General features: G+C 45.2%; 1 pseudogene; it reads right to left on the bottom strand.

The window, feature by feature from the left end:
• Positions 1 to 28,751: 28,751 nt before the first annotated feature.
• LOC121549562 lies at positions 28,752 to 61,428 on the bottom strand (annotated as a pseudogene).
• Positions 61,429 to 72,089: the final 10,661 nt, after the last annotated feature.

The following is a 72,089-nucleotide window of genomic DNA, read 5'->3' as shown; positions in this document are numbered from 1 at the left end:
GTGATTCGGAGACATATGTTTCCATAGCCGCCTTCTCCGCCTGTGACAGAGGATACACGTGACTCAGGGAAGTGCAGCGCCTACCTGGAGATTTATCGCACAATTCCCTGGACGATGGGGTGGTAATTTAGTCGCCCTCTTCTTACTGAAGGCGAGAGCCAAATCGGCATACTCAGAAGGTATGTGCACTGTGGAGACCTGGTTTGGACTCTCCACTGTAGTAGCCCCCAAGGAAACCCCTACACACCTCCCCGAGCACTGACTGGACCATCCCTTGAGAGCCCTCTGTTGCCAGGAAATAGTGGGATCATGAGTGTTTAACCAGGGAAGTCCCAACACCACAGGATACGCAGGAGAATCAATCAGATAGAGACTAATCCTCTCCTCATGACCCCCCTGCGTCCTCATAGAGAGTGGTGCGATAACCTCCCTGATTAGACCTGACCCTAGTGGGCGATTATCTAATGTGTGGACAGGAAAAGGCACATCAACACGAACCGTAGGAATCCCTAACCTAAGAGAATATTGACGATCAATAAAATTCCCACCTGCGCCTGAATCTACTAGCGCCTTATGCTGGGAATGAGGAGAAAACTCCAGAAACACAACCTCTATAAACAACTGACCAACAGGGAGCTCTGGGTGAGTCGGGTGCCTACTCACCTGAGATGGTCGACCAGTGCTCTGCTTACTGCCTCGACTCCCTGGGGACCCTCCCCAGCACCGAACCGCAGTGTGTCCTCTGCGGCCACAGTTGGTGCAGGGGACGGCCCATCTCCTGATCTCCCTAAGTGCAGCACCTCCGAGCTCCATGGGGGTAGAGTCGGAGTTGCTGGGGGATGGAATGAATGAGCCCTGATCAGAACATCCGCGGGTCTCCAACAGGTTATCCAGCCTGATGGACATCTCCACCAGTTTGTCAAGATTGAGATTGGTATCCCTGCAGGCCAGTTCCCGCCGAACGTCCTCCCTTAGGCTGCACCGATAGTGGTCGATCAGGGCCCTCTCATTCCATCCGGTGCTGGTTGCCAATGTCCTGAACTCCAGCGCAAAATCCTGGGCGCTCCTCCTCTCCTGTTGTAGGTGGAACAGACGCTCGCCCGCCCCTCTCCCCTCTGGTGGATGATCGAATACCGCCCGGAAGCGGCAGGTGAACTCCTCGTAGCGGACCGATGCAGCGTCAATTCCTCCCCACTTGGCGTTGGCCCACTCGAGCGCCTTCCCCGACAGACAGGAATTGAGGGCGGACACGCTCTCGTATCCCGAGGGCGCCGGGTGGATGGTTGCCAGGTAGAGCTCTACCTGGAGCAGGAAAGCCTGACACCCGGCTGGTGTACCGTCATATGCCCTCGGGAGCGAGAGCCGAATCCCACTGGGCCCAGGTGGAGAAGAGGTGGACTGTGGTATGGGTGGTAGAGTGGTTGGAGGAGGTGTGGGAAGGCCACCTCTCTCCCAACGGTCCATCGTGTTCATCACCCTCTCCATGGCGGTGCCAAGCGCCTGGATGACACTCTCCTGTCATTGAAAACGTTCCTCCATAGATTCGGACTGACGAGCTGTACCTGCTGACTCCATAGATGGTGCGTGGTTCTGTAACGAGTGTCAGTGTAATGCGGTGGATCGAAGTCAGGCGCAGGACACAGAACTCGAGGAAACTTACTTTACTGAACTTGAGTAAAGAAAACAACACAGCAATAACTTCACGCAGAAGGAACTAACCCGCTCACCAAACGACACACGAAATTAAAAACAACCACGCACAAGACACATTGGGAACACCTGGGTTAAATAGGATAGGCGTGATTACACAAATGGGAAACAGGTGTGTGACACAGACAACAGGTGCAACATAGACACAAATAACATAGATCGGCAGTAGCTAGTATTCCGGTGACGACGAACGCCGCAGCCTGCCCGAGCAAGGAGGAGGGGCACCCTCGGCAGAATCTGTGACAGAAGTGAAATGAAAAAAAAAACTTGTTTAAAAAAATTCTAAAAAATTAATTACGGAAAAGTGGTGCGTGCATATGTATTCACTCCCTTTGCTATGAAGCCCTTAAATAAGATCTGGTGCAACCAATTACCTTCAGAAGTCATAAGCAAACACGTTTGGTGTTCACCAAAAGCCATGTGGGAGACTCCCCAAACATATGGAAGAAGGTACTCTGGTAAAATGAAACTAAAATTGAGCTTTTTGGCCATCAAGGAAAACGCTAAGTCTGGCGCAAACCCAACACCTCTCATCACCCCGAGAACACCATCCCTACAGTGAAGCATGGTGGTGGCAGCATCATGCTGTGGGGATTTTATTTCTTGTTTGTTTCACAAAAAAAAATATTTTGCATTTTCAAAGTGGTAGGCATGTTGTGTAAATGAAATGATACAACCCTCCAAAAAATCCATTTTAATTCCAAGTTGTAAGGCAACAAAATAGGAAACATTTAAAGGGGGGTGGATCCTTTCACAAGCCACTGTATGCTTTGAAAGCCTACCATCTGGTACTCGCTGACGTTTGGTCAGTGTTCAATGTAAAATAAACATCAATATGCACTCTAACGTAATGTAAGAAGCCTGGGTCCTGTAACCATCTGGGATGCAGACACCATCTAGAGGATCCTTTTACTAGTTTTGTATCCCTGTAGAATAATGACACAGGGGAATGCTAACTCAGAACAATACTATTGTATCCACTTCCTAGTACATTGTGAAGCAATGAGCAAGAAACTAAAAAGTAGTCTATACGAGAATATGATTTAAATGTTGTCGAGTAACATGAATACTCCCTTTTACTCGGGTTCTGAGTCCTCTAAGGTTCACATAGATTTAAGTCCTTAATGAAATGCTGTAATTTCTTTCTCCTCTGCGAGTGTGAAGTGTCTAAACCAGAGGAGCGATCTAGATGAGGATAAAGAGTGCAATTAAAATCCTTTATGTGGAAGGGAGGATATCAGTAGAAATACATTCTCAAAGAATGTGGGATTATCATCATTAGGACCATAAACATTGACCAGATTAATACGCTCATTCAAAAGAGTTCTCTGTATCAAAATATATCTACCAGCTGTATCAGTTATAATATTATCCACTTGAAATGGAACAGAGTTATGTATTTAAACCATACCACCACGAGAATGTGAGGAGAAATAGGACACTATTACTTACACTTGCCAACTCCTGCATACTATAAATTGCTCATCCTTCAAGAAGTGAGTTTCTTGTTGGAACACAATTGATGAATGAAGTTGTTTAAGCTTAGTAATAACCTGTTTAAGCTTGGATAGTTCCACGTACATTCCACTACAACTCATCCAGAACGCTGCAGTCCGTCTGGTGTTCAACCTTCACAAGTACTCTCACGTCACCCCGCTCCTCCGCACACTCCACTGGCTTCCAGTTGAAGCTCGCATCTGCTACAAGACCATGGTGCTTGCCTACGGAGCTGTGAGGGGAACGGCACCTCCTTACCTTCAGGCTCCGATCAGTCCCTACACCCAAACGAGGGCATTGCGTTCTTCCACCTCTGGCCTGCTGGTCCCTATACCTCTGCGGAAGCACAGTTCCCGCTCAGCCCAGTCAAAACTGTTCGCTGCTCTGGCACCCCAATGGTGGAACAAGCTCCCTCACGACGCCAGGACAGCGGAGTCATTGACCACCTTCCGGAGACACTTGAAACCCTACCTCTTTAAGGAATACCTGTGTCAGTGGGTGCTGTAGGTGGGTGTGGTGCAGGAATCAGGCGCAGGACGCAGAAAATAAGTCCAAAAGACTTTAGTGAAAGCACACTCAAATACATGAGCCAAAAGCCCGGAGGCGAGAAAATCCGCACACAGGCGTAAACAAAAGGGCCACTAAACATGTGCGATAATACCCTCCTTAACAGAGGAGGAAAGCTACAAGGCGCAAATGCTAAACAGTAGCGCACAAACACGACAGCGAAACAATCACACACAACACCTGACAAACACAACGAGAACTTATAGGACACTAATTAGTGCTAAACGAAAACAGGTGTACATAATAAAGACAAAACCAAACGAACATAGAAAAATTCAACGGTGGCAGCTAGTACTCCGGAGACGACGACCGCCGAAGCCTGCCCGAGCAAGGAAGAGAGGCAGCCTCGGCCGAAACCGTGACAGTACCCTCCCCTTGACGCGCGGCTCCAGACGTGCGCCGACTCCGGCCTCGGGGACGACCAGGAGGACGCGGAGCAGGGCGCATCGGGTGACTACGGTGGAATTCTGTCAGGAGAGACGGGTCCAAAATGTCTCTCCTCGGCACCCAGCACCGTTCCTCCGGGCCGTATCCTCCCACTCCACCAGATATTGGAGACCCCCCATCCGACGTCTCGAATCCAAGATGGACCGCACGGAGTACGCCGGTGCCCCCTCGATGTCCAATGGGGGCGGAGGAGTCTCCCTGATCTCATTTTCCTGGAGTGGGCCAGCTACCACCGGCCTGAGAAGAGACACATGGAACGAGGGGTTAATATTTTTATACTCAATAGGCAGTTGTAATCTGTAACACACCTCGTTCAATCTTCTCAGGACTTTAAACGGCCCCACAAACCGCCGACCCCAGTTTCCGACAGGGCAGGCGGAGGGGCAGGTTTCTGGTAGAGAGCCAGACTCGATCACCAGGTGCGTACACCGGCCCCTCACAGCGGTGGAGATCGGTGCTCGCCTTTTGACGACGGAGGGCCCGCTGCAGGTGGACGTGTGCAGCTTTCCACATCTCCTCCGAGCGCCGCACCCACTCATCCACCGCAGGAGCCTCGATCTTGCTCTGCTGCCAAGGTGCCAGAACCGGCTGGTAACCCAACACACATTGGAAAGGGGTTAGGTTAGTTGAGGAATGGCGTAGGGAATTCTGGGCCATTTCTGCCCAGGGAACGTACCGTGCCCACTCCTCCGGCCGGTCCTGGCAGTATGACCTAAGAAACCTACCCACATCCTGGTTCACACGTTCCACCTGCCCATTACTCTCAGGATGGTAACCCGAGGTGAGGCTCACCGACACCCCCAAACGCTCCAAAAAGGCTCTCCAGACTCTGGAGGTGAATTGGGGACCTCGATCAGACACAATATCCTCGGGTACCCCGTAGTGCCGGAAAACATGGATGAATAGAGCTTCGGCGGTCTGTAGGGCAGTAGGAAGGCCCGGCATAGGGAGCAAACGACAGGCCTTAGAGAACCGGTCCACAACGACCAGTATAGTAGTATTCCCCTGTGAGGAGGGAAGGTCAGTAATGAAGTCCACCGAGAGGTGAGACCATGGTCGTTGTGGAACGGGCAGGGGTTGTAACTTACCCCTAGGCAGATGTCTAGGCGCCTTACACTGGGCGCACACCGAGCAGGAGGAGACATAAACCCTCACATCCCTCGCCAACGTGGGCCACCAGTACTTAGCACTAAGGCAGTGCACTGTCCGGCCTATACCAGGATGTCCAGAGGAGGGTGACGTGTGAGCCCAATAGATCAATCGATCCCGAACCTCGAGCGGAACGTACGTCCGACCCTCCGGGCATTGAGGAGGACTAGGGTCGGTGCGCAACGCCCGCTCGATTTCAGCATCGACCTCCCACACTACCGGTGCCACCAGACAAGACTCCGGCAGTATGGGAGTGGGCTCCACGGACCTCTCCTCCGTGTCATACCGCCGAAACAGTGCGTCTGCCTTACCGTTCTGTGACCCAGGGATGTACGTGATCTTAAATACGAACCGGGTCAAAAACATGTTCCACCGCGCCTGGCGAGGGTTCAGTCTCCTAGCTGCCCGGATGTACTCCAGGTTACGGTGGTCAGTCAAAATGAGGAAAGGGTGTTGAGCCCCCTCAAGCCAGTGCCGCCACACCTTTAGGGCCTGTACCACGGCTAACAGCTCCCTGTCCCCTACGTCATAATTTCGCTCCGCCGGACTGAGCTTTTTGGAATAAAAGGCACAGGGGCGGAGTTTAGGTGGCGTGCCGGACCATTGCGAAAGCACGGCTCCTATACCGGCCTCTGACGCGTCCACCTCTACCTGAAATGGTAAAGAGGGATCCGGATGCGCCAGCACCGGAGCCGAAGTAAACAGGTCCTTCAGCCTCCCAAAAGCCTTGTCCGCCTCGGCTGACCACTGCAAACGCACCGGACCCCCCTTCAAAAGAGACGTTATGGGAGCTGCCACCTGTCCAAAACCCCGGATAAACCTCCGGTAGTAATTCGCAAACCCCAAAAACTGCTGCACCTCTTTAACAGTGGTTGGCGTTTGCCAATTACGCACGGCTGACACCCGGTCAACCTCCATTTTCACCCCTGACGCAGACAACTGATAGCCCAAAAAGGAGATCGAATCCTGGAAAAACAGACACTTCTCTGCCTTGACATACACGTCGTGCTCCAACAGCCTCCTCAACACTCGGCGCACCAGAGCCACATGCTCGACTCGGGTAGACGAGTACACGAGAATGTCATCTATGTACACGACCACCCCCTGCCCCTGCATGTCCCTGAATATCTCATCCACGAATGATTGGAAAACTGAAGGAGCGTTCATCAACCCGTATGGCATTACAAGATACTCGTAATGCCCCGAGGTGGTACTAAATGCTGTCTTCCATTCATCGCCCTCCCTAATGCGCACCAAGTTGTACGCGCTCCTGAGATCTAATTTAGTGAAAAACGCGCCCCGTGCAATGACTCCGTCATGGTCGCAATCAGAGGAAGTGGATAACTGTACTTCACCGTGATCTGATTGAGACTACGGTAATCAATGCACGGGCGTAACCCTCCATCCTTTTTCTTCACAAAAAGAAACTCGAGGACGCAGGGGAAGTGGATGGCCGTATGTATCCTTGTCTCAGAGATTCGTCTATGTAAGTCTCCATAGCTCTCTTCTCCTCCTGAGACAGAGGATACACATGGCTCCGTGGGAGCGCAGCTCCTGCCTGGAGGTCTATCGCACAATCTCCCTGCCTATGGAGAGGCAACTGCGTCGCCCTCGACTTACTGAACACAATAGCCAAATCCTCATACTCAGGGGGAATGTGCAATGCGGGCACCTGGTTTGGACTCTCCACCGAGGTAGCCCCCACGGAAACGCCTAAACATCGACCCACACACTGGGCAGACCACTCCATCAGAGCCCTCTCCTGCCACGAAATAGACGGGTTATGGATACTCAACCAGGGCATGCCCAGCACCACCGGATACGCAGGCGAGTCGATCAGAAATAGCTGGATAATCTCCTCATGACCCCCTGCGCACACATCCTAAGTGGCGCCGTGACCTCCCTGATCAAGCCCGATCCCAACGGACGGCTATCTAGGGCATGAACGGGAATGGGACGTCAACAGGAAGAAGGGGAATCCCTAATTCTAAACAAAATTTTCTATCAACAAAATTCCCAGCCGCGCCTGAATCTACCAGCGCCTTATGCTGGGAATGAGGTGCTACCTGTGGAAAACGAACAGGTATACAGAAGTGCGCAACAGAGAGCTCTGGGTAAGTGGGGCGCCTACTCACCTGGAAGGACTCCCCAGTGCGGAGCCTGTCATCTTCTCCCCTAGGAGACCATCCCCAGCACCTAGCCGCGGTGTGTCCTCCACGGCCACAGTTGGTGCAGGAGACGGGCCCCCTCGTACTCCGACCCCTCCTCTCTCTAGCGCCAGCGCCCCCAAGCTCCATAGGGCTCGGCTCGGAGGCGCTGGAGGATGAAATGGACGGACCCCCCTCGGAACGTCCACGGGTAGCCAGCAGGGTGTCCAGCCTGATGGACATGTCCACTAACTGATCGAAAGAGAGGCTGGTATCCCTGCAGGCCAGCTCCCAACGGACGTCCTCTCGTAGACTACAGCGGTAGTGATCGATGAGGGCCCGCTCATTCCACCCTGCATCCGCCGCTAGAGTACGGAATTCTAAAGCGAACTCCTGGGCGCTCCTCCCTCCTGCCGGAGGTAGAACAGACGCTCCCCCGCCGCTTTCCCCTCAGGTGGATGGTCAAACACCGCCCTGAAGCGGCGGGAGAACTCAGAGTATGTGATGGTGGTGGCGTCTATTCTCCTCCACTCGGCGTTGGCCCATTCCAACGCCTTGCCGGTAAGACAGGAGATGAGGGCGGACACGCTCTCGTGTCCAGAGGGCGCCGGGTGCACAGTGGCCAGGTATAGCTCCACCTGTAGAAGGAAGCCCTGACACCCGGCAGCGGTCCCATCATAGGCCCTCGGGAGCGAGAGTCGAATTCCCCTGGGTTCCGGAGCTTGAATGGGCTGACTGGCCGATGGTGATGGCAGGGGAGGTGGAGTTGGGGGGGTCCCTCTGGTCTCCCAGCGTTGAAGGGTGTTGATAACGTCCTGCAGGGCGGTCCCGATACGAAGGATCTGGTCATTCTGCTCACGGACCCGATCCTCCAGAGTCTCATGTGCTGCTGCGGCTCCTGCTGATTCCATCCTTCAGGTGTGTGATTCTGTCAGTGGGTGCTGTAGGTGGGTGTGGTGCAGGAATCAGGCGCAGGACGCAGAAAATAAGTCCAAAAGACTTTAGTGAAAGCACACTCAAATACACGAGCCAAAAGCCCGGAGGCGAGAAAATCCGCACACAGGCGTAAACAAAAGGGCGCACTAAACATGTGCGATAATACCCTCCTTAACAGAGGAGGAAAGCTACAAGGAGCAAACGGTAAACAGTAGCGCACAAACACGACAGCGAAACAATCACACACAACACCTGACAAACACAACGAGAACTTATAGGACACTAATTAGTGCTAAACGAAAACAGGTGTACATAATAAAGACAAAACCAAACGAACATAGAAACATTCAACGGTGGTAGCTAGTACTCCGGAGACGACGACCGCCGAAGCCTGCCCGAGCAAGGAAGAGAGGCAGCCTCGGCCGAAACCGTGACAACCTGGGATAGTATAAAAGTAATCCTTCTACCCCCCCCTACCCCACCCCCCCAAAAAATAAAAAATATATAAATAAATAAATAAAAATAAAACATTATATATATATATATATATATATAAAACGAATGAAAATTAAAAAATATATATATACAAATTAATTGTAAAGTGGTTGTCCCACTGGCTATCATAAGATTAATGCACCAATTTGTAAGTCGCTCTGGATAAGATACATTTTAGTCATTTAACCCAAGATGTAAACATGGAATAAGCTATAGCATAAAGGCATATCTAAAATATGTTTAGTAACCACAAGGACCGCATGAATATTTTGTAGTGAGGAAAATATGTAAAGATCTGTTGGAACAAACAAACATAAATCTATCCTAACAGTAAAACACTGAACCCCATTCCCCTGTCTCCCTAACCGAGACACGCAACGCTTCCTCTCCCACCTCCCCTTAATCGTGGAATGTAGCCAGGTGGACGACTGATCCATTAAAGGGAGCAGTCTAACCTAAGTGACGCTAATCAAAAACAAAGTGTCTCCTGTCTTCTCTCGGCTATTACTCCTCACGAACAAAACAAAAGGCATTTCTAGCAAGATGAAATGTGAAATATCATGTAGTATTCGTTTGAAAAGTAGCAAAGAATAGCTCCACCTAAAACAGTAATGCTAGATAGTGAATATTTTTGGTCATTAAAATGTACTGCGACTGTTGCCAACAGGAGAAAGATACATAGCGGGAGGTAAGCTTGGCTTCTTATATGGTGTCGAGTAAAGCTTAAACCATGTATTTAGATTGTAGGTAGGTATTGTAGTTAGGTATTGTAGGTTGTTTATCTAGGTAGTTATTGTAGGTTATTGTAGGTAATTATTGTAGGTAAGTGTTGTATTCGGCTGAGCACTGTGAAGCATGAGGCTAGCTAACCCACTACCTGGACCAATAAAGCTAGCTAGCTAGCGGTTAGCTACTGGTAACTATTAGCAACTGTGGATAGTTGTTTCCAATGTTATTTCACGCTTAAGAGTACCTGTAATTATGCCAGCTAGCTACCTACCATTCAGCTGTTTTTCTAACCTCATTATCGGAAGTGTTAACGTTAGGTAGTTAGTAGCTACTGTACTCGAAATGTAGCTAGCTTGTTGCTACCTGGATAGCTAACTAAACAATAGCTGTAATATTTGGAGATGCTTTCTCTCCGTTGGGACAGACGCGAACTGGCTGAATCGATTCAGTGGCTAGCTTTGCACTTAACTGGCTAACAGTAGCTACTGAGGGTAAGTTATAACCTACATTTATTTTTGTTTTGTTTTTACATACTGGCAACCAGAGTCGTTCAAGGGAATTTGGGACATGGGTGACTAGTTAACGTTAGCTTGGCTCTCTCTGTGTGTGTGTGCTGTGGGAGGAGGGGTTGGTTCGTTGGCAGAGAGCAATGGCTAGCTAGTGTGCTAACTATTCTAGCTAACTAACTGGCTGAATAAGTTGACGACGTACTCACTCAAACTGTCAAAACTAACCCAAAACTTTACACAACGTTAGACACGGACACGAATGATCTGTTTGGCGTGTTAACACACTGGTGGTGTGTTGTAACCGAGTATTGGTGCTAAACCGTGTTATTGGAGGCTGGCATGCTAGTTGGCTATGGCGTCATAGGATTCGGTGCCCTGGACGGTTTTCACGGAAGAATACTGTACCAAGTTAGCTAGCTGAATAAACTAAGTTAGAGTCAATTCCTAGAAAACATTGAACCGCTGTAGTTTACAACAATTATAATTTCTAAAGTGGAAGTTGGGAGAGTTATATTTGAATGTTTCAGTGACACGTAAGTGAGGGAGGCCCCGCTCTCTAGCTTTCCCAGATGTTTAGTTCATTTCATTCCGATCTCCTTTGCATTATTGTAGCCTTTTTCTGTAGCCTGTCAACTATGTGTCTGTCTATCCCTGTTCTCTCCTCTCTGCACAGGCCATGCAAACGCTTCACACCGCGTGGCTGCTGCCACTCTAATCTGGTGGTCCCTGCGTGCACGACCCACGTGGAGTTCCAGGTCTCCGGCAGCTTCTGGAACTGCCATTCTGCGGCCAACAAGGCAGAGTTCATCTCAGCCTATGCTACCCTCCAGTCCCTCGACTTCTTGGCGCTGACGGAAACATGGATTACCACAGAAAACACTGCTACTCCTACTGCTCTTTCCTCGTCTGACCATGTGTTCTCGCATAACCCGAGAGCATCTGGTCAGCGTGGCGGTGGCACAGGAATCCTCATCTCTCCCAAGTGGACATTCTCTCTTTTTCCCCTGACCCATCTGTCTATCTCCTCATTTGAATTCCATGCTGTCACAGTCACTAGCCCATTCAAGCTTAACATCCTTGTCATTTATCGCCCTCCAGGTTCCCTTGGAGAGTTCATCAATGAGCTTGACACCTTGATAAGTTCCTTTCCTGAGGATGGCTCACCCCTCACAGTTCTGGGTGACTTTAACCTCCCTACATCTGCCTTTGACTCATTTCTCTCTGCCTCCTTCTTTCCACTCCTTTCCTCTTTTGACCTCATCCTCTCACCGTCCCCCCCTACCCACAAGGCAGGCAATACGCTTGACCTCATCTTTACTAGATGCTGTTCTTCTACTAGAACTCTGACCACTACTTTGTATCCTTTTCTCTCTCGCTCTCCTCCAACACTACTCACTCTGCCTCTACTCAGATGGTAATATGCCATCGCAACCTTCGCTCTCTCTCTCTCTCGCTACCCTCTCCTCTTCCATCCTATCATCTCTTCCCTCTGCTAAATCCTTCTCCCTCCAATCTCCTGATCTGCCTCCTCAACCCTCCTCTCCTCCCTTTCTGCATCTTTTAACTCTCTATGTCCCCTATCCTCCCGCCTATCCTCCTCATTGCGAGCTCACAGAAGAGGGCTCCGGGCAGCCGAGCAGAAATGGAGGAAAACTAGACTCCCTGCGGACCTGTCATCTTTTCACTCCCTCCTCTCTACATTCTCTTCCTCTGTTTCCACTGCTAAAGCCACTTTCTACCACTCAAAATGTCAAGCCTCTGCGTCTAACCCTAGGAAGTTCTTTGCCACCTTCTCCTCCCTGCTGAATCCTCCTCATCCTCCCCCTCCCTCCTCCCTCTCTGTGGATGACTTTGTCAACCATTTTGAAAAGAAGGTTGACGACATCCGATCCTCATTTATTAAGTCAAATGACACCGATGGTCCTGCTCACACTGCCCTACCCTATGCTTTGACTTCTTTCTCCCCTCTCTCTCCAGATGAAATCTTGCGACTTGTGACGGCCGGCCTCCCAACAACCTGCCCACTTGACCCTATCCCCTCCTCTCTTCTCCAGACCATTTCCAGAGACCTTGTCCCTTACCTCACCTCGCTCATCAACTCATCCTTGACCGCTGGCCATGTCCCTTCCATCTTCAAGAGAGCGAGAGTTGCACCCCTCCTACACTCGATCCCTCTGATGTCAACAACTACAGGCCAGTATCCCTTCTTTCTTTTCTCTTCAAAATTCTTGAGCGTGCCGTCTCTAGCCAACTCTCCTGCTATCTCTCTCAGAATGACCTTCTTGATCCAAACCAGTCAGGTTTCAAGACTGGTCATTCAACTGAGACTGCTCTTCTCTGTGTCACGGAGGCTCTCTGCACTGCTAAAGCTAACTCTCTCTCCTCTGCTCTTATCCTTCTAGACCTATCCGCTGCCTTTGATACTGTGAACCATCAGATCCTCCTCGCCACCCTCTCCGAGTTGGGCATCTCCGGTGCTGCTCACTCTTGGATTGCGTCCTACCTGACAGATCGTTCCTACCAGGTGGCGTGGCGAGAATCTGTCTCCGCACCACGTGCTCTCACTAGTGGTGTCCCCCAGGGCTCAGTTCTAGGCCCTCTACTATTCTCTCTATACACCAAGTCACTTGGCTCTGTCATATCCTCACATGGTCTCTCCTATCATTGCTACGCAGACGACACATAATTAATTTTCTCCTTTCCCCCTTCTGATAACCAGGTGGCGAATCGCATCTCTGCATGTCTGGCAGACATATCAGTGTGGATGTCGGATCACCACCTCAAGCTGAACCTCGGCAAGACGGAGCTGCTCTTCCTCCCGGGGAAGGACTGCCCGCTCCATGTTCTCGCCATCACGGTTGACAACTCCATTGTGTCCTCCTCCCAGAGTGCAAAGAACCTTGGCGTGACCCTGGACAACACCCTGTCGTTCTCCGCTAACATGAAAGCGGTGATCCGATCCTGCAGGTTCATGCTATACAACATTCGCAGAGTACGACCCTACCTTACACAGAAAGCGGCACAGGTCCTAATCCAGGCTCTTGTCATCTCCCGTCTGGATTACTGCAACTCGCTGTTGGCTGGGCTCCCTGCCTGTTCCATTAAACCCCTACAACTTATCCAGAACGCTGCAGCCCGTCTGGTGTTCAACCTTTCCAAGTTCTCTCATGTCACCCCGATCCTCCGCACACTCCACTGGCTTCCAGTTGAGGCTCGCATCTACTACAAGACCATGGGGCTTGCCTACGGAGCTGTGAGGGGAACGGCACCTCCTTACCTTCAGGCTCTGAACCCAAATGAGGGCACTACGTTCATTCACCTCTGGCCTGCTAGCTCCCCTACCTCTACGGAAGCACAGTTCCCGCTCAGCCCAGTCAAAGCTATTCGCTGCTCTGGCACCCCAATGGTGGAACAAGCTCCCCCATGACGCCAGGACAGTGAAGTCACTGACCACCTTCCGGAGACACTTGAAACCCTACCTTTTTAAGGAATACCTGGAATAGTATAAAGTAATCCTTCTTCCACAACCACCCATAAAAAAAAGAAGAAAAAAAGGTGGTTGTCCCACTGGTACCAATTTGTAAGTCGCTCTGGATAAGAGCGTCTGCTAAATGATGTAAATGTAAATGTAAATGTAAATGAAGCATGAGACTAACATTTACGTTACAGTATGGACAGCCCAAAATAGTTGTAGATTATCTACAACACAGGGTCTGTTGCTAGTAGCTACCAAGTAACAAAATGGCCCACACATATAGCGTTAACATAGTATACCACGATAAGTTTATAAACCAAAAAAGGTATCAAAGATCAGAAATGAACAGGCTTCGTGAAGAAAAAGAGATACCATTGAATATGTGCCACGTTACCCAAAGGCCCTTTGCACGTGATGTCATGCTTGCAAGTGGGTATCAATCATTTTAGTCCAAGTATGATCGAAACTTAAGTCTTCATATAAAATATTCCCGATGCTGCTCGGTGGTGCAGGATGAATGAATAAGGTCCCGCTATGTTATGGCTGGCTCACTGGCTAAATAAGTGAGGTAACGTTAGCCATTTCGAGTCCGTTGACATGGAGCTAAACATCTTCGCCGGCATTTTACAGTGATTTATGTAATCCAATGGAAGAAAATTATCAACATAACAAAAATAAACTTAAACATGACGTCCAACATTCAATGGAGAGCTATCTCACCTGTCATATAGAAGAAACTGAGCTAACTGATGAGCACGTACAGGCTACAAATAATATAAGGAAACTTTGAGCGGGCTAGCTCGCCATGTTATTCACTTAACTGTTATGCTAGCGACAGTACTACAGTAGCAGCTAATAAATTAGCTAATGTTAGTTAGCTTGCCAACAGTCACATAATCCAAGGTGGTTTAATTCTCCGTAGTCCAGAGTGGTGGTAAACTTCACAGTGGCAACATGACAAGGAAGAAGATTCACGTTGTATGCCACGGATGAATGCCTTGTTTTGAGAGGGAGATTCAAACTTGTGTGCCTGTCCATTGTAAGTCAGACGTAGTTTAGCAGGGAAGGCTATTCCATAGGCAATGTTGAGGGACCTGAGCTGGCGTTTGACCCTGTCATAGCCTTTTATTTTTCGGTCCCCGTACATCACCTTGCCCTTGGCCCTGGCTTTCCGCATGACTCTGACTTTGTCTTGAAAGTTGAGAAACTTCAGGATAAGGACTCGAGGAGAGGGGTGCTTTCTCGGGCCTGTGGGCTCTTTCAATGTGCAGGGGGTCCGGAATGTTTTCCGGCCCCAATGACTCCGGAAGCCATCTCTCGAGAAATGCAACTGAGTCACCATTTTCCACTTTTTCGGGTAAATTAACGTGTCTCAAATTAGACCTCCTGTGGTGGTTCTCGAGCGAGCTTAGTTTAGAAGTATGGTCCGCCACCTGTTTTTCCAACTATGACGACAGTACCTTCCACCATGCTAATGCAGTCCTCTGTTTCGTCCAAGCGCGTGGAGTAGGCTGAAGGTCACGTTTAACCTCACTAATCCCTGTTAGAACGTCTTCGAGTTTGGTGGAAAAGACAGCCCTCATGGCAGAGATTGCTTCCAAAACACCTTGGTTCTGGTTCTGATTTAGGTCATCGACATCGTTGGTTGCTATGTTGGACACGTGGTGTGAGGAGTTAGTAGAACTGGATGAATTAGAAAATATCCTTTCTATATTATTCAGCTATATTCAATTGTTTTTGTCATATTATAAAATAATATAAAATAATGCCACGGAATTCTAAACAAATCTTGTCTGCTAAATGAACTAGTGTAGCCCACAGCCATATGGCATAGCCAGATCAGGGCCTAACAAAAGAACAACTCAGAGTATGCTGTTCTGTTCTTCTGAAATAGACTACATTTTCTGACCTGTCTAAAATAAATAATGGATTTATTGTGATTGTGTAGGCTATATTACATGGATTTATTATACTTTTTTAAATGTAGATGTTCCAAAGGTCTGCAACAGTGGCTTGTAGGCTATGCGTGGAGGCCAGGAGATGCTAAATGTGTTTATGTTAATTTCGGTCAATTACCGTGAAACCCACAGTTATTTGCTGGACAATCACCGGCTGACAACATTTCATGACCGCCATAGCCCTAGGTAAGGCCCAGCGATAATTACCGTCCTGTCCGGGGGTCTACTTGTACATCAAGCTGCCTCATGCTACAGAAACAGGAGATAGGCTATTGCTTGTATGAGCTATTCCAGCTCGCCCAAGGCTGCTTACTTACTTTTTAAGCATTGTCTTTGGGAGGGAACGGTCTCTTTAGAACACACTCTCTCTATCTTTCTCTCTCTCTCTGCATGGCCAGAACACACCGCCTACATGATAATAAATCCATTTGACAAAAATAAATAATTGCTACAAGTATCCAGACAACAGCATGTTTCGACTATGTGATATACAGCTGCTGCAGAAAAAGTGTACCTTTTCGGCTGCAGGGTTCCAGTGCAAACACAGCCAAGCCTTGGTGTGTGAAGAGTGCATAATGACACCCAACTCCTGTCACACTTTGTGCAATGATACAAACATCTTGAAGGGCAGGACAATAAATTCTCATCGCTAATTTTCACATTTTCTTTCGAGGTGTATACAGAGGATGGTTAAACCACGGTAAATTGGGCCAAAATTGGGCAATGAGTTTTGACGCACTTGTTGTTATGATTTAACTGGATAGAACCCAAATGCAGACAAGTACACCAAGCCAGAGAAGTTTTAACAGGTTTATTATAATGTTCAATAGTCCAGGTTTCCAATAAATGGGGAAGAGCAAGTCCAGGTTACAGGGAGGGTACAGATCCAGGTCAGGGCAGGTGTGGTACCGTAATGTCCTAGTGTCCGTGGTGAGTCCAAAGGAGAGGCCCGATAGTGGAGAGCAGGATGGTGGTGGCAGGAGTGAAGCGGAGGCAGGAGTCAGGTTCCAAATATCTGTGGCACAGGAGAAAAAGTAAATAAACAGTCCAAAAAACACAAGAGCGAAAACAGACAGGTTGAGTCGGCAGCGAGACTAACATGGTTGTCTTGACTATGATCTGACGATGAGTGGAAAGTTTGACCGGGTCTTAAAGTCTGAGGTGATTATGGTGAATGAGCTGCAGCTGGAACCCTGACTCCCGCACACCAGACTTCACTCCTGCAATCAAGGACAGACAGAGGGGAGGGGGAGAGCAGAGAGAGAGCTACCTAGCAGCAGTAGGCCTAACAGTACCCCCCCCTCTACGGACGCCACCTGGCGGCCGACAGGGTTTACCAGGATGTAACCTATGAAACTCACGAACCAGAGCAGGATCCACAATGAAGCTCCTGGGCACCCAGGAACGTTCCTCAGGACCATAACCCTCCCAATCCACCAGGTACTGGAAACCCCGACCCCGGCGGCGAACATCCAGAAGTCGCCGGACAGTGTAGACCGGACCCCCACCCACGATCTTGGGCGGAGGAGGGGTACGAGAGGGCGGGCACAAAGGGCTAACCGACACAGGCTTAATCTGGGAAACATGAAAGGTGGAATGAACCCGTAGGGAGGCAGGAAGCTGTAGCTTAACCGCGCAGGGGTTAACAATAGACAGTATCTTGAACGGTCCTATAAAACGAGGCGCCATCTTCTTCGACTCCACCTTCAATGGAAGGTCCCGTGACTTCAGCCATACCTCTTGACCAGGAGAGTAACCGGGAGCCTGGGACCGGTGACGGTTGGCTTGCCTCTGCATGTACGCCGAAGCTCGGGACAGAGCTACCCTGGCCTTCCTCCAGACCTTGCAGCAGCGGCGCATGTGGGACTGCACCGAGGGTACCGCAAGTTCCCTCTCTTGGGAAGGGAACAGGGAGGTTGATAACCCAGAGCACACAGAAAAGGAGACAAACCAGAGGAAGCGTTAGTCAAGGTGTTATGAGCATATTCCACCCAGGGGAGCATGGAGCTCCATGACCCAGGGTTAGACCCAGTGACACAGCGAAGTGCGGTCTCCATCTCCTGGTTCGCTCTCTCGGCTTGCCCGTTGGTCTGGGGGTGATATCCAGAGGACAGGCTGGATGTAATGCCCAAAGCTTTACAGAAAGCTTTCCACACCTGGGAGACAAACTGGGGACCCCTGTCAGAGACAATATCCGTGGGTAGACCATGAGAGCGGAACACATGTTCAACCAAAATATCAGCCGTCTCTCTGGCAGTGGGCAGTTTAGGTAGGGCCAAAAATGAGCGAACTTAGAAAAACGATCAATCACCGTAAGAATGACAGTCTTACCAGATGAGGGGGAAGTCCAGTGACAAAATCCATAGCGATATGCGACCAGGGCCGGCTGGGTATAGGTAGAGGTCGTAGATGACCAGCGCTGGCCTGGGTGGAGTTTTTACTTCGTGCACATACCGCATAAGCAGCAATGAAGGCTCGAGTGTCCGCCTCCATCGTGGCCCACCAGAACTTCCGTCGCACAAAGTCAAGGGTCCGCGAAACTCCAGGGTGACAGGTAAGGGGAGACGAGTGAGCCCACTGAAGTACCTGGGAGCGAGCAGACTCAGGGACAAACATCCGGTTAGGAGGACCCCTCCCAGGGTCAGCTTGATGATGTTGAGCCTGTCTAACAATCCCCTCGATGTCACATGTGATGACTGCAATACTGCAGGTAGGAGGCAAAATGGGTTCAGGGTTACTACCAGTATCAACAGCCGAATGAACACGAGACAGGGCGTCAGGCTTGTAAGACAGAGAAAAATTGAATCTCCCAAAAAATAGTGCCCACCTGGCTTGACGGGGGTTGAGCTGCTTCGCTGACTGGAGGTAAGCCAGATTCTTATGATCCGTCCAAACGATGAAGGGTTGTTCCGCCCCCTCCAACCAATGTCGCCACTCCTCGAGAGCCAGCTTAACGGCGAGCAGTTCACGATTTCCAACATCATAATTCCTCTCTGCCTGAGAAAGTTTCCTTGAGAGAAAAGCACAGGGATGCAGTTTGTTATCTTCAGGAGAACGTTGTGACAACACTGCACCTACCCCAGTGTCGGATGCATCCACCTCCACGACAAACTGGCGGTCGGGGGTCCGGCTGCATCAGAATGGGAGCCGAGGCGAGCGATGTTTCAGTTCTTCGAACGCTGATTCGGCCCCTTCATTCCAAGCGAACGGTCGTGAGATGGAGGTGAGAGCGGTGAGTGGCGCCGCAATGCGGCTGTAGTCCTTGATGAACCTCCTATAGAAGTTCGCAAACCCCAGGAATCGTTGAAGTTGTTTGCGGGTAGAGGGAGCTGGCCAGTCCGTGACAGCAGAGATCTTAGCTGGGTCCAGCCGCAGCTCCCCCTGAGCTATGATGTAACCCAAAAAGAGGTCTCAGACACATGAAATTCACATTTCTCCATCTTCACAAACAGTTTGTTCTCCAACAACCTTTGCAACACCTGGCGCACATGCAGTTCATGTTCCTGGGAGGACTCTGAGAAAATCAAGATATCATCCAGATAGACAAAAACAAACCGATTCAACATGTCCCGAAGGACATCATTGACTAGTGCCTGAAAAACAGCAGGGGCATTAGACAACCCAAAAGGCATAACCCGATACTCAAAATGTCCCAAGGGTGTGTTGAAGGCAGTCTTCCATTCATCACCCTTACGAATGCGCACCAGGTGATACGCATTTCGTAGATCCAGTTTCGTAAAGATGGTAGCACCATGAAGGAGGGGAAAAGCAGAATTAATCAAAGGCAGAGAATACTTGTTCTTAATGGTGATGTTGTTAAGTCCACGGTAATCAATACAGGGTCTGAGGGTCTTATCCTTCTTAGCAACAAAAAAGAATCCCGCTCCTACAGGTGACGAGGAAGGACGCATAATACCTGCCGCCAAGGAGTCCCGAATGTAGTTCTCCATAGCCTCCGTCTCCGGCCGGGAGAGATTGTACAGGCGACTGCTGGGGAGCGGGGCTCCTGGCTGGAGGTCAATGGCGCAGTCGTAAGGCCGGTGAGGAGGAAGAGAAGTAGCTCTGTGTTTGCAGAAAACGGATGCCAGGTCATGATACACGTCAGGAACAGCAGAAAGATCCATGGACTCCAGTGGAGGTTGAGGCACAGTACTGGCAGGAGTCTGAGCAGAACACAAACAATTCACATGACAAAATGTGCTCCATGAAACAATGCTACCTGTCACCCAATCAATGTGTGGATTGTGTTTTATGAGCCAGGGGATACCAAGGACCAGGGGAGTCTGTGGGCAGTCGATAATATGGAATTGAATGTTCTCCTGATGATTTCCCGACACTCTAAGACAAACAGGAACAGTCTGATGGGTAATGCGGGTCAACAATTGTCCATTTAGACCCTTAGCCTGCAGCGGACAGTCCATAGGAACAGTCTCCAAATCCATTTGTTGAGCCCACTCTCTATCCAAAAAGCTTTCGTCGGCACCAGAGTCAATCAGCGCACTAACAGAGAAATTCTGGGACTGCCACTGGAGGGATGCCTGGAGCAGAATGCGGGGAGAAGAGGAAGAATCCGCTGCTCGGCTCACCAAAACTTCTCCCATAAATGATGAGCCGGCCCTTTTCCCGGACGAACTGGGCAGGAAGGAACGAAATGACCAGCTTCTCCACAATACAGGCAGACCCGAGCCTGAATACGACGTGCACGCTCCTCTGAGGACAACCGTGCACGACCCACCTCCATGGCTTCGGGTTCAGTGCTCCTTGTATCGATTTGGGAAGACACGGCTCTCTCCGTAGGGACGATGCAGGGAGGAGTTTGTTGATGACAGACAGGTTGCTTGGAACTAACACTCCTCTCCCGGCGGCGCTCCCGAATCCGATTATCCAACCTGATAGTGAGTGAAATAAGATTATCCAGCGTAGGCGATTCATCATATGACACCAATTCATCTTTTAAAGTCTCAGACAAAGCATTGATGAACACTCCTTGTAATGCCTCGTCATTCCAACCACTCACTGCTGCTAAAGTCCGAAACTCCACTGCCATCTCCGCCACACTACGAGCCCCCTGCCGAAGAGAAAACAACCGTTTCGCAGCCTCCTTGCCTCGTACGGGGTGGTCAAAAACCTTCCTCATCTCCGTGGTGAAGGCCACGTAAGCGTTGCAAATGTCCGACTGACTCTCCCAGACCGCGGATCCCCAGGCACGAGCGGAACCGCTAGTAGAGTTGATAAGGTAGGCAATACGGGCTCTTTCTGAGGCGTAGGTGAGGGGCTGTTGTTCAAACACTAACGAGCATTGAGTCAAAAAATCGCCACAGGTTCCCATGTTCCCGTCATAGCGCTCTGGAGCAGGAACAAAAGGCTCTCTGATCTGGGCTGAAGGGGTAGTAAGGACAGACACTTGATTGGTGAGTAATTGAACCTGATTAAGCAGCACCTGACTGTCCTCAGCAATCGTCTTAAACAGGGTATCATGTTGGCCAAGTAGAATGCCCTGATTGGCTATGGCAGTCCAAATTTGAGTGCACTCTGGGGTGGTATCCGAGCTACTGTCTGCTGGGTTCATGTTGGTCAGATCATACTGTTATGATTTAACTGGATAGAACCCAAATGCAGACAAGTACACCAAGCCAGAGAAGTTTTAACAGGTTTATTATAATGTTCAATAGTCCAGGTTTCCAATAAATGGGGAAGAGCAAGTCCAGGTTACAGGGAGGGTACAGATCCAGGTCAGGGCAGGTGTGGTACCGTAATGTCCTAGTGTCCGTGGTGAGTCCAAAGGAGAGGCCCGATAGTGGAGAGCAGGATGGTGGTGGCAGGAGTGAAGCGGAGGCAGGAGTCAGGTTCCAAATATCTGTGGCACAGGAGAAAAAGTAAATAAACAGTCCAAAAAACACAAGCGCGAAAACAGACAGGTTGAGTCGGCAGCGAGACTAACATGGTTGTCTTGACTATGATCTGACGATGAGTGGAAAGTTTGACCGGGTCTTAAAGGCTGAGGTGATTATGGTGAATGAGCTGCAGCTGGAACCCTGACTCCCGCACACCAGACTTCACTCCTGCAATCAAGGACAGACAGAGGGGAGGGGGAGAGCAGAGAGAGAGCTACCTAGCAGCAGTAGGCCTAACACTTGTAACGTGGCTTAAATTGCATGCCCTTTAAGCAAAGGGGGACGAACCTCCTCAATGTCAGTGCACTCCCCTACATGTTGAGTGCTTACTTTGCCTTTACATTTACATTTTAGTCATTTAGCAGACGCGCTTATCCAGAGCGACTTACAGTTAGTGAGTGCATAAATTTTTCAAGATCAGTTCAAGATCTCCCCATCTGCTTAGTATTCATCCACTTCAGTTTCCTAAAGGTTACCAAACCAAATTAGACATTTATGCAGGATCTTCAAAGGTCCCTCTGTTATTAATCATGTGCTAATTCTGAGGACTACATGACGGCTTGCTTCTGCCTTTGAGAGTACCCCCCCACACACACAATATTGTGCATATACACTACATGACCAAAAGTATGTGGACACTTGCTCGTCGAACATCTCATTCCAAAATCACCGGCATTAATATGGAGTTGGTCCCTCCTTTGCTGCTATTACAGCCTCCACTCTTCGGGGGAAGGCTTTCCACTAGATGTTGGTAAATTGCTGCAGGGGCTTGCTTCCATTCAGCCACAAGAGCATTAGTGAGGTCGGGCACTGATGTGGACGATTAGGCTTGGCTCGCAGTCAGCGTTCCAATTCATCCCAAAGGTGTTTGATCGGGTTGAGGTCAGGGCTCTGTGCTGGCCAGTCAAGTTCTTCCACACCAATCTCGACAAACCATTTCTGTATGGACCTCGCTTTGTGCGAGGGGGCATTGTCATACAGGAAAGGGCCTTCCCCAAACTATTGCCACAAAGTTGGAAGCACAAAATCGTGTAGAATGTCATTGTATGCCGTAGCGTTCAGATTTCCATTCACTGGAACTAAGGGGCCTAGCCCGAACCATGAAAAACTGCCCCAGACCATTATTCCTCCTCCACCAAACTTTACAGTTGGCACTATGCATTGGGGCAGGTAGCATTCTCCTGGCATCTGCCAAACCCAGATTCGTTCGTAGGACTTCCAGATGGTGAAGCGTGATTCATCACTCCAGAGAACGCGTTTCCACTGCTCCAGAGTCCAATGGCGGTGAGCTTTACACCTCTCCAGCCGGCGCTCAGCATTGAGCATGGTGGTTTTAGGCTTGTGTGCGGCTGCTTGGCCATTTAAACCCATTTCTTGAAGATCCCAACAAACATTTATTGTGCTGACGTTACTTCCAGAGGCAGTTTGGAACTCAGTAGTGAGTGTTGCAATCGAGGACAGACAGTTTTTACACGCTTCAGCACTCGGCGGTCCTGTTCTGTGAGCTTGTGTGGCCTACCACTTCGCGGCTGAGCCATTGTTGCTCCTAGATGTTTCCAATTCACAATTACAGCACTTACAGTTGACCGGGGCAGCTCTAGCAGGGCAGAAATTTGACGAACTGACTTGTTGGAATGGTGGCATCCTATGACGGTGCCATGTTGAAAGTCACTGAGCTATTCAGTAAGGCCATTCTACTGCCAATGTTTGTCTTTTACTTCTAAGTGTGGGTCCTGCTGTTGTGAAAGGAAAATTCACTTGCTTTGAAAGTAGACTAGTGGAGAGTTAGAAAAGGGGAGGACTGAAGTTAGAGAAGGGAGCAATAACTCTTGTTAACACATTCACTTTGGCTCTCATGCCCTTTGCCGTGATTAACTAAATGTGATTAGCAAATTACTCTGCAATTACAGAGGCATGTTTGCATCAAGCCGGACAAATGACAAAACATCCTAAATAAAATAAGATTCCATGTATTATTTATATTCCGACTTTGATAAATTATGAATGGCAGCTAATTAGTGGTATGACAGAATTATTTTTCCTCTCAATGTCAAAGCTGGAATTGCAGCTGTTTATAATGTCTAACACATTATGACAAAATCCCTTTAACCACTTTACAAAGATGTAGGTGTCTTTTTAGTTCTGGGACTGATCAAATGTGATCTAGTTTGTAAACAAAGACACTGCATAAACATTGCAATTGCAGGTTTGATTGAATTCCAATGCGTCTGTACGACCCATACATGCATGCATGTGTGTGTGTGTGTGTGTGTGTGTGTGTGTGTGTTAATAATAAGGCAAGTGAAAATAAAGAGGAGCTAAAATGTGTGAGAGTAATTTCTCATTTCCCTGCTTCACTGCACATCAGTGGAAAGCTCTGCATTTTGAGTGATGGCCAAACAAGAAAAAGTGAACAACAAACCCTGTGGCTCTCTGAAAGAAAGAGAGAGAGGGTGATACAGAAGGAGACGGAGAGAGAAACAATGTGTGAAAGATGGAGGGAGAAACTAGAGTGAAAGGAGAAAATGAGAGAGAGAGAGAGAGAGAGAGAGAGAGAGAGAGAGAGAGAGAGAGAGAGAGAGAGAGAGAGAGAGAGAGAGAGAGAGAGAGAGAGAGAGAGAGAGAGAGAGAGAGAGAGAGAGAGAGAGAGAGAGAGTCCAACATGTCCAACATCAATACCTTTGTATGGCCATGGCATACCATACCCAGAAAGTAGAAGAGAAAAAACAAGACTGAAAAGTAACAGGTAGTTCTGTAAGGATCTTTCTGGCTTTGATTGAATAAGAAATTATCAATCCTTTAGCAGATAGAGAATGTCCTGACAGCAACCTATTAATGGGACTTTTCTCATTGGACTCTGTAGAGCCTGTAGTATTCCATAATGGTATTCTCATAAGAAAAGGAAAAGGAGCTGTGGTATGAATGATGAGTGGACTGTATTTCTTTCTTAATTCAAGGGCTTAATGAATGAATCTCTGATCATGGTTGAAAATAAGCTTGTGTGTGTCACTGATTCGAATCCAGCTCAAAGGACCATGAAATATAGAGGGCAAGGCGAGAGCTGAAGGTGCCTGTGGCGACTCAACTGTCCATTAGCACAGTATAGCTCTCGCTAGTGTATGCCCAGTGTTTTAGTAATTTGTGAAAAGCCAATGTTTTATTAGAAAACATTTCTAAACAGTCAAATATTAAACTCTGGGACCTAAGTATGTAACTGGCTAGTGGTAAGACTCTACCAAATGTGTTGCAGAATGCAGTTATGAGCCAAAAAAGGGAAACAGAGATCTGCCTTTCAATTATTAATTATTCATCAAATCTTATGGAAATTGACTAGTACAAACAAACCAGATTTTAAACAATAAACAGATAATTACACAATATGCCACTCTTCTTGGTTTTCAATTATGTGACAGTGAGAACCCAAACCAAAAAGCAAGGGATAAACTCATTACGGGCATTGTGAATGCTATGACCATAAAGAACTACCTCCAAGGTATTAGCTCTTGCATAGACTAAAATATTAATGTTTGCATAATGTTGTACTGCATTTTCTGTCATATATTACTCCATCTCACATATAGCTGGGATCGCAGTAGTGGTACAGTAAAAGGGTTCTCTGATAAGAACATATTGCTCTGGGTGCCAGTTTAGCTAAGTGTATGACAAGTCTAGTTAAATATTGATTTAGGAATACATATATATGCTTCTGCTGAATATTGAAGAGTTGCCATTGACATTTAGCTTCAGAACTTTTTAAGTCTCTGATCAAGGCCATTCAATTGAATGATCAACTGGAATCTTCTGATACCAAAAGCAGGAGTATACTTTTTCTTACTGTCACGCCCTGGCCTTGAGTGGCCGGTTGTCTTTAGTTAGTTTCCTCAGGGCGTGAGGATCTATGTTAGAATTTGTATGTTTAGATTCTAGATGTGTTTTTCTAGGTTTGGCCGGGTGTGATTCCCAATCAGAGGCAGCTGTCGCTCGTTGTCTCTGATTGGGGATCATACTTAAGTAGCCTGTTTGCCTACCTTAGTTGTGGGATCTTGTTCCGTGTTTAGGCTTGTATGTGTATAGCCTGAGGACTTCACGTTACGTTGTTTATTGTTTTGTTTATTGATTTTAATAAACATGTTCGCATACCACGCTGCACCTTGGTCTGACCCGTCTCTCAACGACCGTGACACTTACACTTATGTATCATTATTCAATGCAGACATTCTCTTAATTAGTTAACATGGCGGACAACGAGATGTGTCAAACATTCACTAGAATCAATCAAATCCAAAGCAGTCAGACACATTTATTCTCACCTTGGTTCCTTTTAGAAGATGAATTCCAACTCCATACACTGTGCTTCATGGTGTTAAATTGTTCACATCTAAAATCGAATTGATAAAGGCTCACTTTTTTCATTTCCATCCATCTTCAATCTCATCCATATGTAGATGGTATCTCTGGTCATTACAACTCATTTCATGCTACATGTCTGAGAACTGCATTTCACCTTTATGGCTCAGAGAGAAATTTGAGTAATGGGGCTAATAGCTCTTCATCCAGATCTCATTACACCTATGAACATACAAAAGTGGATATACCACGTTATTATGAGCAGGTGATGATGAATCTCAAACCATGATTGAGAAAATCCTACATGAAAGTTTTCCCATTTGAAGACCTTTAATATTTTTCCTCTAAAGAGAAAACCATGGACTGGCACTGCTTTTTCTCAATCAAACAGCTGTCACTGGACTCTCCTACGAAAGCTATAAAATAAAAAGCCTTTCGACTTTGGCACAGTGCTAATATGATAAGATTGGCAGTTCCTTTTGAAAGAAGAGCTGAATTGATATTCTGGATGAATGGCAGCAACAGACCTATACCGTTAACAGTGTGAAACCTTTCACATGGTTGTTAAGTGGACAGAATTACATAAAGAAAGGGAGCGTTGGGTTAAATTAGCCGTGATATGCAGCATGGGTAATGACAAAACACAACTGGAAGGTTAAATGTCCTCATGGGCTGAAAGACTTTAGAGGCTAAGGCCAATATGTGCCACATATTGAATGGTAGTGAGGTGTTTGACTTGAAAAGATGAAAATGACATATTGCGTCACCTGCCCGGTCTGCTGAATACCATTGTGAGACATGACTTTAATTTAATTGGATTTTTCTGAGAGATTGTCCAACAGTGTTCATAGGCTCCTGTGAAAGGTGTATTTCCAGGCTCCATATGAACAGTAAGACAGTCAAATGAGCCTACTAATCAGTTTGAGGCCCTCTTCTGTACCAAAACTATTCTGAGATTAAAATAAACAATCTAAACTTTTACAGAGGGCCCTTCTCTCCGCATCATAAGCTGTCTTTCTTGGACTTATCCCTACCACTTGCTACAACAAAGGTTTGATTGCAGCTCAGCTGAGTCCACATTGACCTTCTTATACAGCAAACAGTCCAATTAGTCGATGATGAGGAAGAGGTAGGTACCCTTATCACCTGGATATGGCCTAGAACCAACCAAAACTGCAGCATTCAGCACCCACACAACAGTTCCAAGCAGCCATTTCCTACTCCGAACTAAAGAGAGGAGAAACTGTCTCAGTATTTCATGCGATTTCTCCTTGAGATATTTTGTCCATCTTTTCATTTCTGTTTTGCTCCCACTACTCTACCACTTATGGTATATACATGTTGTCTGAAGGGTGAAGTGAGGAGTGCTGTCTGTCTGCCCCAACCCTGTCCTCTGGGCTGATGACAGGCCAGTGATGAGGTGTTGGATGACTCATCAGAAAGCACAGAGCACTATGACACGCAGTATGTGCATGTCTCACATTTCTGATGGGGACTGCCTTGACCTCACGCTTCTCAGAGGAGGAATTTAGATCTGAGGCCTCTAAATAGAAGTGAATACACCTATTTCTGAAAAGATAGTTCAGAAAGATACACATTTAAAGGCTGTATTGAAGTTTGTAAAGTAAAACTACCACTTATTTGACAATGCTGTTTTATAGTTATAAATTCCTAAAAGACTACAAATAAACAGCTTGCATTTTGTATATATACAAAGCAATATATAAAGGTCATTACAGGTACTGTTTACCTGTACACTATAATACTACAGGTCCTATTTAATTATTCTGCAAAGAATGCAAAGTTCTGGCATGTGTAAAGGCACTTATGATCTTCTTATGACACTGTCATGAATATTCAAATACTGTCATGAGAATGTGAAACCCATACAGTGGCTTCCGTAAAGCCCAGCTCTGTGGAGTGTACGGCTTAAAGTGGTCCTATGGACAGATACTCCAATCTCCACTGTGGAGCTCTGCAGCTCCTTCAGGGTTATCTTTGGTCTCTTTGTTGCCTCTCTGATTAATGCCCTCCTTGCCTGGTCTGTGAGTTTTGGTGGGCGGCCCTCTCTTGGCAGGTTTGTTGTGGTGCCATATTCTTTCCATTTTTTTATAATGGATTTAATGGTGCTCCGTGGGATGTTCAAAGTTTCTGATATTTCTTTATAACCCAACCCTGATCTGTACTTCTCCACAACTTTGTCCCTGGCCGGTTTGGAGAGCTCCTTGGTCTTCATGGTTCCGCTTGCTTGGTGGTGCCCCTTGCTTAGTGGTGTTGCAGACTCTGGGGCCTTTCAGAACAGGTGTATATATACTGAGATCATGTGACAGATGATGTGGCACTTAGGTTGCACACAGGTTGACTTTATTTAACTAATTATGTGACTTCTGAAGGTAATTGGTTGCACCAGATCTTATTTAGGGGCTTCATAGCAAAGGGGGTGAATACATATGCACGCACCACTTTTCCATTATTTATTTTTCAGAATTCTTTGAAACAAGTTATTTTTTTCATTTCACTTCACCAATTTGGACTATTTTGTGTATGTCCATTACATGAAATCCAAATAAAAATCAATTTCAATTACAGGTTGTAATGCAACAAAATAGGAAAAACGCCAAGGGGGATGAATACTTTTGCAAGGCACTGTATTATGAAGAAATGCAGAATGAGGTAATGTATAGAAAGTTATGTTGCCATAAATACTGTTCAAACTCTTCAATAAATTACTTGTTCAATAAGTATAATTGTCATAACACTGATAGTAATTACTACATCTAGCTTCACTGTTTTTAACCATACAGTTGAAGAAAACATATGCCATTTGTGTCTTTCCTCGGGACATACAAATTAAGTTCAGGGATGGTAAGTATGGGATTACTGTTAGCTGTTCAGAAGGTTGTCTCCTCCTCTGCTCCCCCATGCCAGAGGGTCAGTCTGACAAGACGTGATCCAGGGTCCCGGAGACGCTGGTCAGCGTCCATAAAGTCCCATGACTCCAGGGAGCTGAGGGACCCCGTGGCCGACCCTGTCCCCTCGAAGGCGTAGGTCCTCAGGCAGTCAAATGGTGGCACGTAGGGGTCCTGATCTGCTTCATCCAGCCTGTCAATGAGGAACTGTTTGAAGACGTCATCCTTGGGGCCGATGAGGTGGGAGTGGCGGAGGGACATGGACATCCTGATACTGGCCGCCACCTCCTCTCTGCGGAGCCTCCTGTCCCTCCTGCAGGGGTGGGGACGGAGGGGAACCGCAGGCTGACAGAACCCCCCCAGGTCACCCTCTACTCTGCCCCCTAGTTCTCCGTAGTGCAGCTTCTCTGAGACCCTATTAGGCAGCTCCAGCTCCTTCTCCGCTCCCCACAGTCTCTCCTGCTGTTTCCTCCTGTGTCTCCTCAGCATCAGCATTAGAATGGACAGCACCGGAGACACAAACCAGCAGGAGATCATTATGTTTTAAATACACAGAGAAGCTGACAAACTGAGAGAAGAGCATTTCAGGTCTGGATTAAATATGCACACTTTTGTGCTGCAAATAATAGGGTGGGTTTAGGTTTTTTGATTATTTGAGGTTAATGTGAAAATCTTTAAGGGGAAACAGCGAGAGGAAACAAGTGGGAAAAGTAGATACCATAATTTCTGCCAATACAGTAAAATAATATTTGATATGAAGTCATAATTTATGTTTCACCTCATACAGTATCCGAAGGAAGAAATAATTTAGTGTGTGTTACGAATTCCCTGCCGGTGACTGTTATCAGCACCTAACAACCCTGAGCTGCACACTCCACTCCCCATACCCCACGACCGGAGCCTGAGAGTCTAGGGGTAACATAAAACTGCCTCTCAAACTCTTTGAGTATCTGTATCTGCATTTGTGTCCTGGTGTATTCATTCGGTATGTGTGTATTCATTGCCTCTGTTTCTGTCCATTATAGAACCACTACCATTCCACTACCTTTCCCACTGTTCATCCCCATGTTCATCTTCCTCAGTGTGTTTAAATAAAGTACCTGTGTGAACTCTTGGGCTGCTTTACTCCCCTCTAACCGGGGGTGGTGTCAGTGGGTCACAAACCAGTAAAATACTTTGGGCTGTGTTACTCTCTTTCAGTGTGCTTTTAAGCCTGAAGAACTAGTGATAGCAGTGGTGGAGAGCTTATTGTCTTGTTTTCATGGGGTATTGCACTCATATGAGGGGATGTTAGCCCAGTAAGCATTGCTATTAATATTTAATGTGATGGCCATAGGGATTACCCAAAACAGCAGAGGTCATAATGAAGCTCTACACTACTGCAAACACATCAATGTCCCATGATAGCATTGTTATAGAAGCATTGCCACAAATAAGCACATCATTAGCTGAAAACATTATTGTGCTTTGCTAAGCATTTAGATGTTTAATATTTGTGTTTAGGCCACACTGGTGAGTTTGAGTAAATTATTACTATTATTAATGAGAGTGGGATACATTTAAAAGATATCCAACTATATAGCCACACACTTTATACTTAACAAGTTTATGTGAAGTGGAACTGCACTAGCTCACAGTAACACAACTGATCTGTTGAAAAGCAGTCACTTGTAACTTGAAGATCTGAAACAGTTTATTTTATCATGATATGTGTTCATGTAAACACATTCAAAATGTACCCATCATATAAAACATCAGATATGCCCATTCCAAGGGTACAGTCTCACTGACATGTGAGTGTTGCCAGACAGACCAGGAGGCCCAGAAGGGTCTGGAGGCTGAACCCCATGGAGAGGGCCAGGGCCTCCAACCCGCCTGTGGGGCAGTGTCCGGCAGGCTGACAGCTGCACACGCTGATGGTCAGGGTACTGGTACTGGAGAGGGCTGGGGAGCCACTGTCCACCACCACCACGGGCAGCATGTACTGGGTGCGGTCCCTATGGGTGAACAACCTCCGCCGTGCCAGGATGCTAGCACTGTTGTCTGTGGTGGATAGGGAGATGCTAGTTGAGGAGCAAACCTGATTTGATAGCTTAAAGATTTGTATAGTATCCATATTAGGACAGCATCACACGTCTATGAAAGTTGATTCAGGCGTTTCATGCTGTCTTTTTTTTTTAGGGGGTAGATCAGCTTTAATATTGCAGATAGATTGTAATTTCCATCAATGTAATTGTCTGCATCACTTCCAATGTTTTTTTTCTCGCCAATATATATATATATATAAGCAGTTGAAGTCGTAAGTTTACATACACTTAGGTTGGAGTCATTAAAACTCGTTTTTCAACCACTTTGTGCATGACACAAGTAATTTTTCCAACAATTGTTTACAGACAGATTATTTCACTTATAATTCACTGTATCACAATTCCATTGGGTGAGATGTTGACATACTCTAAGTTGACTGTGCCTTTAAACAGCTTGAAAAATTCCAGAAAATGATGTCATGGCTTTAGAAGCTTCTGATAGGACAATTGACATAATTTGAGTCAATTGGAGGTGTACCCGTGGATGTATTTCAAGGCCTACTTTCAAACTCAGTGCCTCTTTGCTTGACATCAAGGGAAAATCCAAAGAAATCAGCCAAGACCTCAGAAAAAAAATTGTAGAGCAATTTCCAAATGCCTGAAGGTACCACGTTCATCTGTACAAACAATAGTACGCAAGTATAAACACCATGGGACCACGCAGCCATCATACCACTAAGGAAGGAGACGCGTTCTGTCTCCTAGAGATGAACGTACTTTGGTGCAAAAAGTGCAAATCAATCCCAGAACAACAGCAAAGGACCTTGTGAAGATGCTGGAGGAAACATGTACAAAAGTATCTATATCCACAGTAAAACGAGTCCTATATCGACATAACCTGAAAGGCCGCTCAGCAAGGTAGAAGCCACTGCTCCAAAATCGCCATAAAAAAGCCAGACTACGGTTTGCAACTGCACATGGGGACAAAGATCGTACTTTTTGGAGAAATGTCCTCTGGTCTGATGAAACAAAAATAGAACTGTTTGGCCATTATGACCATCGTTATGTTTGGCGGAACAAGGGGGTGGCATGCAAGCAGAAGAACACCATCCCAACCGTGAAGGATGGGGGAGGCAGCATCATGCTGTGGGGGTGCTTTGCTGCAGGAGGGACTGGTGCACTTCACAAAATAGATGGCATCATGAGGAAGGAAAATGATGTGGATATATTGAAGCAACAACTCAAGATATCAGTCAGGAAGTTAAAGCTTGGCAAATGGGTCTTCCAAATGGACAATGACCCAAAGCATACTTCCAAAGTCATAGCAAAATGGCTTAAGGACAACAAAGTCAAGGTATTGGAGTGGCCATCACAAAGCCCTGACCTCAATCCTATAGAACATTTGTGGGCAGAACTGAAAAAGCGTGTGCGAGCAAGGAGGCCTACAAACCTGACTCAGTTACACCAGCTCTGTCAGGAGGAATGGGCCAAAATTCACCCAATTTATTGTGGGAAGCTTGTGGGAGGCTACCCGAAATGTTTGACCCAAGTTAAACAATTTAAAGGCAATGTTACCAAATACTAATTGAGTGTATGTAAACTTCTGACCCGCTGGGAATGTGATGAAAGAAATAAAAGCTGAAATAAATCATTCTCTCTATAATTATTCTGACATTTCACATTCTTAAAATAAAGACAGGGAATTTATACTAGTATTGAATGTCAGGAATTGTGAAAAACTGAGTTTAAATGTATTTGGCTAAGGTGTATGTAAACTTCCGACTTCAACTGTATATATACATATACATATATACACATACATATACACATACAGTGGCTTGCGAAAGTATTCACCCCCATTGGCATTTTTCCTATTTTGTTGCCTTACAACCTGGAATTAAAATTGATTTTTTTGGGGTTTGTATCATTTGATTTACACAACATGCCTACCACTTCGAAGATGCAAAATATTATTTATTGTGAAACAAACAAGAAATAACACAAAAAAAGAGAAAACTTGAGCATAACTATTCACCCCCCCCCAAAGTCAATACTTTGTAGAGACACCTTTTTCAGCAATTACAGCTGCAAGTCTCTTGGGGTATGTCTCTATAAGCTTGGCACATCTAGCCACTTTGATTTTTGCCCATTCTTCAAGGCAAAACTGCTCCAGCTCCTTCAAGTTGGATGGGTTCCGCTGGTGTACAGCAATCTTTAAGTCATACCACAGATTCTCAATTGGATTGAGGTCTGGGCTTTGACTAGGCCATTCCAAGACATTTAAATGTTTCCCCTTAATCCACTGCAGTGTTGCTTTAGCAGTATGCTTAGGGTCAATGTCCTGCTGGAAGATGAACCTCCGTCACAGTCTCAAATCTCTGAAAGACTGAAACAGGTATCATTCAAGAATTTCCCTGTATTTAGCGCCATCCATCATTCTTTCAATTTTGACCAGTTTCCCAGTCCCTGCCGATGGAAAAACATCCCCATAGCATGATGCTGCCACCACCATGCTTCACTGTGGGGTGATGAGAGGTGTTGGGTTTTCCTTGATAGCCAAAAAGCTCAATTTTAGTCTCATCTGACCAGAGTACCTTCTTCCATATGTTTGGGGAGTCTCCCACATGGCTTTTGGCGAACACCAAATGTGTTTGCTTTTTTTTTTTTAAAGCAATGGCTTTTTTCTGGCAACTCTTCCGTAAAGCCCAGCTCTGTGGAGTGTATGGCTTAAAGTGGTCATATGGACAGATACTCCAATCTCCGCTGTGGAGCTTTGCAGCTCCTTCAGGGTTATCTTTGGTCTCTTTGTTGCCTCTCTGATTAATGCCCTCCTTGCCTGGTCCGTGAGTTTTGGTGTGCAGCCCTCTCTTGGCAGGTTTGTTGTGGAGCCATATTCTTTCCATTTTTTTATCATGGATTTAATGGTGCTCCGTGGGATGTTAAAATGTTCTGATATTTTTTTTATAACCTAATCCTAATCTGTACTTCTCCACAACTTTGTCCCTGACTTGTTTGGAGAGCTCCTTGGTCTTCATGGTGCCGCTTATTTGGTGGTGCCCCTTGCTTAGTGGTGTTGCAGACTCTGGGGCCTTTCAGAACAAGTATGTATATACACTGACAGCATGTGACATATCATGTGACACTTAGATTGCACACAGGTGGACTTTCTTTAACTAATTATGTGACTTCTGAAGGTAATTGGTTGCACCAGATCTTATTTAGGGGCTTCATAGCAAAGGGGGTGAATACATATGCACGCACCACTTTTCCGTTATTTATTTTTCAGAATTCTTTGAAACAAGTTATTTTTTTTCATTTCACTTCACCAATTTGGACTATTTTGTGTATGTCCATTACATGAAATCCAAATAAAAATCAATTTCAATTACAGGTTGTAATGCAACAAAATAGGAAAAACGCCAAGGGGGATGAATACTTTTGCAAGGCACTGTACCTACATATAAATACATATACATACACATATACACATATATTTCCCTTTATTACTTTCCAACCCCACCACCCCTTCCCTAGTTGGAGTAAAGTAGTGAACAACAATGCCTCTACTTCCATTTTATACATACTATATACATTTTATTGACACATCAATTTTACAATAATTATATTTTGTTTTTACTCCTGAACCTTCTCTACCCTCAACCTCTCCGATCATTTTCATGATGTCCATCCGGTTTGCTTCTATATGCCATATCTTTCTAACTGTGCTCTTTCAAAATCTCTCAACCTATAACCCATATACTTATTATGGACACAGTATGCTTTACATTAGATATCCTGTTGTTATTAGTTGTTGTTAATTGTTATTAGTCCCATCCTTCAGCTCCATTCAACACCTCCCATCTATCTCTTAACACCATCCATATTGGATTTCACAAAAGTTCTGAACCCTTCTATTCTCATTGTTTCTACAGATTGCTAAAAGTATTATTATATTATTGATCGATTGACTATGACTTTTCAGATCACCCAGTAGTGCTATCTGCACGGTTAGCTCCAGGTAAATATTGCAATCCTTCAGGCATTCCTGGACCTGTGACCAAAACAAGCTACAAATGGACTGTACCAAAACAAATGATCAAATGATTCTGTCTCTTCACAGCAAAATCTGCAGAGCTGGGAAGATTGTATCCCTCATGTAAATAACAAGTTTTGAATCTGGCGTCGTTTTGCGTATAAGTTCATAAACACTATGCCATGAAATCGGTACGTCAAAAATCTCTTCCCAACGATTTTGCAATCTATATGGGATGACTGTGAATCCTTTGGTCCTTAAATGAACCTGGTATACTTTTTTATTCATCACAATTTTCTTTAACCAATTATGTTCTTTAATGCAGGGCCGACAGACAAGTTCCTTACTTTTTCCCCATTCCACTTTCCTCTTCCATTTTTGCGGTAATGAAGAAATTATTTGGTTATAATTTTGGGTAGAGCAGACATTTCCATGTTTTTGTTAGCTGCATGTGCGACATAACTCCACCAGTCCTACCTATGATATCATTTACGAAGATTATACTTTTTTTTTTCTTTTCTTTTATAATGGTTTTTTATCAATTAGTATATTTGAGTTCAACCACAATATTTGTTGCATTTTTTGTTCTGTCGTTTCTGGAGGATTACACTGAAATTGCAACCAACTTTCTATGGCTTGTTTTAGAAATAGTGATATTTGGGAGATGATTTTCTTTTCAAATAATTTTTCTATCTTTTGTTTCTGTGCATTGCTACACAGATGCCTGAATCATCTTAGATTTTATTCATGAATACATAGGCCAGTTTGAATGACAGTCAGATGATCTACAGTGGGGAGAACAAGTATTTGATACACTGCCGATTTTGCAGGTTTTCCTACTTACAAAGCATGTAGAGGTCTGTAATTTTATCATAGGTACACTTCAACTGTGAGAGACGGAATCTAAAACAAAAATCCAGAAAATCACATTGTATTGCATAATGTATTGCATTTTATTGCATGACATAAGTATTTGATACATCAGAAAAGCAGAACTTAATATTTGGTACAGAAACCTTTGTTTGCAATTACAGAGATCATACGTTTCCTGTAGGTCTTTACCAGTTTTGCACACACTGCAGCAGGGATTTTGGCCCACTCCTCCATACAGACCTTCTCCAGATCCTTCAGGTTTCGGGGCTGTCGCTGGGCAATACGGACTTTCAGCTCCCTCCAAAGATTTTCTATTGGGTTCAGGTCTGGAGACTGGCTAGGCCACTCCAGGACCTTGAGATGCTTCTTACTGTGTGTTTCGGGTCGTTGTCATGCTGGAAGACCCAGCCACGACCCATCTTCAATGCTCTTACCGAGGGAAGGAGGTTGTTGGCCAAGATCTCGTGATACATGTCCCCATCCATCCTCCCCTCAATACGGTGCAGTCGTCCTGTCCCCTTTGCAGAAAAGAATCCCCAAATAATGATGTTTCCACCTCCATGCTTCACGGTTGGGATGGTTTTCTTGGGGTTGTACTCATCCTTCTTCTTCCTCCAAACACGGCGAGTGGAGTTTAGACCAAAAAGCTCTATTTTTGTCTCATCAGACCACATGACCTTCTCCCATTCCTCCTCTGGATCATCCAGATGGTCATTGGCAAACTTCAGACGGGCCTGGACATGCTCTGGCTTGATTAGGGGGACCTTGCGTGCGCTGCAGGATTTTAATCCATGACGGCGTAGTGTGTTACTAATGGTTTTCTTTGAGACTGTGGTCCCAGCTCTCTTCAGGTCATTGACCAGGTCATGCTCTGTAGTTCTGGGCTGATCCCTCACCTTCCTAATGATAATTGATGCCCCACGAGGTGAGATCTTGCATGGAGCCCCAGACCGAGGGTGATTGACCGTCATCTTGAACTTCTTCCATTTTCTAATAATTGCGCCAACAGTTGTTGCCTTCTCACCAAGCTGCTTGCCTATTGTCCTGTAGCCCATCCCAGCCTTGTGCAGGTCTACAATTTTAGCCCTGATGTCCTTACACAGCTCTCTGGTCTTGGCCATTGATGTGCTTCTCAGAGACCATGGAGAAATAGAAGTGGTGTCCCTCCACAGGGTCGTCCAGATCCACAGCATTGATTAGCTGGATGAGCTACAAGACACATAGATATACTGTAGCTGTCAGACGATGGTTCTCACTGACAATGATTCTCACTGAGCATCGGAAAAGAAAAAAAGCATAGAAAGTCCTCACTAGGACATATCCCCACATTTACAGTGCCTTCAGAAAGTATTCACACCCTTTAACTTTTTCCAAATGTTGTTGTGTTATAAAGCAGGATACAATGCATTTAATTGTAATTTCTTGTGAACGTTCTACACAAAATACACTGTAATGTCAAAGTGGAAGAAAATTCGAACATTTGTAATAAATTAATGAAAAATAAAACACTAATATATCTTGACTGGATAAGTATTCAACCCCCTGAGTCACCTTTGACAGTGATTACAGCTGTGAGTCCTTCTGGGTAAGTCTCAAAGAGCTTTCTACACCTGGATTGTGCAACATTTAACCATTATTATTTTCAAAATTCTTCAAGCTCTGTCAAATTGGTTGTTGATCATTGCTAGACAACCATTTTCAGGTCTTGCCATAAATTTTCAAGCAGATTTATGTCAAAACTGTAACGCGGCCATTCAGGAACATTCACTGTCTTGTTGGTAAGCAATTCCAGTGTATATTTGGCTCTGTGTTTTAGGTTATTGTCCTGCTGAAAGGTGAATTCATCTCCCAGTGTCTGTTGGAAAGCAGACTGAACCAGGTTTTCCTCTAGGATTTTGGATTCTGCTTAACTCTATTCCGTTTCTTTTTTATCCTGAAAAACTCCCCAGTCCTTAACAATTACCAGCATACCCATAACACGGTGCAGCCACCACTAAGCTTGCAAATATGGAGAGTGGTACTCAGTAATGTGTTGTATTGGATTTGCCCCAAACATAACACTTTGTATTCAGGACAAAAGTTAATTGCTTTGCCACATTTTTTGCAGTATTACTTTAGTGCCTTGTTGTAAATAGGATGCATCTTTTAGAATATTTGTGGATCAACAACATTACTAACTCTGTCAATTAGGTTAGTAATGTTGTTGATCCATTCTCAGTTTCCTCCTTTCACAGCCATTAAACTATTTAACTGTTTTATAGTCACCATTGGCCTCATGGTGAAATCCCTGAGCGGTTTCCTTCCTCCTTCCTTAGGAAGGATGCCTGTATCTTTGTAGTGACTGGGTGTATTGATACACCATCCAAAGTGTAAATAATAACTTCACCATGCTCAAAGGGATATTCAATGTCTGCTTTTTTTATTGTTACCAATCTACCAATAGGTGCCCTTCTTTGCGAGGCATTGGAAAACCTCCCTGGTCTTGTGGTAGAATATGTGTTTGAAATTCACTGCTCGACTGAGGGACCTTACAGATAATTGTATGTGTGGGGTACAGAGATGAGGTAGTCATTCTAAAATCATGTTAAACATTATTATTGGGGCCTCCCGAGTGCCGCAGCGGTCTAAGGCACTGCATCGCAGTGCTTGAGGTGTCACTACAGACCCGGGTTCGATCCCAGGCTGTGTCATAACCGGCCGTGATTGGGAGTCCCATAGGGCGGCGCACAATTGGCCCAGCATCGTCTGGGTTAGGGGAGGGTTTTGCTGGGGGCGCTTTACTAGGCTTATCGCGCTCTAGCAACTCCTTGTGGCGGGCCTGGCGCCTGCAGGCTGACTTTGTTCATCAGTTGAACAGTGTTTCCTCCGACACATTGGTGCGGCAGGCTTCCGGGTTAAGCAGGCGGGTGTTAAGAAGCGTGGTTTGGCGGGTCATGTTTCGGATGACTCGACCTTCGCCTCTCCTGAGCCCGTTGGGGAGTTGCAGCAATGAGACAAGATTGTAATTGGATCGCAATTGGATATCACGAAATTCGGGTAAAATACAAAATAATAATAATATTATTATTATTATTATTATTATTGCACACAAAGAGAGTCAATGCAACTTATTATGTGACCTTTTAAGCAAATGTTTACTCCTGAATTTATTTAGGCTTGCCATAACAGAGGGGTTGAATACTTATTGACTCAAGACATTTCAGCTTTTCATTTTTTATTAATTTGTAAAAAAAAAAAAAAAAGATATATACATACGTCAACTTTGACATTATGGGGTATTGTGTGTAGGCCAGTGACAAAAAATCTCAACTTAATTCATTTTAAATTCAGGCTTTTCATTTTTTATTATTTTGTAAAAAATAAAAATGAAAAACATAATCCAAATTTGACATTATGGGTTATTGTGTGTAGACCAGTGACAAAACATCTGAATTTAAATCATTTAAAATTCAGGCTGTAACACAACAAAATGTGGAACTAAACAAACAACAAAATTGTTCAAGGGGTGTGAATACTTTCTGAAGGCACTGTAGTTGAGACAAGACAAGGTAACTGACAAGGTACAGTAACAGTGATTGTGACATAACATCTGCATTGTCCCCTCAGGGATACGAAGCTCAAACCTTGTGACTCAGCCCATAGCCCACATACCTGTACAGAAGGCCAATGTTACATTATTCTCAGTGAAAATAGTGAGGGATGCATCGTACCTCTCCTGACTGTGTGCCTTCACAGATATATGGCTGGTAGTCTCTGGCAGGCCTTGGCGCATTGTCGTTTATGTCCAGCACTTTGATGAACAACACCACAGACGAGGATAGATGGTTCTGCTCTGCAGTTGTGAAGATAGACATTTGTTGTCCATTGGATACATGCATCATAAATGCTTTGGAAAAGCTCTGTCACAAAGGCAGTTTAACGTGATGAATGTTACTGTAACAGTCACATCTCTTTGAATTACAACGGTGGCACAAATGGGTGTTTCATTGCTCAATCCCAAAGCAAACATGATAGTGGACAAAATGAAAGCCAAAAAACAGTTTAGACCCTTTCAGTAGAGTTGAACATTGTGCTTTGTTTGAGGCTAGATGAAGATGGTTCAGTATATCAGTAAGTTATTGCCAGTCATAGCGCATTCACAGCAAATTGGCCAGTGTTGATTTTTCAGTGTAACATTTATAGTGTTGATTAAGGAGTTAAATTCACTCTGTAAGAGTGAAATTCAAACTCAGTGGTGTAAAAGAACGCCCAGTGTTGGTCTTAATAAACAGTGTTATTGTTTTACACTGTGTACAGTAAAACAGTCCTATCAAAACCACACCCATCATTATCATATTTACCAGCATGCTCTACTGCAGGTTGATTTTTTAGGATTGTTTTTAATATCTGTGTTTTTGCATGTACATTGATTGATTGATTAATCTTATTCTACACAAAAATAAATAACATACATTTTTCTAAACTAATCCAATTAGTTACTTACATCTGTTGAATTGGTTGTTCCGATTTAAATGGTTTAGGTAGTGTTTAAATATTGTCATATTTCCTAACCTTGACAGTCACTCTGAATGCAGGTTGCGGATGAATAAAAAATCAAACTGTTGGATATCATAACTCTGGCTGGATTACAATAGGAATTACACATCACTTTGCAAGCCAGCATAATGTGACTTGCAGGCCTGATGTGGCCTCTAAACTGGAAGTTTCCTAACACCACTGTGTTACGGTAAAACTAGGCCATCAACCAGGCTATCAAAGTAAGGCCTTATGATATATGTAATGTATTGTCATAGAGTTTAATTTTAATGATAACATTTGCCCAGGAACTCACTTAGTGAAAGCCACAGGCCTTTAAAATGAAATAATTCAACAACCATGTCTCTGTCACTAACACATACAGTCATGGGTGTTCACTCTACAATTTACTCAAACAGAAAAGGCACCCTGGGAAATCTGCAAATTAGGTTTTACAACATACAGTGTTAAAACAACACTTTTTTTTACTGTAACAGTACAGGTGCTAATGTCTTATAGTGAGGAAGTGTAACAGTGTCAGCACTAAGCAAAGGGAGTCCAGTTGGCTCTAAATCATGTGTTATGTTTTACACTGTAGGTGTTGCGTATTACTCTACACTAGAGCTATGCAAACACCAAAATTGAGTTCAACGAGTGCAATGAGGCCCTTTATCACTTCCCCAAAGTCAGATGAACTCGTGGATACCATCTTTATGTTTCTGTGTCTATTATGAAGGAAGTTAGAGGTAGTTTCACGAGCCAATGCTAACTAGCATTAGCACAATCATCAGTCATTGCGCTAACGCTAGTTAGGAATTGCGCTAGAGCTCGTTAGCAACTTCCTTTATGAAGAGTCATAAAAATTTATCAACGAGTTCTTCTGACTCTGGGGAAGTAGATAAAGGGCCTCATTGCCAAAATCCCAAAGTATCCCTTTAGGATTACAATGGGGAACACTGCAACATAGTTAAATCTTTAACAAAAGTGTTATTTTAACACCAGTACAGTGGGACTCATATGTTCTCTGAAAATAGTGTACATTTTATCCTTTCAGAGTTAAATGTACATGATTGATTTTGCTGTGTTTGCCATCATAGTTGATATTGATGTGCTTTTCTCTGTATTATCAATACTTTGTTGTATTGTATATGTATGAGATAGATACTCCTTACTTGTTTCTTTGGCTGTTATGGTTAGATTGTGCCAGGCTGCTTCCTCACGGTCCAAAGGTTTCGCAAAAAATACGGTCCCATTGTTTGGGTCTATTTTGAAAGCTTTTCTGATATCGCTGCTTTCGTGAATGGAATATCTGGAAGAGAAATCACCAAGACACACAGTTAGCGAGAAATGCAAAGCGCTGGTTTCTCATAGTTGACCAAACGCTTCAGTTTGGTTTTAGACCCCATCATAGCACTGATACTGCACTCGTGAAGGTGGTAAATGACCTTTTAATGGCGTCAGACCAAGGCTCTGCATCTGTCCTCGTGCTCCTAGACCTTAGTGCTGATTTTGACACCATTGATCACCACATTCTTTTGGAGAGATTGGAAACCCTAATTGGTCTACACGGACAAGTTCTTGCCTGGTTTAGATCTTATCTGTTGGAAAGATATCAGTTCGTCTCTGTGGATGGTTTGTCCTCTGACAAATCAATTGTACGTTTTGGTGTTCCTCAAGGTTCCGTTTTAGGACCACTATTGTTTTCACTATATATTCTACCTCTTGGTGATGCCATTCGGAAACACAATATCAACTTTCACTGCTATGCGGACGACACAGCAGTACATTTCGATGAAACATGGTGAAGCCCCAAAATTGCCTACCCTGGAAGCCTGTGTTTCAGACATAAGGAAGTGGATGGCAGCAAATTGTTTACTTTTAAACTCAGACAAAACAGAGATGCTAGTTCTAGGTCCCAAGAAACAAAGAGATCTGCTGTTGGATCTGACAATTAATCTTGATGGTTGTACAGTCGTCTCAAATAAAACTGTGAAGGACCTCTGCGTTACTCTGGACCCTGATCTCTCTTTTGATGAACATATGAAGAATATTTCAAGGCTTGTTTCCATCTTCGTAACATTGCAAAAATCAGAAAAGTTTTGTCCAAATATGATGCAGAAAAGCTAATCCATGCTTTTGTCACTTCTAGATTAGACTACTGCAATGCTCTACTCTCTGGCTACCCGGATAAAGCACTAAATAAAGTTCAGTTAGTGCTAAACACGGCTGCTAGAATCTTGACTAGAACCAAAAAAATTGATAATATTACTCCAGTGCTAGCCTCTTTCAACACTTGCTTCCTGTTAAGGCTAGGGCTGAGTTCAAGGTTTTACTGCTAACCTACAAAGCATTACATGGGCTTGCTCCTACCAATCTCTCCAATTTGGTCCTGCTATACCTACATACACATACGCTATGGTCACAAGACGCAGGCCTCTTTATTATCCCTAGAAGTTCTAAGCCAACAGCTGGTGGCAGCTCTTTCTCCTATACAGCTCCATTTTTATGTAATGGTTTGCCTACCCATGTGAGAGACGCAGACTCGGTCTCAACCTTTAAGGCTGAAGACTCATCTCTTCAGTAGGTCCTATGATTGAGTGTAGTCTGGTGGTGCGAAGGTGAACGGCAAGGCACTGGAGCGACGAACCGCCCTTGCTGTCTTTGCCTGGCCGGCTCCCCTCTCTCCACTGGGATTCTCTGCCTCTGACCCTATTACGGGGGCTGAGTTACTGGCTTACTAGTGCTCTTCCATGCCTGGTTGGCCCTGTAAGGGGTATCGTCGGACAGTGCCACAGTGTCCCTCGACTCCCCCTATCTATGTGCCGGGGGGCTAGGGTCAGTCTGTTATATCTGGTGTAATTCTCCTGTCTTATCTGGTGTCCTGTGTAAATTTAAGTATGCTCCCTCTAATTCTCTCTCTCTCCCTTTCTCCCTCCCCTCTCGGACGACCTGAGCCCTAGGACCATGCATCAGGACTACCTGGCCTGATGACTCTTGGCTGTCCCCAGTCCACCTGGTTGTGCTGCTGGTCCAGTTTCAACTAATGGAACCCTGACCTGATCACCGGGCATGCTACCTTGTCCCAGACCTGCTGTTTTCGACTCTCTCTCTCTCTCTCTCTCTCTCTCTCTCTCTCTCTCTCTCTCTCTCTCTCTCTCTCTCTCTCTCTCTCTCTCTCTCTCTCTCTCTCTCTCTCTCTCTCTCTCTCTCTCTCTCTCTCTCTCTCTCTCTCTCTCTCTCTCTCTCTACCGCACCTACTGTCTCGACCTCTGAATGCTCGGCTATGAAAAGCCAACTGACATTTACTCCTGAGGTACTGACCTGTTGCACCCTCTACAACCACTGTGATTATTATTTGACCCTGCTGGTCATCTATGAACATTTGAACATCTTGAAGTACAATCTGGCCTTAATGGCCATGTACTCTTATAATCTACACCCGTCACAGCCAGAAGCCAGAAGAGGACTGGCCACCCCTCAGAGCCTTGTTCCTCTCTAGGTTTCTTCCTAAGTTCCTGCCTTTCTAGGGAGTTTTTTGTAGCCACTGTGCTTCTACATCTGCATTGCTTGCTGTTTGGGGTTTTAGGCTTGGTTTCTGTATAGTACTTTGTGACATCTGCTGATGTAAAAAGGGCTTTATAAATCAATTTGACTTGATTTGATGACAAAGTACAGAAAAGTTATAGACAAGAACAACATAAGATATTACATTCAATTCAAAATAAATCAAAAATAGTTATGTATTGGAAAGAAAACAAGAGACAACAAAAATACTATTTACACATTATTCATATATACATATTCATATTCTTACATACAGTGAAGTTAAATTAGATCTTTATAAAGAGGAGAGGTGCTGTGATACGATATGTTTTTTATGTATTTAAACTTGATTTTTGCCTTAGTAACCTCTGGTGGCAGAGCATTCCACGATCACATTGCTCTATACATAATTAAGCAACACATTAAATCTGTTTTTGGTTTGGGTACCGTGAAGAAACCCATAGTGGCATATATGGTGGGGTATGTACAGTATGTACTGTATTTACAGTACCAGTGAAACGTTTGGATACACCTACTCATTCCAGGGTTTTTCTATAATTTGACTAATTTCTACATTGTAGAATAATAGTGAAGACATCAAAACAATGAAATAACACATATGGAAGCATGTAGTAACCAAAAAAGTGTTAAGAAAATCAAATCAAACAAATCAAAATATATATTTATAGCCACCCTTTGCCTTGATGACAGCTTTGTACCCTCTTGGCATTCTCTCAACCAGCTTCATGAGGTAGTCACCTGGAATGCTTTTCAATTAACAGGTGTGCCTTCTTAAAAGTTAATTTGTGGAATTTCTTTCCTTCTTAATGCGTTTGAGCCAATCAGTTGTGTTGTGACAAGGTAGGGGGGGTATACAGAAGATACCCCTATTTGGTAAAAGACCAAGTCCATATTATGGCAAGAACTGCTCAATTAAGCAAAGAGAAACGACAGTCCATTATTACTTTAAACATGAAGGTCAGTCAATACGGATATTTCAAGAACTTTGAAAGTTTCTTCAAGTGCAGTTGCAAAAACCATCTTTTTATTTTATTTTATTTTATTTCACCTTTATTTAACCAGGTAAACCAGTTGAGAACAAGTTCTCATTTACAACTGCGACCTGGCCAAGATAAAGCAAAGCAGTGCGATAAAAACAACAACACAGAGTTACATATGGGGTAAAACAAAACAAAGTCAAAAATACAACAGAATAAATATATATACAGTGTGTGCAAATGTAGCAAGTTATGGAGGTAAGGCAATAAATAGGCTATAGTGCAAAATAATTACAATTAGTATTAACACTGGAATGATAGATGTGCAAGAGATGATGTGCAAATAGAGATACTGGGGTACAAATGAGCAAAATAAATAACAATATAGGGATGAGGTAGTTGGGCGGGCTAATTTCAGATGGGCTGTGTACAGGTGCAGTGATCGGTAAGGTGCTCTGACAACTGATGCTTAAAGTTAGTGAGGGAGATAAGTGTCTCCAGCTTCAGAGATTTTTGCAATTTGTTCCAGTCATTGGCAGCAGAGAACTGGAAGGAATGGCGGCCAAAGGAGGTGTTGGCTTTGGGGATGACCAGTGAGATATACCTGCTGGTGTTGCTATGGTGACCAATGAGCTAAGATAAGGCGGGGATTTGCCTAGCAGTGATTTATAGATGGCCTGGAGCCAGTGGGTTTGGCGACGAATATGTAGTGAGGACCAGCCAACAAGAGCGTACAGGTCACAGTGGTGGGTAGTATATGGGGCTTTGGAGACAAAACGGATGGCACTGTGATAGACTACATCCAATTTGCTGAGTAGAGTGTTGGAGGCTATTTTGTAAATGACATCGCCGAAGTCAAGGATCGGTAGGATAGTCAGTTTTACGAGGGCATGTTTGGCAGCATGAGTGAAGGAGGCTTTGTTGCGAAATAGGAAACCGATTCTAGATTTAACTTTGGATTGGAGATTCTTAATGTGAGTCTGGAAGGTGAGTTTACAGTCTAACCAGACACCTAGATATTTGTAGTTGTCCACATACTCTAGGTCAGACCCGTCGAGAGTAGTGATTCTAGTCGGGTGGGCGGGTGCAAGCAGCGTTCGGTTGAAGAGCATGCATTTTGTTTTACTAGTGTTTAAGAGCAGTTGGAGGTTACTGAAGGAGTGTTGTATGGCATTGAAGCTCGTTTGGAGGTTTGTTAACACAGTGTCCAATGAAGGGCCAGATGTATACAAAATGGTGTCGTCTGCGTAGAGGTGGATCTGAGAGTCACCAGCAGCAAGAGCGACGTCATTGATATACACAGAGAAAAGAGTCGGCCCAAGAATTGAACCCTGTGGCACCCCCATAGAGACTGCCAGAGGTCCAGACAACAGGCCCTCCGATTTGACACATTGAACTCTATCTGAGAAGTAGTTGGTGAACCAGGCGAGGCAGTCATTTGAGAAACCAAGGCTATTTAGTCTGCCAATAAGAATGCGGTGGTTGACAGAGTCGAAAGCCTTGGCCAGGTCAATGAAAACGGCTGCACAGTACTGTCTATTATCGATCGCGGTTATAATATCGTTTAGGACCTGAGCGTGGCTGAAGTGCACCCATGACCAGCTCGGAAACCGGATTGCATAGCGGAGAAGGTACGGTGGGATTCGAAGTGGTCGGTTATCTGTTTGTTAACTTGGCTTTCAAAAACTTTTGAAAGGCAGGGCAGGATGGATATGGGTCTGTAACAGTTTGGATCTAGAGTGTCACCCCCTTTGAAGAGGGGGATGACCGCGGCAGCTTTCCAATCTCTGGGGATCTCAGACGTTACGAAAGAGAGGTTGAACAGGCTAGTAATAGGGGTTGCGACAATTTCAGCGGCTAGTTTTAGAAAGAAAGGGTCCAGATTGTCTAGCCCAGATGATTTGTAGGGGTCCAGATTTTGCATCTCTTTCAGAACATCAGCTGTCTGGATTTGTGTGAAGGAGAAGCTGGGGGGGGCATGGGCAAGTTGCAGCGGCGTGTGCAGAGCTGGTGGCCGGGGTAGTGGTAGCCAGGTGGAAAGCATGGCCAGCCGTAGCAAAATGCTTGTTGAAATTCTCGATTATTGTAGATTTATCGGTGGTGATAGTGTTTCCTAGCCTCAGTGCAGTGGGCAGCTGGGAGGAAGTGCTCTTATTTTCCATGGACTTTACAGTGTCCCAAAACTTTTTGGAGTTAGTGCTACAGGATGCAAATTTCTGTTTGAAAAAGTTAGCCTTTGCTTTCCTAACTGCTTGTGTATATTGGTTCCTAACTTCCCTGAAAAGTTGCATATCGCGGGGCTATTTGATGCTAATGCAGTACGCCACAGGATGTTTTTGTGCTGGTCAAGGGCAGTCAAGTCTGAGGAGAACCAGGGGCTATATCTGTTCTTAGTTCTGTGTTTTTTGAATGGGGCATGTTTATTTAAGATTGAGAGGAAATTACTTTTAAAGAACAACCAGGCATCCTCTACTGACGGAATGAGATCTATATCCATCCAGGATACCTGGGCCAGGTCAATTAGGAAGGCCTGCTCGCTGAAGTGTTTTTGGGAGCGTTTGACAGTGATGAGGGGTGGTCGTTTGACCGCGGACCCGTTACGGACGCAGGCAATAAGGCAGTGATCGCTGAGATCCTGGTTGAAGACAGCGGAGGAGTATTTAGAGGGTAAGTTAGTCAGGATGATATCTATGAGGGTACCCATGTTTACGGATTTAGGGTTGTACCTGGTAGGTTCGTTGATAATTTGTGTGAGATTGAGGGCATCTAGTTTAGATTGTAGGATGGCCGGGGTGTTAAGCATATCCCAATTTAGGTCACCAAGCAATACGAACTCTGAGGATAGATGGGGGGCAATCAATTCACATATGGTGTCCAGGGCACAGCTGGGGGCTGAGGGGGGTCTGTAGCAAGCGGCAACATTGAGAGATTTATTTCTGGAAAGGTGGATTTTTAGAAGTAGAAGCTCAAACTGTTTGGGCACAGACCTGGATAGTATGATAGAGCTCTGCAGGCTATCTCTACAGTAGATTGCAACTCCACCCCCCTTTGGCAGTTCTATCTAGACGGAAAATGTTATAGTTGGGGATGGAAATTTCAGAATTTTTGGTGGCCTTCCTAAGCCAGGATTCAGACACTGCTAGAACATCAGGGTTGGCGGAGTGTGCTAACGCAGTGAATAACTCAAACTTAGGAAGGAGGCTTCTGATATTTACGTGCAGAAAACCAAGACTTTTACGGTTACAGAAGTCAACAAATGATAGCTCCTGGGGAGTAGGAGTGATACTGGGGGCTGCAGGGCCTGGGTTAGCCTCTACATCACCAGAGGAACAGAGGAGGACTAGAATAAGGATACGACTAAAGGCTTTAAGAACTGGTCTTCTAGTGCGTTGGGTACATAGAATAAAGGGGGCAGTTCTCCGGGCGTTGTAGAAAAGATTCAGGGCATTATGTACAGAAAAGGATATGGAAGGATATGAGTACAGTTCAGGTAACCCTAAGCGTTGGGTAACAATGAAAGAGATAGCATCACTGGAGGCACCGATTGAGCCGGTCTCTGCGTGTATGGGGGGTGGAACAAAGGAACTATTTGAGGCAGTTTGAGAGGGACTAGGGGTTCTACAGTGAAATTGTATAATAAGAACTAACCCAAACAGCAATAGGCAAGGCATAATTGACATGGGAGAGAGGCATAAAGCAATCACAGGTGTTATTAGAGAGAGCTAAGACAACAACTGGTAATAGCGATAACGTTTGGGCTGAGGCTAAACAGAATAAACAGGACAGCATGGCTACCACAGCATTCTTCAGCGATACGCCATACCATCTGGTTTGGGCTTAGTGGGACTATCATTTGTTTTTCAACAAGATAATGACCCAATCTCTCATGAGGACAGCCACAGACATGGAAGACCCAGAGTTACCTCTGCTGCAGAGGATACGTTCATTAGAGTTACCTGCCTCAGAAATTGCAGCCCAAATAAATGCTTCACAGAGTTCAAGTAAAGACACATCTCAAAATCAACTGTTCAGAGGGGACTGTGTGAATCAGGCCTTCATGGTCGAATTGCTGCAAAGAAACCACTACTAAAGGACACCAATAAGAAGAAGAGACCTGCTTGGGCCAAGAAACACGAGCAATGAATATTAGACTTGTGGAAATGTGTCCTTTGGTATGGAGTCCAAATTGGAGATTTTTGATTCCAACCGCCGTGTCTTTGTGAGACGCGATGTCAGTGAATGGCTGATCTCCGCATGTGTAGTTCCCACCGTAAAGCATGGAGGAAGAGGTGTTATGGTGTGGGGGTGCTTTGCTGGTGACACTATCTGTGATTAATTTAGAATTCCAGGCATGCTTAACCAGCATGGCTACCACAGCATTCTTCAGCGATACGCCATACCATCTGGTTTGGGCTTAGTGGGACTATCATTTGTTTTTCAACAAGATAATGACCCAACACACCTCCAGGCTGTGTAAGGGCTATTTTACCAAGAAGGAGAGTGATGGAGTGTTGCATCAGATGACCTGGCCTCCACAATCCCCCGACCTCAACCCAATTGAGATGGTTTGGTATGAGTAGGATGGCAGAGTGAAGGATAAGCAGCCAACAAGTGCTCAGCATATGTGGGAACTCCTTCAAGACTGTTGGAAAAGCATTCCAGGTGAAGCTGGTTGAGAGAATGCCAAGAGTTTGCAAAGCTGTCATCAAGGCAAAGGGTGGCTATTTGAAGAATCTCAAATATAAAATATATTTAGATTTGTTTAACACTTTTTCGGTTACTACATGATTCCATATGTGTTATTTCATAGATTTGATGTCTTTACTATTATTCTACAATGTAAAAAATAGTACAAATTAAGATAAACCCTTGAATGAGTAGGTGTGTCCAAACTTTTGACTGGTAGTGTATGTCTGTTTGAAGTCTACACAAATAGATTATACAAGTGGTTAACCATTTTCAACACACATACGTTTCTAAAAAAGGCTAGAAGTAGTCAATTTCTGGTGAAATTAGGTGGTTAGGAGGCAGGACATCTGTTCAGGTTGTCTCCTATTGGACAGTTATGGAGGGTCATTTTACCTGATTGGGTTGTCCACTGCATCAGTGTCCCTGGCACTAACGGTGCCAACCACGGCCCCTACCACCGCATTTTCAGGAAACTTCAACTCATAATCATGCGCCAGGAAGATAGGGGCCTCATCCACGTCCTCCACGACGATCTTTAGGGTCGTCCTGTCCCAAAACAATTTGTAGCTCAGTAAGCGTGCGTCTACGTGTTCGTTGACAGCCTCCGCAGCCATGACGAACCGCCGCTTGCTCTCATAGTCTAGAGGCTAAAAAAGTTAAGCAATCAATAACAACTCTTCGTAGCTAATCTCTTACTTGAAGACAATTTTTGACATGGAACAACAAAAAACCTATTTCTATTGATTTTCCAACGTAATACAGTCTGCCACTTTAGATTAATTGGCCTAAATGCTTATTATGAAGACATAACAGTTGCACAGAACCAGCACACAGCTTCCTCCATTCAAGTCCCCTTTCCTTACCTCAGCAGGGCGGTAGGTAGCCTAGTGGTTAAGAGCATTGGGCCAATAACCAAAAGGTTGCTGGCTCCAATCCCTGAGCCATTAAGTGAAAAATCTGCCGATGTGCCCTTGAGCAAGGCACCTAACCCTAATTGCTCCTGTAAGTCGCTCTGGATGACTAAAATGTCAATGTAATTCTATCAAATAAGATGAGAAAAAATGCTTTATTCAAAGTAAACTTTACTAGTAAAAAACAGCATCCAAACCATCAATTCCTTCCCAGCGTATCGTGAAGCATAAAGCCAAGTCTGTGAAGGGCATTGTCAAGTCTACTATAAATGAATAATGCAAGAGAGGATAGGCCCATAGCCGCTGGAAGTATGGGTGCTGCAGCAACCCCTGAAAAATCATTTATTATAAAAATTATATAGACAGTATCAGTCAAAAGTTTAGACACACCTACTCATTCAAGGGTTTTTCTTAATATTTTACAATTTTTTATATTGTAGAATAATAGTGAAGACATCAAAACTATAAAATAACACATCATGTAGTAACCAAAAAAGTGTTAAACAAATCAACATATATTTTATATTTGAGGATCTTCAAATAGCCATCCTTTGCCTTGATGAAAGCTTTGCAGACCCTTGGCATCCTCTCAACCAGCTTCACCTGGAATGCTTTTCCAACAGTGTTATGAGGTTTTCATAATGTTGTGTGAACCAGGTTAAAGTTAGTAGATAAGTGACTGGGCGCCGCACAGTCTGAATACAGGAGTCCATTATGTCAAGGGAGCTTATTGGTGGTTTATCTTAGAATGATTGATGGACATGATATACTGACTTGGGTACAGAGTACGAACATCAGAGAAGGGTGTGCCCACTGATGGTTAACAGATGTGGTTGAAGAAACGTGTTATCGAAGCTATATAAGCTGAGATATGTTCTTTGTTCAGTAGTTCGAAATGGCAAGAGGCAAAGCACTGTCTGTTTGTTATAACAAACCATGATACCTATTAAATATTTATATGAACTCCCCAGCTAAGTGTTAAATATCTTCATGCATCATGAATTACTTGATACCCGAGAAACTCATCATAACAAACAGTCTTGAAGGAGTTCCCACATATGCTGAGCACGTGTTGGCTGCTTTTCCTTCACTCTGCGGTCCGACTCATCCCAAACCGTCTCAATTTGGTTGAGGTCGGGGGATTGTGGAGGCCAGGTCATCTGATGCAGCACTCCATCACTCTCCTTCTTGGTCAAATAGCCCTTACACAGCCTGGAGGTGTGTTGGGTCATTGTCCTGTTGAAAAACAAATGATAAGCCCACTAAGCCCAAACCAGATGGGATGGCATATCGCTGCAGAATGCTGTGGTAGCCATGCTGGTTAAGTGTGCCTTGAATTCTAAATAAATCACAGACAGTGTCACCAGCAAAGCACCCCCACACCATAACACCTCCTCCTCCATGCTTTACGGTGGGAAATACACATGCAGAGATCATCCATTCACCCACACCGCGTCTCACAAAGACACTGCGGTTGGAACAAAAAAATTCCAATTTGGACTGTAGACCAAAGGACACATTTCCACCGGTCTAATGTCCATTGCTCATGTTTCTTTGCCCAAGCAAGTCTCTTTTTATTATTATTGGTCTCCTTTAGTAGTGGTTTCTTTGCAGCAATTCGACCATGAAGGCCTGATTCACGCAGTCCCCTCTGAACAGTTGATATTAAGATGTGTCTGTTACTTGAACTCTGTGAAGCATTTATTTGGTATGCAATTTCTGAGGCTGGTAACTCTAATGAACTTATCCTCTGCAGCAGAGGTAACTCTGGGTCTTCCATTCCTGTGGCCGTCCTCATGAGAGCCAGTTTCATCATCGCACTTGATGGTTTTTGCAACTGCACTTGAGGTGTCTGTATACCACCCCTACCTTGTCACAACACAACTGATTAGCTCAAAAGCATTGAGAAGGAAAGAAATTCCACAAATTAACTTTTAAGGCGGCACACCTGTTAATTGAAATGCATTCCTGGTGACTACCTCATGAAGCTGGTTGAGAGAATGCCAAGAGTGTGCAAAGCTGTCGTCAAGGCAAAGGGTGTGTTATGACTTACCCTCATGGGCTGAGGATCAAAGATGCCGGCTAGGCAAATGTTTGAACACCCCCTCTCCTGGGGGACAGTTTTATAACCGGTTGAAAATTCCTTGCAGAAACGTTCTGTTCCGTGCCATACAGTATTGGGAGAGGGAAATTCCCTGTGAGACAAAGGAAGTCTTCCCGCCAAGACTCCAACATCCAAAAGTGGATAATGAAACGTTATTCCTACTTAAAATAATGTGGGAAATGGTCGGTGGGGACTTAAAGAACAATCATGTCAAATGTGTTACTATGTTGTGATGTCATTAAAGACGGTGGAACAACATAACTGTATCTCTGGGGGTGTACACTTCCCAGTTATGAGGTTTGCATCTAATTGTTGTATAAAATGAATGATTAAGTATAATACTACTTTTTTGAAGATAACAATGTGATTTTAGTATTCTAGATGAGATGATTGTTTTCCATATTGATTTGTTCTCAGTCAGTGGCCGCGCCCAGATGAGCACAAACATGATGGAATGCCCCTTTTATGCAGAGTGCATAAAAAGCCTTGAAAAACATTAACATTAGCCTAGCAGTTGTGAAGTGTGAGCTAAACGTTACAAAATGGTTTAAAACTACAACTCCATTACCAAAGGAAGACCAAGCAGATTACGGAATAAGCCGGATGTTGCAAATGGTTGAATTTCTACCAGACCAGGAAGCGTGAAGCTGAAGCTACACGTTACAAAATTGTTAGACCAGAAAGACCAGAAACTCTGAAACTCTCAACCTCTACACGAGGTGGAGAAGAAGACAATGCACTATACCTTATCATCTCAGTCTGCAGCTGGTATGTATATTAGTCTAGAGAACTTTCACTAAAGACACGAGTTGGGAAGGACAATCCCTCTCCGACAACCGCTGGTACATCTGAAGTATCCATTCTAACCACCACTATGACCAGAAACTCTACCAAGGACATTGGGATCGCTGGTGGGCAAACCAGAGTCTTACTTCATCAACTCAACTATCGAGGACAGCTACACGTAAATACATGTTGCATTTCTAATACGAATTAGCATTTAGTGGGGTTTTAAGCATTTGTATTTCCGTGAGTGTAGTTTCCAAAGTAACCACGATAGTTTGAATCTCTGTCTCTCCATTCCACTCTGACCCTCCTTCTACCCAATCATTCATGCTATTGTTAGTCCAGTCCTCTAGGGACCTGTTTTCATTGTATTACGTTAGTAATCAATAACCTATGTGTGTGTGTGTGTTTGAATTGTGTTATTATTTAGTTAATTAGTAAATAAATAATTAAGCCAATTTGTGTATTGCTGATTCATCAATAAGGTAAGGGTTCTTGCAGGTTCAAGGATTATGTGACGTTTAGAATGAGACTGATAAGAGGTAATTATTTAATAAGTGACTGTTATCGATATATAGAACATATATATATTCTAAGAGTTTAATTCGGGAGATGGTAACTCGTTAAACAACTTCTTCCGTGGTGCCCCAAATTCCTAATGAGTTAATTGTAACATGAGTAATTTAATTGAGTGACAATTAAACATAGTTAGGTGATTCGATAAATAACAGTCATATATTAAAGTAAGTCACGTCATACAGGTGGCTACTTTGAAGAATCTCAAATATAAAATATATTTTGATTTGTTTAACACTTTTTCGGTTATTACATGATTCCATATGTGTTATTTCATAGTTTTGATGTCTTCACTATTATTCTACAATGTAGAAAATAGTAAAAATAAAGAAAAACCCTTGAATGAGTAGGTGTGTCCATACCTTTGACTGGTACTGTGTATATATATATATATATATATATATATATATATATATATATATATATATATATATATATATAATAAATAATAATAATAATAATAATAATAATAATAATAATAATAATTTCGTAAAAGTAGTGCTCCGGGCTCTTTAACTGTCCTGTATTAGCAGACCGATATATCCGTCTGCAGGGCCAGCGGTGCCCCCCCCCCACCACCAGACTACTACTTCCTGCAGCTATGAAAGGGCCCTTCAAAGAAAGGACTAACTATTGATAAAAATATATGAAAACACATGAAAAACATAAAGCATAAAGAAGTCAATAGATGTACGGATGTACAGTGTACATATTAGGACAGCCTCAGCCTCACAGGAATGTAACACATTGTATTGATGGCTAAAGTACAGTACAGTGTTTTATATGTGTTCACCTTGGCCAACAGGACCACCCCTTCCTGTGTGACTGGATCCGTTTGGACCTTGAAGGTTGCGCTCTCCTCCAGGTCCTTTAGACTGTAGTTCATCCTGGCGTTGATGCCCACGTCGCCATCGTCTGCCATGATCCTGCCCACCGTGTTGCCCACCGCAGCAGACTCAAGAACAGCAAAGGTATACATGTCTTGGGGGAAAAGAGTCCAAGGAGAGACCAATGAAATAGGTTTATAGATACATCTGTTAAATGTATTCTGCTTCACAGATACAGTGTTTTGGATAAGGAACCTTTGTGAAGACATATTCTATGTAATGTGACTTTTCAAATTTTCACATGCCTGAAAGAAATGAACAAGGACTATCCTTGTACTTGACTGTACTTGTACTTATTGTATACTAAGTTTATAGTAGTTTCCTGTGTGGCTGAAAAAGTGTGGCGATTGAGTTGTGAATAGCCAGTCAAGGGTGTCTGCAGTAGTGTGGAAGAATAACAACAGAAATAATTTGTGGTCCATGGGAATCATTTGTGGTAAAGCAATGATAAGTCATGGCAGGTCTATTTAATCCTGGCGCAACTCCAATAAGAAGATGAGAACATGTGAACGTGTCTTCAAGTGAGTCCATCTGGATCACTGGTGGACGCTCAACAGAAAGCAGACTGCCCAAAACATAAAGAACAGACTCTGATAATAACTTTAACATTTTTAAAACCATCTCACACATAACAGGGTATTGGTCAGTGGGTGAGATATTAGTGATGGGGGGAAAAATCGATACAGTAACATATCGCAATATTATTTTTAGACAATATTACATCGATATTTGACTCAAAGTATTGATAAAAAAATTAAGATTTCGAAAGTATGAAAGGCATACTTTGTTAAAACTGCTGTCCCTGTTTTCCCATTTGAGAGGAATTTATTTATTCATTTAGAGAGGTTTATCTCAGAGAAGGCCAGATTTGTTTCTAAAGGTCATGACAAATGTCCTTTCATATGTGAAAGATTAAATTCATCTCACAAACAGATATACACACACTCGTGCACAAACACACGCACACACACACACAGACACACACGCGTGCGCACACACACACACACACACACACACACACACACACACACACACACACACACACACACACACACATACACAGAAACATTCTCTCTCTCTCTCTCTCTCTCTCTCTCTCTCTCTCTCTCTCTCTCTCTCTCTCTCTCTCTCTCTCTCTCTCTCTCTCTCTCTCTCTCTCTCTCTCTGTCTCTCACTCTCTCTCTCTCAGAATGTACATCTACGTGTGTGTTTAAACTGCAGTCTACAACAAGGAGTAAGAGCAGAATACAAAGGTGTCATACAGACCGAAGAGGCTCTAAATACTCATGCCATGTATAACAAGTCACCATTGCACACTCCGATTTTCATCCTTTGTGATGTGAATCAGCATGTGTGAGAGGTTTGGCAGTAGCACAGAGTGTGCGGCAGTGACTGATGTGACTCACTGTGCTGGAAAGTGGGTCCGTTATCATTGACATCCGTCAGGCTGATGGTGACAGTGGTGGAGGCAGAGTAACCACTGCTGAGTCCCAGCATATCCTTCACCTGCACCACCACTAGATACTGCTCCCTAGCCTCCCTGTCCATGTTGGCCATTGAGGTCATGATGACGCCTGGGGGGGTTAAAGATCGTTGACACTAAACATGACTTATTTTGATGCATTCATGGACCCATGTGAATGTCTCTACAGTATATCTCTCAACTATACCTGTCTTGGGTTCCACAGAGAAGTAGGCTCCCCCAGTAGAATAGAGTAGATGAGCTTGGCGTTGTTTCCGAACAGGGGATCGTCAGCATCTGCGGCTGTCACCTGGGCCACAGTTGTCCCTGTGGGGGAGGAGAGGATCACACAGGCAGGCTTGGCTAAGGTTGCAGCCACTCAGCCCCCCTCCAGCAGCCGACAGGGAAATAAAGTGATTATGCCACGGTCCCACTGGGTATGTCTGTCTGGATCAGTGGGGCAGACAATGGGGGGCTGGGTGCCCGATGCTCACTGTGGCCTCTCACTAGGCACCGAGGCTGAGCAGGTGTGCTTGACAACCTCTCCATCCCCCGGCATGACATCACTCCCTATCATTCTCTCTTCTTGTTTCTCTCTCTCCACCACTCTATCACTATCTTTCCATGTCCCTCTCTTTCAGTCTACATGTCTATCTCTGTTACTTCTAGCGACCTCTCTCTCTCTCTCTCTCTCTCTCTCTCTCTCTCTCTCTCTCTCTCTCTCATTACTTTCTGTATCTCTCATTCTCTGTGTCTCCACATCTTCTCTTTTCCTCTCTTTCTCACTCTTTTCCTCAAAGTCAAATGCATTATGATTTATTACAAGAAATATATTATTCTGCAGGGCAGATTACATATAAATTGAAATGGTAATGCTTGCGCTATGAAATGGCACTGGTAATGATAACATTATTTAAGTGAAAATAAATCATATGAGGGATTTATAGGTATGATACCTAAACCAATACTTTCATCTTCCTGAAATGGTGACGGAGGACAGCCATCCCTTTACAGCCTTTCAGAATGTTGAATGAGATGTGATGAAACAATTTCAAATGCTCTTCAAGGTACATTTCAAACCTGTATGAAATCCCCTGTACCATGTGAGGGACTTCAACAACTCACAAACTTCAGGTGCTCAGTAAAATACAATACATTTGATTCCTCAACTAAGATTTCACATGATCCAAATGCATAATTTAAATGTATTCATTTCAAATGCTCTTCAAGGTACAGGTGCAGGTGACTTCAAATTGTAACTTCAGGTGCTCAGGAAAATACATCAGATCCCTTAACTAAGATTTCTTATCATCCATATATGTAATTTAAATGTAACTACCGGCGTCCATATTAGTACAGCCTCAGTCTCAGCAGGAGTTGTTTCAAACTTCTGCTGAGACTGAGGCTGTCCTATTATGGACACTGTATTATTTGCGTATTGATGCTGTCGAACATACCCATGGGACACATCTCTTGGATGCTGGAGACATAGGGCTCATTCTGGAACTGGGGTATGTTGTCATTGATGTCCTGGACCTTAATTATAAACTCTGACTGGGGCTCCACAGGTTCATTGGACCTCCTAGCGAGGGCCTGAGCCTGGAGAACATAGAAGGCCTTCTCCTCGCGGTCCAGCTTCTGCAACGCACGTATCTCTCCTGAATACTCATCGATTTCAAACATCTCCCCAGCACCTTCCCCCGACAGAATATACTTGATAGCGAAATCCCCTCTGTCGTAGTCTGATTTCAGCTGGAGGGAAAGGAGAAAAGGAAACAAAGAGCCATTAACGTATTTGCTTCGTAATGTATTTGATTCATAATGCATTTGCTTCATAATATATTTGCTTTGTGTTTTCTTGTTCCATTTTTTTGTCCTGTCTACTAACCATCTAGGAAAAGGCATTACTAAAATGTAGGAAATGTTTATTCTGTGGAGAACTGGTACCTGGCCAATCACACGTGGAGTAAGGTCCTCCTCTGGGAGAAACAGCTGTTTCCAGATCCAGCCTCGTCTGAGTCTGCGGTGTAGAGCGGTAGTGGGAGACCCCTGGCCCAGCTGGTGGTTGGGCTCCAGGCTGTGTGGAGCTCCCTCCTCACACAATACACAGTATGGTGTCATGGACAGGATAATAACTAACGCCAGTAGACCAGGACACTGCATTGTGTTAGTCCCCTGATCCGTTTTCCAACCCGTCTCTTCCCGTGGTTAGCGCACAGAGGTGCATGTGTTACTGGTCCATTAAAAAGGTTAATCTGAGCGTCAGAGAGACACAGTGATACGGTGATGACCTCAGAGAGGTGCTTAGCCACCCTGCCAATGGCCTGTTGCTGGGAACTGCCATTCCGCTGTTGAAGGGACAAAGGTGGTTGGAATGGATGACTTGTTACACTTGTTTCACAGGATGAATATTCAAAAAAATCCAACATATATATTTTGTAACATTAATAAAAGTGGAGATGATGGGTGAATTAATTCTGGTCAATTCAACCACAATGAGAGATGTAATTCCTCATCTGGACATTACAAAACCGAGATCAATATACTTAAGAGGCACTGGCGTAGCACACACTCCCGCAGCCCCCGCAAGGCGTGGGGCCCAAACCCCCTTGCTCGGACTTTGCAGGTGTCCCCGCGAAACCACGCTACGCCACTGATAAGAGGAGAGGCAAGTCATCTTTCATATTTGATTGTTGTTTTATCTAGCTGACAAGATGAGAGAGTATTTTTACCAGACTTTGACACCAATCTAAATACCAGCCATGCCCTCTAACAACCCCTGGTCAAACACTGTATTTCGAGACATGAAAATACATTTGAATTAAACAGCTATTACTGACAAACACAGCTTCCACTGAGATATCCAAGAAAATATATGAACTAGAAGCAATTTTGCTTGGGAAAAGATCATTACGATTTTGTGTTTCTGTTTCTTGTAAGTATGCTCTAATGCTGGGGTCTTGACTTTAAATCCTGTGAGGATGAAAAGCCTTCTCTGTTTTGTAAGGAAACAAGGCAATGTATTGTATTCCATGGACGAGCAGTAGGACCCAAACATCATTCCTTCAGTATGATACAGCACTCTGCAGCTGACTAATCAAGACGTGTAATTAAATCAATGCCTGGTTAGATATGGATAATAGAGACACATGCGCCTGAAAAAAATAAATTAGAATGGATGTTGCAATGACCAAGTCCAAGACTATTGAATGTGTCTTCCTCTGAAATGTCGACCTTCGGTCATGTCTAGGACATTGTAGGATGACTTCATATCTAATAGTAGTTCCGAAAGGGGGAGTTTAGGGAATGTGGAAACCCAGCTACAGGAGTGGTCAATATTAACAATGCAAACAAAGAGATATGATTTGTAGAACATATTTTACTAATCTTATATTAATAAAATCTAAAAAAGGTTGTGTTGTCCGCATTTTTTAAAATGAAAGTGAAATGGCAATTCTAGTGCATTTTAGTTGTTTAAAGACAATGTTTGAAAGTGCCACCATGACAACTGTGCAATGTATCATCTTGTCGCTTCTGCCATTGACAGAGAAACCAATATGAAACCATAGTCATTGCATTGGAATGGAATGGTAACCAATAGCGATACACCTCCAACAGCTGGTGTCTCTGTCAGTGGCTTGTTTCTAATTTAGCATTTTGCTAATCTACCATTTCCCTCAGATTGTCTTCATGCTACTTCCATTTTAATTGTGTCTCATAGAGAGCATTTGTGTAATTGAGTCAAATAGTTGCTGTCTGACTGTTCTCTCCAGATTGTCCCACAATTGACCCACGATTCCTTTTGAGTCTCCTGTTCAGAGAAACTCTCCAAATTACTTTGGGGTGAGAATGACTTAAGATGTGAAATAGTAGTTTCATCAAAATACCATCACAACAAGCATTTTCTATCGGTGAAATGTTTCTAGTAGTTTAACGTTTTGTATGTTTCTGAACGTCACCAGAGACAATGCTATGTGCAATAATATTAAATAATACAATAATACTGTGTGCATTGTGCAGTTAGTATAGTTGTCATTGTAGTAGCCATGGAAGTCTGACTGCCTAATGGTGATATTTAATCTTGTGAAAGTATATTTACTGTCAAGCCCCATAAAAATAAACTACCAATGCCCAATTTTATTTTAGAAATTCAATTTGGTCACACAATGTGAGTGAAAGTGTGTATGTTTGTGTGTATTTGTGTCTTAACTGGGCATATTCATATCAGCGTGAGACTCATGGAGTGGCATTCCAATTAGTGGCCAGTGAATCGTAAGGTAATGATGGGCCTTCATCTGGCTGCCAAGCAGCCTAACTGAACGCTGCGGGCCAAAACTAGACAACAGCCCCTGACGCTACTGAAAGGCATCTCCCAGTGTTTAACATTTCCCAATTTAGTACGCCGATACAGATCAGTGCCAGATAAGTCACACAACAGTGGCTGGCTGACACACTGCCCAACAGATCTGGAGATGGTTGGTTGGCTAACAAGATGCACTACAGGCAGCCAAAATGGCGGAGCATAAACTACGTGGAAAAAGAGCACATCTGCTCTTATACAAATGCTCATTAGGCTTATTAGGCAGGCCTTTTCACTGAAATCTGTCCTGACCATGGAATAAGTGCTGTGGTGTTTATCTAATCCGAGATATTAGAAATACCTAATGCAAAAACAATAGACTATATGAATACGACAGCTTTAGCTGCCAAACCATCTTCTATATTTCTATGCATGGCCATTAGAAATTCATTTTTGCAATAGCTTATTTACATGACAATAAGACTGAAATGGCATCTGGCTCAATGGTATCAAGTAACACAATGAAAAATGGTGTGGATGGTGTTTGGACTACTTATTCTGGAATCTATCAAAAATGCTGGGGTGTTGATCTGAGCAACCCCAGAAAGAGGTATATTTTCCATTAGCTAAACCATTTGAATGTATTTTTGATGACTAGGATCAGTGCGTGTAGAGCCCTGTGGTTGGCAGCCATTTTTTTATGTAGTAATAGGCCTTCTTCCTCCCATTCCAGCAGACCTCCTGGAGCACCAACATGTACACTTCTCCACTACTCCACCACATGACAGAGTGAGAATGAGCTGGGGTCTCGCAATGTTAAGCACTAGATGCAGTGAGACCATCACATTACTTTCCTATATGTGCTCTCATGGAGATATTTACATTCTCCACATCTCACTTCACATACTGTTAAACTACTTACCTGCCATTTCTTAGACCAGGCTGTGTTAGGCATGTGTGCAAGTGTAACACAAGGTAGTCTATGTAGACAATCAAATATGTTATAACAGAGTAACTACAGTATAATACCACATGTAATACCATTATAACATTATGTCCATCATAGACTACCATTTTTTTGTGTGTACCTCCCCCTTTCTTCTTATTTTCTCCGCTTTTTCTCTCTTTCTCAAACACTGGCACTATTGTCTGGGAGCACATCTGAACAGTGCTGAACACTCACAGCCTCCATTGCCATGCAAATAGCCCCAGCAATGAGATACAAATGGATTACTATCTTTCTACCCAGCTCTCTCTTTCTTTTGCTCTCCCTCTCTCTATCTCTTTGCGAACAATCCGGCACTTATTGCTGATGTGGCAATTCATCTAAGGTGACTATTTCTGCGAGTGACAAAGAGGGGTTCAGTCTGTTTTTGACATTTAAACCCGATGAAAAAGACGGAGAAAGCCCTCGATATAGGCTTCGTCTTGATATTGACACGTTTTTCTAAACGACGGGCCTGTCGTGACCTCAAGTTGTGAATTCATGTATGTTTGGTGGTGAATCATCTGTGGACACTGTCGGACTATTGTGGAGAGTTCTCGCTACTCCAGCTGTTGTAGAGGAACAATTATCCCTAATGATAATGCTTCTCACTCCAATAACTAAAAGCTACTTTTCCCTTTAGGGCCACCGTAAATAATACTTAAAAAAAAAAAAAAAACACAATAAATGTTTTGCTCCTGACCAATAAATTAGCACACAGGACTAGGTTTAACATCAGCTGGTTGAAAACTAGACACACAGCAGATATCTGTAGACTTGCTTTGAGGCAGGACTTTCTTTCTTGGCATGTACACTATTTTGACATGCTAACCTTGCAGATTAATAACATTCCAAAATGTTAATGGATGCGTCATTAGCCAGCAGCGTTTACAGCATTCTCCCCTCTGAGGCAGTAACATGAGGATTTTGTTATTTTGTAACCACAGATTGGTTCAGTTGCTGTGAACTCCATGACTCACATTTTGTTTCCATGTCAAATGCAGAAATATCAGGACTTGTACTGTGACATTTCAAACCTCCATCCATTATAGACTGAGTCTAATGGAGCCTTCTTTATTAGAATCACCAACAACTGGGAAAGAACAGCACCATTGAATGCTACTCCAATATCTCTGTTTCTACTCTTGCTCTTTAATATAGAAATACAAGTGTAGGCTCAGAACTGAGGTTTTGTAGACCCTAAGCTTTCCTTGACTATAAACTAGAATCAACAGGTTTAATATTGGTATTACATTTTGCAATATAAAAATAAAACATTTAATGAAAAGACATGCTGTATTGAGAGTAGCAACGGGGTAGATTTGGACCCAGAGCTGTTCTTCGTGTAGGACGAAATCAGCTAGCCAAGGCTGGATCTTGGGACAAACACTCCAAAGCAGAAGTCAATCATCACAAAATAAAACAGTTTTTCTTAAATCATTAAATCATGAACTATTGACCAATAGTTCATGATTTTATGATTTAAGAAAATATGTTTTATTTTGTGATGATTGACTTCTGCTTTGGGCTCACACAATGAATGCTCTAAATAACTATTGTAACCCAGATAATCTGTTTACATTATCTTCACATGTCGGCCATAACCATAAAATACATAAGGGAGTCATTTATATTGTGAATTAACAACTGAGTGCACAAGTTCTGCATGTTCGGATCTGTGGAAAAAGGCCCTTTTGTCACGGCTGTCGGTGAGATGCGGTTGAAGAAGTCAGGCGCAGGACACAGAACTCTCGGACACGTACTTTAATCCGATACTGAACATATGAACACAGAAATAACTCCACGCAGGGAGGAAATAACCCACTCACTAATGACATACGTGAAGGGAAAACAATCACACACAATATCCCGATGAGAGACAGGGGTAATATAAGGGCAACAATCAAACATAGTGACGAACAGGTGTAAACAATACAGACAAAACTAAACAGACACCGATGACATCGAACGGCAGCAGCTAGTACTCCGGGGACGACGAACGCCAAAGCCTGCCCGAGCAAGGAGGAGGAGCAGCCTCGGCAGAATCCGTGACAGTACCCCCCCCTTGACGCGCGGCTTCAGCCGTGCGCCGACCCCGGCCTCGGGGACGGCCAGGAGGACGCGGAGCAGGGCGAGTCGGATGACTCCGGTGGAACTCTGTCAACAGGGAGGGATCTAGGATGTCCCTCCTAGGGACCCAGCACCGTTCCTCCGGACCGTACCCCTCCCACTCCACGAGATACTGCAGACCCCCCATCCGACGCCTCAAATCCACGATGGAACGGACTGAGTACGCCGGAGCCCCTTCGATGTCTAGTGGGGGCGGAGGGGCCTCTCGTACCTCATTCTCCTGGAGTGGACCAGCTACCACCGGCCTGAGGAGAGACACATGGAACGAGGGGTTAATGCGATAATTAATAGGCAGCTTTAACCTATAACATACCTCGTTCAATCTCCTCAGGACTTTAAATGGCCCCACAAACCGCCGGCCCAGCTTCCGGCAGGGCAGGTGAAGGGGCAGGTTTCTGGTCGAGAGCCAGACCCGATCTCCCGATGCATAAACCGGACCCTCACTGCAGTGGCGATCGGCGCTCGCCTTTTGCCGTCTGATGGCCCGCTGCAGATGGACATGCGCAGCGTTCCATGTCTCCTCCGAGCGCCGAAACCATTCATCCACCACAGGAGCCTCGATCTGGCTCTGATGCCAGGGTGCCAGAACCGGCTGATAGCCCAACACACACTGGAAAGGAGTAAGATTAGTGGAGGAGTGGCGGAGTGAGTTTTGGGCTATCTCTGCCCAGGGAATATACCCCGACCACTCCTCCTGCCGGTCCTGGCAGTAGGACCTCAGAAACCTACCCACATCTTGGTTTACTCTCTCCACCTGCCCATTACTCTCAGGGTGAAACCCCGAGGTAAGGCTGATCGAGACCCCCAAACGTTCCATAAACGCCCTCCACACTCTAGAGGTGAACTGGGGACCCCGATCAGACACTATATCCTCAGGCACCCCGTAGTGCCGGAAAACGTGAGTAAATAGGGCTTCGGCCGTTTGTAGGGCTGTAGGAAGACCTGGCATAGGGATGAGACGGCAGGCCTTAGAAAACCAATCCACAACGACCAAGATCGTGGTATTCCCCTGGGAGGGGGGAAGGTCCGTGACAAAATCCACCAACAGGTGAGACCACGGCCGTTGTGGAATGGGGAGAGGTTGTAACTTCCCTCTGGGCAGGTGTCTAGGCGCCTTACACTGGGCGCACACCGAGCAGGAAGAAACGTAAACCCTCACGTCCCTGGCTAAGGTGGGCCACCAGTACTTCCCGCTAAGACAGTGCACCGTCCGACCAATACCAGGATGACCAGAGGAGGGTGACGTGTGAGCCCAATAAATCAGTTGGTCACGGACCTCGAGCGGCACGTACCTCCGTCCCTCTGGACACTCTGGGGGAGTAGGGTCGGTATGTAACGCCCGCTCGATTTTCCGTGTCGACCTCCCACACCACCGGTGCCACTAGACAAGACTCTGGTAGTATGGGAGTGGGCTCAATGGACCTCTCCTCTGTGTCATATCGTCGGGACAGGGCGTCTGCCTTAACGTTCTGTGACCCTGGGACATACGTGATCTTAAATACAAACCGGGCAAGAAACATGGCCCACCTAGCCTGACGAGGGTTCAGTCTCTTCGCTGCCCGGATGTACTCCAGCTTACGATGGTCAGTCAGAATGAGAAAAGGGTGGTTAGCCCCATCAAGCCAATGTCTCCACACCTTCAGGGCTTGGACCACAGCTAGCAGCTCCCTGTCCCCCACGTCATAATTGCGTTCCGCCTGACTGAGCTTCTTGGAATAGAAAGCACAGGGGCGGAGTTTTGGAGGCGTGCCCGAGCGCTGAGACAGTATAGCACCGATCCCCGCCTCGGACGCATCCACCTCGACTTGGAACGCCAAAGAGGGATCTGGATGTGCCAGCACCGGAGCCGAGGTGAACAGGTCCTTCAAATGACTAAACGCCCTCTCCGCCTCAGCCGACCACTGCAAACGCACCGGGCCCCCCTTTAGCAGGGAGGTAATGGAAGCTGCTACCTGTCCAAAACCCCGGATAAACCTCCGGTAGTAATTGGCAAAACCCAAAAAACGCTACACCTCCTTTACTGTAGTTGGAGTCTGCCAATTACGCACGGCTGAAACGCGGTCAATCTCCATCTCTACCCCTGACGCAGACAACCGGTGTCCCAGGAAGGAGATGGACTCCTGGAAAAACAGACATTTCTCTGCCTTCACATACAGATCATGCTCCAACAGTCTACCCAGCACCCGACGTACCAGGGACACATGCTTGGTACTTGTAGCAGAGTATATCAGAATGTCATCAATATACACCACTACCCCCTGTCCATGCAAATCCCGGAAAATCTCGTCCACAAATGATTGGAAGACTGAAGGAGCATTCATTAGACCGTATGGCATGACGAGGTACTCATAGTGACCCGAGGTGGTACTGAATGCTGTCTTCCACTCATCTCCTTCCCGAATGCGCACCAGGTTGTAAGCGCTCCTGAGATCCAATTTTGTGAAGAAGCGCGCCCCGTGTAATGACTCCGTCATACTAGCAATCAGAGGGAGAGGATAGCTGTATTTAATAGTGATCTGATTGAGACCACGGTAATCAATACACGGGCGTAAACCCCCATCCTTCTTCTTCACAAAAAAGAAACTTGAGGACGCAGGAGAAGTGGACGGCCGTCTGTATCCCTGTCTCAAGGTTTCGGTGACGTATGTCTCCATAGCAGCCGTCTCCTCCTGAGACAGAGGATACACATGGCTGCGAGGGAGCGCAGCGCCAACCTGGAGGTCTATCGCACAAACTCCCTGTCGATGAGGTGGTAATTGAGTCGCCTTCTTCTTACAGAAGGCGCGTGCCAAATCGGCAAACTCAGGAGGAATGTGCATTGTGGGCATTTGGTTCGGACTCTCCACCGTTGTTGCCCCTACGGAAACACCTACACACTGCCCCACACACTGATCAGACCATCCCTTGAGAGCCCTCTGTTGCCATGAAATGCGTTCATTGGCCTTTGTATTCAGCCATGGGAAACAGCGGACACTTATGACAAATAAGGACAGAGTGCTGATGCAGCCTAGGGGTTGGTCTATTCATTCCAAAGGAACCGTTAGTGTCTTTTCCTCATGTCTGCCTACTGGAGGAGGAAGAGGAGAGACCTGTAAAGTGTTTGTCTTCACAGTTGATGACATGCCAGACCTCAAGCTGTATGGTTTCAGTCTGCTGTCATAGCATGTACAGTATCTCCAGTAAGTTATTGGCTGTTTTTACATGAACATGTACTGAGTTTATGTTTGCTGTGCGTGTTAGTAACATTTACAGTTATACAACCTTAACAGCAACCCCACGTACTAAATAACTCATAATGGCTAAAGGCATGTCTTGAATTAGCCACCTGACCCGGTTAAGGTTAAATTGGATCATGAGATGTCACTAGAGTAAGAAACATGTATGGTATAGCCAGAATATAACAAAATATATGAAATAGGCCCTATACCAATGTAAGTGTATATAGGCACGTGCACAGACAGAGCACATGCCCCTTTGTCCTTCCACTTGCCAAGTGCCGTTTTGGGTGGTGGTTATTCTATATATTAATTTTTTTTGTATACATTTTTTGTCGTCGTGGTTCTGCACCCACTGTCCGCAAGTCGTCGTGACACGCATTGAAAAAGCATTGAAAAAGGACAATATTTCTCAAAAGTAGATACAAGCATAAAGCAAAAGCCTCTCTCTGTTCTCAGGGGAAATATGGTTCAGAGTGGGGTGTGGTATTCATCATTAATCCTGTATCCCTTCTCCAGACTTGACCACCTAGATGAAAATTGCTTTGAGGCCCTGTCACTCCTGTATTGTAACTGTGTTGTTACTCTGTGGCAATGGGTGACTGTAGATGATTAATGGACAAGGTTACAAAGTATTTACACAAATAAGTTGAAAACAATCGATCCAGCACAGAGCACTGTCATAGCCCTACGGGATGTGCTTCCCTTGAAAGAATGCACAATCCCTCTGGCCAGGGTTCAATTGAGACGCAGATTGCGTCTGATTGATCAATGAGAACCACTGCTGAGCCATCAATCTAACAGGACTGGAATAGGGAAAAGGGAGGCATTAACATGTATAAGCCGGCGTGTCCCGCCAATGTCCTCTACCCAGTGTCTGAGAAGCAGCTACAGTATACCACAGGGACATAGCAGCTACAAAACAGCAGCTCTTCTGTAAATGTGAGAACCCTGGACAAATGTTGTGGTAGGTGTAATGTGAGAACAACATAGGGCTATGTCAACATCTTCGCTACGATTTGGATCTTGTCTGACAGTAGTGTCACTACAGTGTGAGGCTGTGCTCGTGATATTGAAACTCAGGTTATGCAGGACTCCTATCATTCTTGTGTATGCATGAAAGCAAGAGGTGAAGCATGAAAACGCTCCCCATTTATTCTCTCTTGAATGGCTATTCAGTCATCATGATGAATTATATGCATTCTATTTTAATTGAGTATGATGTCCTAAGACTAAGTAGTACATTAAATTCTTTCAGTTGCCTCATTAATGTATACACTTTTATGCTCTTGGCTATAGTCAGATATAGTCCTCATGTGTATAAATTATACAAAGAATGGTTATAGATCAAATTGATATAGGAAAACTTCTGTTTGAAACTGAAGAGCATTACATGCTAAATCTGCTCTAAATAGCACTCCATTATTTAGCAATTTACACACTGAAATGCTTTGTTTTCAGATAATATGCTGTAACTTCCAGAATATTTATCCAACTGGTGGTTTTAGCAGCCTTGGACAAAATGTAACATAAATCAGGAAAGGGATAACATGGGATGTCCCTGTTTTACGCCTTGGCTGTGACTGTAGCGCCACGCCCAAGTCTGGACAATTGATAAGTTAAACCCAGTGGCGTTAGTTCAGCTAAACCATGGTATGGCAAATTCCATGGAATTTTTGGGAAGTGGAAGCTCATTTACTGCATTTCTACACAATTTAAAAACTCTAAAATGCTACTTGGAGAACAGAAAAAAAAAATTATCCAGCCATTAATTATCACAGCAACATTAGGTTTAAAGATCTGTTGAACGGTGTGTACAATGTCAACCACTACTCAACCTCATCATAAATGTACTCATTTACTTGAGGAATGGGGCATATAGTGCAACATGAATAGATGCATAATACACGGTATCAAGTCATAACAAGGCCGACTTCAAATGCCGACATCAATATAAATGTCATGAGCCCTCTCACTCCACCGGGTTACCACCTTAATTTGTTTCCACTATCTTCCACTCTGCTCACCTCCCTCTCTCTACTCAGCCTAACTAGCTCCACCTGTCCCTGCTCTGCTCGGCTCTAATTACTCTGCCAGCTGCGCTGCATTACCCACTAACCTCTCCCAGTATTTAAGGCCCTGTCTTTCAGCTCTCCGGTGTCAGATCGTCTGCAAAGCTCACACCCGAACCTGTTTGCTCGCGCTTCTGGCTCACCCTGGTTTTGTGACCCCGGACCTGCCTGTTTTTTGGATACTCTTCTGCCTCAGGAGATCCAGACCTGCTTCTGCCATTACGACTCCTGACTACTCTTCAATCCCGGTAACTCTGACCAGCCTTCTGCCTTGCTACTACGTATTTTGGATTTCCTTGAACTGTACTGCTGCCTGGTTTCATTCCGCCCTGTTGTGTCTGTGTCTCCCCCCCCCAGGACTTCTGGACCACCCACCACCGGCTTCATAGGACGCATCGCTGCCACTGGGGGGGCACAGACCCAGCGCTTGGACGGGATCCCTGTTACCCTGGAGCCTTCATTCACTCCCTACTTCCCTTTTCCCTTAAGTTTAATAAACTTTCTGGTGTGACGCAATTGTGGTCCTCTGGTCGTCTGTCTGAATCGTGACAGTACGATCTGACCATTATGGACTCAGCGCACACTTTCCCCGACATGGAAACCGATGAGCATGAGCAGCAGTTCCAGCAGCAGCAACAACAACTCGCCATGATCATTCAACTCCTCACCAACCTTACCCCAGCCAGTCTGCCCACCAGCCCAGCCCCGAGTTACCTGCCCCGGTCATTGCAGCCGCTGCTCCGAACCCAAGATTGGAAACCCCGAGCGGTTCAACGGCGATTCAACCCAGGTCCGGCCATTCCTGACTAGCTGCCGACTTCAGTTCTCCTTGCAGCCAAGGACCTTCGCCACGGAGGGGGCTAAAGTTGGGTATGCCATCACTCACCTGACGGGCCGAGCTCGACTCTGGGGAACAGCAGAGTTCGAACGTCAAACCCCCCGCATGTGCAACCTTCGACCTGTTTGCTGAGGAGATGCTGAAGGTGTTTGACCTGGATTCACCCACCGCAGAGGCGTCTCGTGAACTGTTCAGTATTCGACAAGGCAGACGTACAGTCGCAGACCATTCCATCGACTTCCGAACCCTGGCTAGACGAAGTTCTTGGAACACACCTTCGTTGGTGGACGCGTTCTTCCATAGTTTGGCTGACTATATCAAGGACGAGTTGGTCTCCCATGAACTGCCTTCCACTCTTGATGAAGCCATCGCACTGACTGTCAGGATCGACAGAAGGATACAGACCCGTCGTCGTGAGAGGGGGCGCCAAGGTCCACCTACTACCGGCATTCGGAGAGATCCGACTGGGCTCCTGTCATCTACTGCCACTCACCCAGGTCAGCTTGATCAGTCTGAGCCTATGGAGATTGGGCGAGCCTCCCTCACTCCTGCAGAGCGCCAGCGCCGCTTCACCTCAAACCTCTGCCTCTATTGTGGAGGTGATGGACATCGTGTGGTAACCTGCCCTTTAAAGGGCCGAAGCTCACCGGGCGTAGGGGGAGTCCGGTTGAGTTCAATGACCATCCAGTCCTCCGACCGCAAACCCCTGCTGCAAGTTCACCTCCGCCTCTCTGACTCAACTCACACCCTGGCTGCTCTGGTGGATTCTGGCGCCGAAGCCAACATAATGGACATCAAGCTGGCACGCCAACTGGGACTGGAGAACCTCCGTTTGACACCTCCTATTCCTGCCCGGGCACTGGACGGACACTTACTCGGATCGGTCACTCATGTCACGGCCCCGGTCTCGATGGGTCTGTCCGGAAACCATCAAGAAACTATCCAGTTTCACCTGCTCCCTCTCCAGGCCAACCCCTCATCCTGGGTTACCCATGGCTCCGCCGGCACAACCCTCAGCTCGACTGGGTGACCGGGGTGATCAGGGAGTGGGAGAGGACTGCCACCGAACCTGCCTGCTTGCTGCCGCACTACCCCTCGGCCAGTACCTACTAACTCCGCTCCTGACCTCTCCAATGTCCCAGAATGCTACCATGGTCTCAGAGAGGTGTTTAACAAAGCAAGAGCCACATCTCTGCCCCCTCACCGACCGTACGACTGTGCCATCGACCTCCTCCCTGGAACAGCTCCTCCAAGGGGTCGTCTTTATTCGTTGTCTGCTCCTGAAAGAAAGTCCATGGAGGACTACATCAATGGCTCTCTGTCCGCAGGATTAATCCGTTCATCTTCATCTCCTGCTGGTGCTGGCTTCTTCTTTGTGGGGAAGAAGGACGGATCTCTTCGCCCCTGCATCGACTACAGGGGACTCAACGACATCACAGTGAAAAACCGTTACCCTCTGCCTCTGCTCACCTCTGCTTTTGAGTTGCTCCAGGGAGCCACTGTTTTTACCAAGTTGGATCTCAGAAACGCTTACCACCTAGTGCGGATCCGGGAGGGAGATGAATGGAAAACCGCATTCAATACACCAACAGGCCACTACGAGTATCTGGTTATGCCTTTTGGCCTCACCAATGCTCCTGCTGTGTTCCAGGCTCTAGTGAATGATGTACTGCGGGACATGTTAAACAAGTTTGTCTTCGTTTACCTGGATGACATCTTAATTTACTCCAGAAACCTGTCTGAACACACCCGCCATGTCCAGCAAGTCCTTCATCGTCTTCTGGAGAATTCCTCTCACGCCAAGGCAGAGAAATGTGAGTTTCACGTCAAGACAGTGGCCTTCCTGGGGTACATAGTGGCAGAAGGAAGTATCCAAATGGATCCTGCCAAAGTATCAGCAGTCACTTCATGGCCAGTTCCGGAGAACAGAAAGAAGCTGCAACAGTTTCTGGGGTTTGCTAACTTCTATAGGAAGTTTATCCGGAACTACAGTACCGTTGCTGCCCCTCTCACTGCTCTAACCAGCACCAAGCAACCCTTCACCTGGACCCCAGCAGCCGACAAAGCCTTCAGTACCCTCAAGGTGAGGTTCACCTCCGCTCCCATCCTCCAGATGCCTGATGTGGACCGGCAATTCATTGTGGAGGTGGACGCCTCGGATGTGGGAGTTGGTGCTGTGATTTCTCAGTGGGCTGCGGAGGATAGGAAGCTCCATCCCTGTGCCTTTTTCTCACGTCGGTTGTCCCCCTCTGAGTGCAATTACGACATAGGGAACCGTGAGCTGCTGGCTGTGAAGCTTGCCTTGGAGGAGTGGCGTCACTGGCTGGAGGGGTCCACCATTCCATTTCTCGTTTGGACCGATCATAAGAACTTGGA

Source organism: Coregonus clupeaformis, chromosome 34, assembly GCF_020615455.1.
Source record: "Coregonus clupeaformis isolate EN_2021a chromosome 34, ASM2061545v1, whole genome shotgun sequence".
In the NCBI taxonomy this organism is placed as follows: Eukaryota; Metazoa; Chordata; class Actinopteri; order Salmoniformes; family Salmonidae; genus Coregonus; species Coregonus clupeaformis.
The sequence above is the reverse complement of the archived record's forward strand: the minus strand, read 5'-3'. Positions and strand labels throughout refer to the sequence as shown.